At 35.8% G+C, this 72,089-nt stretch overlaps 1 long non-coding RNA gene across 1 annotated transcript; it reads left to right on the forward strand.

Annotated features, from left to right (window-relative positions):
- The first annotated feature begins 19,337 nt into the window (after positions 1-19,337).
- On the forward strand, positions 19,338-54,400 carry LOC109121140 (uncharacterized). Its single transcript, XR_002028531.3, has 5 exons — positions 19,338-19,582; positions 22,537-22,610; positions 22,695-22,802; positions 47,196-47,260; positions 54,115-54,400. It is a non-coding gene; the product is annotated as an uncharacterized lncRNA (long non-coding RNA).
- The last annotated feature ends 17,689 nt before the right edge of the window (positions 54,401-72,089 follow it).

Below are 72,089 nucleotides of genomic sequence, written 5' to 3' on the forward strand. Positions count from 1 at the left end.
GTGTGAATAATTTTGTAACACTGAATTAAGGATTAGTTTTAGCCCTAATAAACCTTTAAAATGAATTGAAAAATAGTTGGTTGAAAAGACCACTTTACCTTTACTAAAATCAGATTAGGACCTTCCTCAATACAACTGATCAATTTCCCATAAGCATATCTCCCTCACACGATATAAAAAATGTCCAAACTCAAGAGAGTTGAAAATATCTCTCCAAGGCTTTCCAACCATATAAAGAACATACTCAATCTCATCTTGAGCTATAAGTTAGGGTCATTTTAAAATGACAAAAACTCACATTTTACACTTAGGAAATTTTCCATATTTTTCCCAATTCTTTCCAAAAATGATAAATTTTAGTTTCTTAGCTTATTATTGGCTATTATGAGTTACGAGATGTTACAATGTATCCCCCTTGGGAACATTCATCCTCGAATGAGATTTCTTTCACTATTCTAAGGATAGTAATATATAATTCAACACTTAACTATCCAAAGAAAATAACAATCATGCTTTTCATAGTTCATAATGTACTAAGAAGAGAAATAGTACATTGATATGCATTCTCTATAGACTCAAAGAGATGTGGATATCTCTTCTTCATATCCTCTTCAGCTTCTCAAGCTGCTTCTTCTACAAATTGGTTCCTCCAAAGGACCTTGAATGACACAACGTCCTTTTTTCTCAACTTGCAAACTTGGCATTCTAAAATTTGAACCGAAATCTCTTCATAGGATAGGCTATTCTTAATCCCAACATTTTCAGTTTGTATAAGCAAAGAAGGGTCACCCATGCACTTCTTCAACATGAAGATATGAAATACCGGATGAATCACTGCTAACTCTTGTGGTAGATCCAACTCATAAGCTACATTGCCAATTATCTTGGATATTATATGAGGTCCAATATACCGGGGACTCAGATTCCCCTTCTTACCAAACCTCATATACTCTTCATGGGTGAAACTTTTACACAAACACAATAATCCACTTCAAACTCCCATGACCTCCTCCTCGCATCTGTATACGACTCTGATAACTCTGTGTCGTCTTCAACCTCTCTTGAATCACCTTTTCCATGGTTTGGTGAACTAGATCTGGTCCTATTAGACCTGCTTCACCGACCTCGCACCACCCAATAGGAGATTTGCATCTTCTCCCATAAAGAGCTTCATATAAAGCATTTGGATGCTCGAATGGTAGCTATTTTTATATGCAAACTCAATGAGATGTAGGTGATTATCCCTATTTTCCATGAAATCGATCACACAAGCCCTCAATATTTATTCTAGGTTGTAGATGGTATTGTTGACGCCATATTTTGGACCTCCAAATATAATTTAACTTTTCGAGTTTCATTAATTTTAACTGATTTAAAATAATTACCTTTATAAAATTCAAAATATTTTCAAGTTTTTGTCAAGTTAATTTTATCAACCATTTTAATTTCTAAATATTTAATATGTCTTTTACATAATTTTTTTATTTTAGATATATTCGAAGATAATCTCAAAGATTTTAATTACAAGTAAGTAATTTATTAAATTAGTTTGGTTTTAATTAAACATATATTTTTAAGTAATTAAATTATAATTAGTTATTTATTTTATTTTGTCAAAACTGAGGAGCATATTAATTAATTTATATTTAAATTATGTCCGTCGGAATTCACCAAGTGACTTAAATTGGCTAATCTATTAATACTAAGGCTAATGTTGGGAAACTCATTTAAATCTCCAACAACTCAGCCCATATCCTCCTCCACCATTTTGATTCAATATTTCCATGCCCAAATTAATACCCAGAAATTCCATCCCCACCATTCCGATCCGGCCCGACTACATCTTCTCGTCCAACAAAAGGAAGACCAGAAACAACGTACATATAGGAAGACCCAACAAAAATGGCCATTTTGCTTTTTCTTTAATTGCTTTAATTTTAAAATCCCCCCTATGATGTTTCAAATGGCAACATGGATCTTTGTCATGGCCAAAGTTTGCATTGTTTTCTAATTTGAACGAAAGCCTCTTTTATTGAAAATTGGTTACTTACTTATCTGCTATATTTTATTTTCCTAACTTTGTTTGTTAATGATTTCAGTAATATTAATTTTAAACTTGTCAATGTCATTTCATGTCACAAGCTGAATGAACATAATGAGGCAGATAATGATGAGGGTGAAGAATACGAAGAGGAAAATGAAGTAGTGGAATATTTTGCTAGTTTTGGCATTTTGAAAATCATTTTAAACCAAATTTGGAAGAAAATGTGACTGTGAATCCAGGAAACCAAGAGTGTGTCAAAGAGGTCAAAATCAGTGTCCATTAGAATGAAGCTCAAACGAAGGATCTGATTCATTTACTTACTGAATATATTGATGTGTTCGTCTGGGAGGCCAGCGACATGTTGGGGCTGAGTACCAATGTGGTGTCCCACAATTTTCTGATTAATCCAGGGTTTAATCCAATGAAATAGAAGGCTCGAAAGTTCAATACTGAGTTATGTTTGAGGATTAAAGAAGAGATCTCCAAATAAATTGAGTCTCGATTGGTGCAAGTGATGCAACGCCCGACTTAGTTGGCAATGTTTTTCTGATCACCAAAACAGATGGGAAGATCAAAATTTGTGTTCATTACAGGGATCTCAATAAGGACATCCTAAAGGATAAGTTTCCGTTGCCGAACATTCACATCCTTATCAATAATTGTGTTAAGCATGAAATTTAGTCATTTGTGGATTGTTACGTAGGTTATCATCAGATCCCGATGGACGAAAAAGATGCAAAAATGATAACTTTTATTACGCCTTGGGGTGTATATCATTACAGGGTGATGCCATTTGGTCTAAAAATGTTAGTGCTATATTAGGGCTATGATGACCATATTTCATGACATGATTCATAAGGATATTGAGGTGTATGTAGATGACGTCATAATCAAGTCCCACGAGAGTTTGGACTAATTGACGCATTTGCAGAAGTTCTTCGACCGTCTACATCGTTACAACTTGAAGTTGAATCCGGTAAGTGCGCTTTTTGGGGTGCCAGCCAACAAGTTGTCGGGATTTATACTCAGCAGAAGGGGTACTGAACTCAACCCTTACAAGATTAATGCAATTGAAGAGTTACCTCCTCCAAAGACGAAGAAGGAAGGGATGAGTTTCTTAGGGAGGTTAAGCTACATTAGTCTATTCATCGCTCAATCAACTGTGGTGTGTGAGCCTATCTTCAAGCTGTTGAAGAAAAATGCTTTGACAAAGTGGACTGAAGAATATCAGACTATTTTTGACGCAATCAAGAACTATTTGTCTAATCCATCGGTGTTAGTTCCTCCGCGTGAAGGGAATCCTTTGTTATTATATGTATCTGTCTCATATGACGCCTTTGGATGCATACTTGGTTAACACGATAAGAGAGGGAAGAAAGAGCAAGCAATTTATTAAATAAGTAAGAAATTCACTCCATACAAGTCTCGTTATACTCTTTTGGAAAGAACATGGTGTGCTTTAACTTTGACTGCCCAACAATTGCCGCATTATTTGTATTCTTATACTACATATATCATCTACAGAATGGACCTATTGAAGTATAATTTCTAGAAGGTGATGTCGACCGGAGAGTTGGCTAAACGGAAAATGCTTTTGAGTAAATTTAATATTGTGTATATGAATCAGAAGGCGATAAAAGAACAAGCCTTGGCTGATCATCTTGCAGAAAATCCTGTCGACGAAGAGTATGAACCGCTCAAGACTTATTTTCTCGATGAAGAGGTATCATTTGTAGGTGAATATATTTCTGAGGCATACCCTGGTTGGAGAGTATTATTTGGTGGAGCAGAAAATCACAAAAGAAGAGGTATTGGAGTGGTCTTAGTGTCAGAATCCGCTCAACACTATCTGATGGCGGCAAAAATCCAGTTCAATTGCACGACAACATGGCTTATATGAAGCTTGTATCCTTGGTTTGAAAATGGACATCGCTATGAATGTCCATGAGTTTCTGGTTATTGGAGATTCAAATTGGTTGATTCATCAGGTCCAATGAGAATGGGCTGTGAAAAACCTGAAGATAACACTCAATGATTAAACATCCAGATACCCATTATATTGATCCTCTGAAATATAGAGATAAAGGAGCAGCCAATTCATTGTTCGTATGTTGAAGCAGAACAAGACAATTTTCCATGGCATTTCAATATCAAGAAGTATTTAGAGTCCGAAATTTATCCTAAGAATGATACATGTAACCAGAAGAAATTGATACACTATATGGCTCTCAACTTCTTTCTAATTGGAGCAATCCTTTATAGGAGGACTCCAGATTTGGGTCTTCGCAGATGTATTGATGTTGTTTAAGCTGTGAATCTTATTGAACAGATACATGCTAGAGTTTATGGTGCACACATAAATGGACTCAAATTGGCAAGGAAAATCCTTTGAGCCGGTTAAATCTTGATGAACATGGAACATGATTGTTGCAAGTTTGTGCACTAATGTCATAAATGTCAAGTGCACGGTGATTTGATCTGAGTGCCACCTCATGAACTAAATGCTATGAGTTTGCCTTGGCCATTTGTAGCTTGGGGAATGGATTTCATTGGCCCAATAGAGCTAGCTTCCTCTAACTGGCAAAATTTTTTTTTGGTTGCCATTGACTACTTCACCAAGTGGGTGGAAGCAAACTCATACATGTCGGTGACCAAAAAAGTTATAGCTGATTTTGTTCACAACGATCTGATATGCAGGTACGGGGTACCAAAATCCATCATTACTGATAATGGAGAAAATCTCAATAGTCACTTGATGAGATATGTTTATGAGAAATTTAAGATCACTCACCAAAAACTCAACCGCTTATCATCTCCAAATGAATGGAGATGTAGAGGCCGCCAACAAGAATATCAAGAAGATTCTGCGGAATATGTTTGAAAATCATCAAGGTTGGCATGATGTGTTGCCATATTCTTTGTTGGGTTATCGGAAGACTGTCAGAATGTCGATTGGAGCTACTCCATATTTGCTAGTATACAGAACACAAGCAGTCATACCTGCTAAAGTTGAGATACCGTCCTTGAAAATCATCCAAGAAGAAAAATTGAGTAATGCGGAGTGGGTAAGCAAACGGATTGACCAATTGACATTGATTGACGAGAAGAGAGTGATTTCCATTTTTCATGGTCAACTATATTGATTGAGAATGATTCGTGCTTTTTACAAAAGAGTAAGATCCAAAAATTTTGAAATTGGTCAGTTAGTACTTAAGCGCATTTTTCCTCATCAAGATGAGTACAAAGGAAAATTCGCACCGAATTGGCAAGGGCCTTACATGGTTCGCAAGGTATTATCTTGAGGTATTTTGGTCCTGTCAGAGATGGAGGGCACTATATGATTGAAACCGATTAACTCAGCTGTCGTCAAGATATATTACGTGTGAAATCAGTTTGTATTTCTATCATTTCCCTGTAATCGTTCAAATTGCTTGTATTTGGTTTATTTAAAACTTTATGCCTCTTGTAATGAACTATATCTGACATGAATTCTCAAGAAAGAGATACATAGGCGGCCTATGTTGGCCTTGGTCACTCCTTTATCCCCTTTGAATGTTTACTTTTGTATTTGAACTACATTCGACATGAATTCTCAAGAATGAGATACGTAGGGGGCTCATGTTGGCCTCGATCGATTTCTTTGTAAAAAATCTTATTATTGTTAACCTTTGAGGGGAACTACATTTGATCTGATTCCTGCCTCAACGGGATACATATGCGCCACAAGGGTTCGGTCATATCTCCCATAAGATTTCTATTCCTCTTCATAATAAAAACTGGGACAGAATTTTTGTGAGGGACTAAAATTTTCTCAAGAAGAAAATTTTTTCTCAACAAGTCTAGACTGATGTTTCTTTTGGATCTGCAACTTGGACAGAGTTTTCGAGGGAATCTAATAAATTCCATAATTTGCCCAGCGACAGTTAAAGATAGGCCAAGACAATTTACTGGGAAAGAAATTTTGAGGATGACCTCATAATTTCGACATAGGTTTGTCGATAGTTTAGAATGAATCTTAATACTCCCCAGCGAATAACCAGAGAGACCTCCAAGCATCAGACTTAGAGAAGTTTGCTAAGCCTGACATGAGATGATACTTGAAAATAACCTTTTTTTCAAAACAATACTTTTCAAAAAACTATTTCCTTAAAATATTTCCCATTTGTGTTTTATTTGTTATAGCATAAAATATTTTGTCTTATCTATCAAAAGTCGAGAGAGTAGAAAATCAACTGGGGATAGCAGAACAAAAAGCAGATGACAGAAAAAATCAACAAAGATCAGTTCGTTTTTAAGACTAAACGATTTTCGGGTGGACGTAGGCTTATAGGTTTTTCGGTGGACGTAGTCTTAACAACGAACTGATCTTTGTTGACAATACGATGAAATGATCGCACTTCCTAGGGGTTCATTTCATCGTATTGTCAACTAAGTCGCTCTCTTGAAGCAATCTCTTTATTTGGTACCCATAATGTCACCAAGAAAATCAGGCATCACGAAAAATTATGCGTCGCGGGAAGATATTAATGCCCCACAGAAAATCATGCATGGCGATAAGATATTCATGCATTGTGAGAAAATGCCATGCATTGTGGAGAAGATATCATGCATTGCAAGAGAAAATTCATGCATCGGGGAAAATCATGCATCGAAACTTAATATTCATGCATCGTGGAAAATCTTTCATCGCGGGAAGATATTCATGCCCCGCAAAAAAACATGCATCGAGAGGTGATATTCATGACCCGCATAAAATCATGCATTGTTAATAGATATTCACGCATCATAGAAAATCACGCATTGTGCAAAATATTCACGCATCTCGGAAAAACATGCATCAAGTTAATATTCATGCATCGCGGAAAATCATGCACCGCGAGTTGATATTTATGCAATGAGAAGATATTCATGTATCGCGAGAAAAAGTCATGCATTGCATGAGAAAATTTATGCATCGCAGAAAGAAGTCATGCATTACAAGATAAAAATTCTTGCGTCTCGGAAACCTCATGCATATAGGAAAAGAATTCATGCATCACGAATGAAGGGACAAAGAAATCGTGTATCCTAGCAACATCAACTGCCTTTTCTTTGGCAAGAGTAGACGCCAAGAAAATTATCAAGATGACATCAAGAGAAATGTCAACGCAGTGAATCAACTTTTATTTATTTTGACATCAAAGGAAGATTACATCGAAGAGTATATTGCAAACGTAAGACATAAGCTTTATTTGCTTTACGCCAAACCGATCGGTTGACATCAAATGTTGAAGATGAGCAATTAAGTGACAACACAGCAAAAGACACTATCTACCATTTGAATTGTATACTTTATACTGACGAGTTTCATCTCAGTGTTTGTCGAGAGCATCCGAAAGAATAAATTCTCTAAAAAAACACAGGTGCGGACGACATCAAAAAGGATGTAGCGCAACATAAAACTTTTCTTAGCAGCAAACTGGGACTTAGTCTAAAGAGGGGTGTCAAACTCTTAGGACACGAGCAGAGGAGCGTCTTCCACCACAATCAAACCACACCCTATCAGAATACATTTGGGTTTTTCTTCAGATTTCTTTGTTTTGGTTTTATACCAAGAAATTTTAGTATCTGTCGGAAGCAAGTTTCCAATATGAGTGACAACACACTAAGAGCTTTGGGAATTATGTCTGCAACCAAAGGTTATCTAACGTAATAGATTTCTCTTTCAACCGCTCGAGTCGAACTACAAACAGCTTGATTCTTGAGTTTGAGGATATGTAAGAGAGCTTAATATTGAGACCCAGTTGTATTCAAATATTCGCTCTTAAATCCTATTCCTGGGCTTTCAGGTTCCTTCATAATTTAGTGTCTGGGTGAACTTTGAATTCTTTCAAAATCATGCTTAAATCAAACGTGTTGAACTACAACTAACCTGAATTTTTATATTGCTCGAGATGTGTAGAAAATTCATTTATGGGGTTCGTCCATAATTCCTAAAGTCAGTAACAAGACCTTTCCTAAATATGAATATGTGGTCGATCAAAATTGGATTGGTCAATTTAGTTTTCCTCGAATTTCTTGCATTAATACAAGTAAAATGAAAGACAGATTTTGACGCCAAATTTTGGACCTCCACATATAAATTAAATTTTTGAGCTTCGTTAATTTTGAGTGATTTAAAATAGTTAGCTTTATAAAATTTAAAATGTTTTCAAGTTTATGTTAAGTTAATTTTAGCAACCATTTTAATTTCTAAATAGTAAATATGTCTTTTATATAATTTGTTTATTTTAGAAATATTTGAAGATAATTCAAAGATTTAATTTGAAGTAAGTACTTTATTAAATTAGTTTGGTTTTAATTAAACTTATATTTTAAAGTAATTTATTTAAAACTGAGTTACTTATTTTATTTCGTCAAAACAGAGGAGCCTACTAGTTAATTTATAGTAATTTGTCTTATTTAGATTATGTTCGTCGGAATTCACCAAGTGACTTAAAATGGTTTATCTATTAATCCTAAGACCAATGTTGGGTAACCCTGAGGGTAGCTCAGCTGGTAAAGGCATGAGGACAAAGCCCTTCAGGTCGCCTAGGGAGTTTTTCGAGCATGATATCATATATGGATCTTTGTATTATTTTTCACTTATGACCTCCCTCGTCACCCTTTCCTTTACCATGCTATTTCTCGCTTTGAATATTAACGCATGTCTTGTTGATTTTCTATTCAGCTGTTAGTATGTATTATGAGTTTTGGTTTGTTTCTAATTTGTATGCCGAAAATAAGTAATATTAGTTAGTAATAGCTTTGACGAAGTCCTTGAAGTGATGGGATTTAATTCAATTTTGAGGTTTGCACGAGTTGTGTATTGAATAACTAGATACTTGACCTGTTTTGACTAACTATAAATTGCTTAGTTATGCTTTTGTTCATAATATATCAATTATCTAGTTGTCTAACTACTTAGATCTTGATTTTAACTAATGCTAATGTTTAGTTTCTATTATTATCAAACTTCCCAATAGGCAATGACTTCCCATAAAAAATTGAAAAATTATTTTATATCATGGTCGGAATGATGCTTTGGTTGTTCTCTTTTAAATGTTTGACACTTGAAGCCATAGTTACGGGTTTTTTTATTTACTTATTGTTTATTGTTTCCTCTGTGAAGGTGGTGATTTGTTACTTATGATTTTTATTTCATTTATTTCACATGTAAGCCGTACGAGTTCAATCATGAACTCACGCTTCCCTTTGCATTTTGAGAGAGCAGTGAAGGCTCGAATTCCCATCATTGAGTCAAACGACCATTAAAAATTGACGTACATGTTTTGAAGTGAAAGGAGTTGAAGAGGAAGAGAGTGGCCTATATGTTCCCTAGTTTATTTTCGGACTCAACTCTCTCTCCCCTCTTTTACTTTATAGTTTTATTTGCTTGAAAATTAACTGTCGTTAGTTGAGGGTTAAAAGAATTCAATCCCTGCAAAACATCGTCTTGTTTTAAAAAATCGAGCTGAATCAATTAAGCCAAAATGGTTTTAAAATTATAAATTTTGCAAATAACAAAACTCACTTAGGTAGTAAATCAAATACTTCATTTTCCAAACAAGTTTAAATAAATTTTATCTCAAAGATTAAGTTAGATATTTTTTAGCCAATTGAGTTATTTGTTGGATAATCACGAGTTAGTGAATATCTTAGGTTCCGTAAAAATCTTCCTAAACTAGAAATAAGAATCACCGAACCCCCTTTAAGTTTTCAATAGATTTCCTATTTATATCTTTTCGAAAACTGATTTTTTTCTTAATTTTTCCTTTATAAAAATAAGTGGTGACTCTAACAAGTCTAAAAAGTCAAAAACTTATAAATTTTTTTTCGAAAATGTAAAACAGGTATTGCTTGTGTATCTTTCTAAGAATGCAAAAAGTGCTTAAATTCACCTTCGAACCTAAACCTTTCTGGAAAGACTTCCAAAACTGAGCAGTAAATTGTGCTCCTCTATATGAACTTATAGAGACCGGAACTCCATGAAGTCTTACTACTTCTTGAATGTACACATTTGCTTAATATTCCACCGAATTAGTGGTTTTTACCACTATAAGTGGGCTGATTTTGTCATTCTAACGACAATCACCCAAATTGAATCATGTTGTCTGTGAGACCTTGACAAGCCTATGTGAAATCCATATTAATCATCTCCCACTTCCATTCCAGAAGTTCTATATTCTGAGCCAAAACTCAAAGCCTTTGGTTCTCTGCTTTCACTTGCTGGCAGTTCAGGCACTTGGCGACAAACCCAGTAATGTCCTTCTTCATACTTTCCCACCAATATACTTCTCTCAAGTTGCGGTAAATCTTGGTGGAAATTGGATTAATGGAATATCTAGAGCTATGAGTCTACTCCATGATCTTCTCATGGAGTCCATCCATCCTAGGTACATATAATCTACATTGATACATCATCACACCATCCCCCCTTGTGCAGAAGACAATACTATTTTCTTATGAACAGTCACCTTCAAATCAAGAAAAATTGGGTCTTGATATTTCTTTAATTTTACCTCTAACACTAGTGATTATTCAGCCCCATTAGTCACCACTATCCCTCCTTTTGTGAAATCAATAAGTCTGACTCCCAAGCGTGCAAGTTTGTGCATACCTTTAGCTAACCCTCTCTTTTCTTCCTAATCATGGTCGGTACTCCTCATGGAAAACCTCCTTAAAGCATCATCAACTACATTAGCCTTACATGGGTTGTAAAGAATACTTATGTCATAATCCTTGAGTAGTTCTTACCACCTCTTTTGGAGATTAAGCTCCTTCTGAGTGAACACATATTATAGGCTTTTATGATCACTGAACTATGCAACACGAATTCCATACACATAATGAAACCATATTTTAAAGGCAAACACCATGACATCCAACTCTAAGTAATGGGTTGGATAATTCTTCTCATGATCTTTCAACATTCTGGAGGCATAAGCTATAACCTTGCCATTCTGCATTAACGTACGTCCCAACTCAACTCTGATGCATGACAATACACCACAAAACCTTGAGTACCCTCTGGTAAGGTCAAAATTAGAGTCGTTATTAACCTCTTTTTCAACTCCTGAAAGCTTTTCTCACTAGCTTGAGACCATTGAAATTTAGCTTCCTTTTGAGTCAACTTAGTAAAGGGAGACAAGATAGATGAAAACCCTTCAACAAATCTTCTATAATAGAAAGCCAAACCCAAGAAACTCCTAATATCGGTAGAAGAGGTGTGTCTAGTCCAAATCTAAACTGCTTCTATCTTTTGGGCATCGATTCTAATCCCATCACCGGAAACTATGTGTCCCAATAATGTCATATAATGGAGCCAAAACTTACACTTGGAGAACTTGGCATACAATTCATTTTCTTTAAAAGTCTGAAGTATTATTCTGAGGTGATTAGCATGATCTTATTCTTTCCTCGAATAGATTAATATATCATCAGTGAAGACGATAACAAACATATCTAAGCAACGCTTGAAGAATCTTTTCATAAGTTCCACGAACGCTGCTGCTGCATTCTTCAACCCAAAAGACCTAAACCAAAAACTCATATTTTGCATATCTGGTTTTAAGGGCTATCTTTGGAATGTAAATTATCTAACTCTAAACTGATGGTAGCTAGATCTGAGATCAATTTTTGAGAAACAGGTGGCACCCTTAAGTTGATCAAAATATCATCTACTTGGAAGAGAATACTTATTATTAAGGGTAACCTTATTCAATCGGCGGTGTCTATGCACATCCGAAAGCAAACATTTTTCTTCCTTATAAACAAGATAGGAGCGCCCCAAGGTGAGACACTTGGTCAAGTATAATTTATCTAACAAATCTTTTAGCTGTTCTTTTAATTCTTTTAACTTTGATGGTGTCGTTCTATATGGCGGAATAGAGATAGAACGGATATTTTGTAATGATATCTATGCCAAAGTCTATTTCTCTTTTAGGAGGGACTCTGGGTAGATCATTAGGAGAAACTTTTTGAAACTCTTTTACTATACGAAATGATTATAGGGAAGGTACCTCGGCACTGGAGTCATTAACTCCTACTAAGTGATTGATACACCCCTATGAAAACTAACTTTCTTTCCTTAAGGTACAAAATAAAACAACGCTTAGGCACTGCTAAACAACTACTCCACTCTATAACTGGATCATTAGGAATTTGAAACTTGACAACTCGAGTTCTACAATTTATTAATGCATAGAAGGGATAAAGCCAGTCCATCCCTAAAATGACATCAAACTCTACCATGTCTAACTCCACTAGGTCAGTCATGGTATCACTGTGTCACGACCCAAATCCGAGCCGCGACTGGCACCCACACTTACCCTCCTATGTGAGCGAACCAACCAATCTAACCCTTAACATTTCAACGTATATCAACAGAAAGTAATGCGGAAGACTTAAACTCATTAATAAAAACAATTCAAAACTATTATTACCATCCCCAAAACCTGGAAGTCATCATCACAAGAACATCTACGATCAAATGACTAAACTAAGAGTATTCTAAAAGCTAAAAATACATAAGAAGCTAGTCCATGCCGGAAGTTCAAGGCATCAAGACTTGAAGAAGAAGATCCAGTCCAAGCTAGAAGCATTAGCTCACCCTGAATTTCCGATGTAGTAAGACTGACTTGAATTACTGTTGAGTTGAAGACGATGGCACGTTTGCTGCACTCCACAAATAAACAAGAAGAAAACATAAAAGTAGGGGTCAGTACAAAACACGGGTACTGAGTAGATATCATCGGCCAACTCAAAATAGGGAACAACATATATCAATATTATCGTAAATCAACTATAAAACTCAACATGTAGCCACAACAAGTTCATCCATGAGGGCTCAAGCCTCAACACCATACTCATTTGGGAATTACGTTCATTAGATTGAGTATATTATCATCTTTCAAGATTCATTATCTTTAATTCTCTTGTGTCGGTACATGACACTCCGATCCCTCATATTCATTATTCCTCTTGTGTCGATACGTGACACTCCGATCCCTCATATTCATTATTCCTCTTGTGTCGGTACGTGACACTCCGATCCCCTATATCTACGTGTCGGTTCGTGACACCCGATCCCCTAATTCTACGTGTCGGTTCGTGACACCCGATCCCCTAATTCTACGTGTCAGTTCGTGACACCCGATCCCCTAATTATACGTGTCAGTTCGTGACACCCGATCCCCTAATTCTATGTGTCGGTTCGTGACACCCGATCCCCTAATTCTACGTGTCGGTTCGTGACACCCGATCCCCTACATGTGTCGGTACGTGACACTCCGATCCACTAATATCATTCTGTAAATCATCAGGCCTTCTCTATACCAAGGCATCATCAATCCCATTACTTTAATTCATCAAGCCTTCTTCTATACCAAGGCATCATCATTAATAATGTATATTAAAGTTTCCTTTCAAGATTTGGGATTCAATATTTTCATCATGCTCATCTTATCACAATCACACAATCATATTCATGCAAACATACAATTAAGCATATAGTAGGGTTTACAATACTACCAATACATATCATTCTCTATTAAGAGTTTACTATGAAAGCATGAAAACCATAACCTACCTCCACCGAAGATTAGTGATCAAGCAAGCAAATCTTTCTCCAAGCTTTGTTTCTCCCTTCTCGTTCGATTCTCCCTCTCTCTCTTATTCTTTCTATTTTCTTTATTCCAACCCTCTTTCTTTTACCCTAATTAGTATATCATTAAGAATAAAAGATGGCAATAATACCCCACTAATTAACTTAGGGTTACCTCTTTTAACCCCTCAAGAATTTGAGTTATTAATATAAACCCACGAACTTTATAATTAAGGCAAGAATAGTCAAAAACGTCCCTTAAAACTTAACCAGAAATCCAACTCTGCCTGGGATTTGCGCAACCTGTGACGGGCCGTCGTGCCTGCGATGGTCCGTCCTGCAGGTCGTCGTAGAGTTCAGAGACCCAAATTTCCACCAAGGGTCTGTGACGGTCCGTCACACCTTTGACGGTCCGTCTTGCCATTCCGTCACAAAGTTCAGAGAGTCGATTTTTAGTACCCAATTTCAGATTTTCTAAGTGTTTTGAGTGGGGTCCGTCGCTTCTGCCAGTTTTTCCAGAAATAAAGTATGCCGCTCAAAACGACTAAACGGGTCATTACACACTGTGATTGGTAGAGATGGGACAATCACGTTAGACTCTTTCTGATAGAATAGACCTTCCAATAAGGGTAAAAACATAGAAAGGCTCTCAAATTTTCCTAGGAGGAATCTCAAACTGATTTGCAACATACAAAATTAAAAAATGGAAACTTTCTCCTGGGTCTAACAAATCATAAACATCAAAAGTAAAAACATTGATTGTAACTGTTATAACTTGTGGCAAGTTCTCTTGATCTTGATGGCTAGTGATTACATAGAGGCGTTTCGCCCCTCCGCGCATATTGGATCCTCTAGGTGCAGCCCTATCTAGTGGAGCAAATGATGAAGAGTGAGAATTCCAACATGGATGTCCACTACTTTGCATGTTCTTAGGGCACTATCTCATAAAGTGACCCTCTTGACCACAGTTGAAGAAACCTATTCTGGCTATCATGACGTTTATCGGAGTGGGTTCTACCACACTTAGAACATGCAGGAGCCCAACTACCTCCCTGTGCCACGCTTGCTTGAGACTGTGTTGGCCTATCTCTGTAGTTCTCCAAATTCTGGCCATGATGCTTACCTATGTTTATGGGTGCAGGAGCACAAAAAAACAATGGTGCAAGCCCTTTTTTTTTCTCTAAAACTCTAGCCGATTCAAACCACATTTCCGCTACCCAAACTCGTACCCAGCCTTGGGTTTCTTGTTCCTATACTCCTCTCTATTTCTCAGCTTCTCCTCTTAAACTTGCTTCATATGAACTATCAATCGAGATATTTCCATGTCACTGATCAGCATTGTTGCTCTTCCCTCTTTACTAGGTGCATGACCCAAACAAGCGACAAATAAACTCATTTTGCTCCTCATATCTTTAACCATCTCAGGAGCATATCGAGATACTTTGGTGATTTTTATCCCATACTCATGAACACTCAAGGAGACATATTTTAGAGTAAGGAATTCTTTAACCTTTGACTCCTTCACATCTCGAGGAAAGAAACGCCTCAAGAAAGACTCTTCGAAACAAGCCCAACTCGGATGGGGTGCATCCTCATCTCTTACCTCCTTCCACTAATCAAACCAAGTCCTATATATATTCTTCAATTGATATACAACTAGCTCAACCCTTTATGTATCAACCACATGCATCACATCAAATACCTTACTCAACTCTTCCATAAGGTTTTTTTCGAATTTTCAGTATTGCCTGAAACAGAAAAGCTTGGGGGATTTATCCTCAAGAATTCTCGAATCGTTAAAGTTTCCCCCCAATATTGTTCAGATCCCCTTTGTTAACCGAATTGTATAGTCACTACTTGTCTAAGCATCCGGATATCCTCGCGGAACTCACCATTTGTAACTTCCCCTTGAGGTTGCACTACGGGTGCATTAGGTACCTCTTGCTCCTCTACATTTCTTCTGGCTGGAAAACCTCTAGCTTCTCTTTGTAGAGGCATAATGATTTGAAACACACGCAAGGAAGAATTAGAGGGAAAATTTATAGAGATAAACTTTAACACACGAAAAAAGAAGATGAAAGAAGTGAGAAATTCCTAAATGTTGTAGTCACCTGGTCATAGATGTGGCGCTCTTCACACTGATGACTACGACTCTACAGACACCTCTTTATAGACTTCTTAGGACTCTTGAACTCTATGCTCCGATAGCAAGTTTTTCACGCCCCGAGTCTACACCATGGAAATAGGCGATATCCAATGACCATTGTTGACCTTGAGCAAACTCTTGTCTTGGCTTACTTAACTAACTGGAAGACTTACTCAATGATAAAGAAAGAACATTCTCACAAATAACTTAAGTGGAAGACTTACTCAATGATAAAGCAAGAACATTCTCACAAATAAGTTAAATTGATTGTCTTGGACAAAATGGCGCTTAAGTCTCAAAATAAAGTATCTTTAAATAAAGAGACTCAACTGAACTAAATGACTGACTATCTGTCTATGAAGCTCTAAACGTACTATGATGAATGTTGGGACAAACCCCACAACATTCTGTAATGAAAAGAATGGAAACCAATAACAAGGATCCTCGGGAATACAAGGAGGCTAAGCACTGATTCTGAGTGCTCAAGCTGGACCAACGAGGTGTTGGATGCTGATCCTAGTTACCTGCATCTGCATCATAAGACGATGTAGGCCAACTGGAATTAGTACATTGATTGTACAAGTATGCGAGTTGGAATGCTAAATGACAACTCAAGCTTGATAAGAATAAGATGAACTTATTTTGGCCCTGCTAAACTCAAGAATACTCATCTCAATTTATGTATATTAAGCAATTTAATACACATGTGATATATATAAATCTTTGTGAAACAGTAAAACAACTTGGTTCATTAAATAAAATGCGATAACAAAGTCAACTTTACTTATATATGAAAGTAGTATAGTTCTGTGGGAGATTAAGTCAACTTTACTTATATATGAAAGTAGTATAGTTCTGTGGGAGATTAAGTCAACTTTACTTATATATGAAAGTAGTATAGTTCTGTGGGAGATTGTCTAACTGAAAACAACCACTATAAGCCTAAGTGGTGATGCAACATCTTGCCCACGCTGCCAGAACATTCATATACTTTTTCGTCGGATAAAAATCCTTAACTTAGTGGATCAACTAGCCTAACTTACGTGATTATCTAAAAAGTATGTCCCATTAATACCCATGATGGCTACATGTTTTACATGGAAACTTGATTTAATATGAACTTTCATCCCCACGTCGGTGTTCATTACAACTCCCAAAATATACTTTAGCTCATGTTTTTAAAATAACTTCGTTCCTTTGGATTGAGATAATTTTCTCAACACTTTAGCTTTAAAAAAGCCCTCTTGGAATCAATGTTCCCGCTTCTTGTTAAAATTCTTTTGGGAAATCTCAGTTTCCTCTTAACTAAAATGTGAAAAAACTTATAAACTTTTAGGAAATATGTAGTTCCCTTATAACTGTTTATAAATGAACTTTAACTTTTTACTCTTTGTTTAACTTGAACTTAAATATTAAATCAACTCTTAGGGAATACTTAGTTCCCTTATATTTAATTTGAAGAAAAGACTTCAACTTTTACTCTTCACTTTAACTTGAAACTTGAGCCTTAAGACGAAGTTAAGCCGTTTAATAAAAGCCGTTGAAAACCTTTTAGAACTTTACTTTTGACTAGCTTATTAACTTTACACTTGAATCTTAACTTCTTTGACTTTGATATTAACTTTCTTTGAATGGGTTATGGACCCAAGGTTATTATTTGTGTTCGTTGATGATTTTTAGGCGTTTAGAAATCACTTGGATTAATTAAAAGCATCGGGAGGTGTTAATATACCTTATAAGGACTTAGAAGGTCTAGACTACGAAAAAAGGGCAAAACATGCTTATCCAGGTGCATTAGTGGTGTGCCGCGCCAGACCTAGTTGTCTTAGGCATGGTTCTGCAGCAAAGGTGGAGCACCACGCCAGGCCTCAGTAGACTGAGGCAGTTTCTAGCGACTGCAAACGTGCTGCGCCTTTCCCTTCCTAGATGCGTCTACCAAATTTTTCAACTCGTGTTTCTTCTCCAAACCCACCGAATTCAACTAAAAAATAATCCGGGGAAACGAGAACTCAACCAACAAAGGAACCCAAAAATTCAATCAACAAGAACTCAAAACTTTTCTCAAGAACTTAACTTCTATCATGAAATAAACTCATAGATTGCTGAACTGAAATAAATAGTGTGAGAGTGAATTAACCCAACAAGAAAGATCCCACATACCTTAATAGGGATCACCCCCGACAAATTCCACTCGAAGATCTTGGCGTTATTAATGAATTCTTGAACATTTTTCCCTTTTTCTTCTTCTCTTCTCTTTTCTCCCAAGCCCAAGTGTAAATACTTTTCTAAAACTGACTTAAGTCGTAGTTTACCCCTAATAAACCTTTAAAATTAATTAGAAACTAGTTAGGTGAAAATACCACTTTACCCTTACTAAAATCTGGATTGGGACCTTCCTCTATGTAACTGCTCAATTGCCGATAGGCATATCTCACTTATACAGTATCAAAAATGTGCAAACTCAACAGTGTTGGAAAGATATCTCCAGGGCATTCCCAACCATATAAAGAACTGACTCTAAATCATCCTAATCTAGATTTTATGGCCATTTGAAAATGATCAATACTCACTTTTTACACTTAGGAAATTTTGCAGATTTCTTTTTCTATTCAATCCAAAAATGATAAATTTAGTTTCTTAGCGTATTCTTGGATATTACTAGTTATGAGATGTTACATGAACCTGCTTGCATTCTAGAGGACACATATTTATTGCTTTCTGTCTTCTTTCATAAGATGTTGTGGGGTTTGTTCAAACTTTCATCTTAGTATTATAGAGACTTCGTAGACAGTCAGACAGTTTAGTTTTAAGTTTCTTGTTCTATTGCAAATGTTTTTCTATGAGACTTAAGTTTCATTTTGGAAAAGTTGTTTAACTTTATAAGAATGTTTTCTTGTATTGTCTTAAGTCTTCTGCTGATTTAAGTAAACCAAGCCAAGGGTCCGCTCAAGGCCAATAATTGTCATTGGGTGTCGGCCACGTCTATGATGTAGGCTCGGGGCGTGACAATTAATGTATTTGAGATCCTGATGTGCATTAATTTTTATAATACTAGCCTTAAAATTAAGATAAAATGTGCACTTTCTGAAAATAATCATATTTTATACTAGTTAAAACCAGCTTGACATAAATCTGTTTTCTAGCTTCACAATTTTGGCCAACTGTTCGCTTTATTTCTGACAGGAGGATATGAACCATAATCCAATCCTTAAGAATATATGTTTTTTAAATCAATAAATGTGATTAAAAATTAAAAACATAAGTGATAGACGTTACCCTAATTAATGTGGATGGTATCTTATCTTCTACCTTAATTTAAGATCCTATTTGAATTGACTTACTTCAAAAAAGAAGTAATTTTTTAAATCGGGCGAGGACCATTTATTCATAAAAACAAAGTGAATATTTACAAATAACCGAGCTCAAAAGTGATCCGGTCCAAAAATAGAAGCATAAGCAAATGGTACAAAATATCTATAAAAATAATAAAAAAAAGAAGTATATTAGAAAAGTGATAAAGCGAACAGTCGCAAGCTTCCAGCTTTTTCCTTATACGCTAAATCCCAATCTTCATACACATCCATTGTTGTGATTCAAGCTACAGTGAAGGCGAGATCTTTAATTCTATTTATAATCAAAGTGAGATCTTTGATTCTTGACCTCGAATGCTAAAATAGTTTTAATGCGTACCTTCTTGTTGTTTTTAGGAGATGGCATAATTATGGAATCACTCAAGTATACACTAATTTTAACCAATCAAAACTCAAAGGTTAGTTATTCATCACATCACTCTACCTCGTTAGTCTCTGAAACCAATCATCATGGGATTTGTGAATCCCCCGGTTAGATCTACTACTAGTAAGTGCATATGATGGTGTAAATGTAACTCATCATCTAAAACAAGTTCTACTATTGCGGTGAATCTTAACTCTAGCCTTCAAAATGTGCAGTTCCACTATCCACAGATGGCATGACCAAAATTAAGGCTCTATGTTTCAGCTATATCTCATTATAGTTTTATCTCCCTACAAAGTCTTAATTGATTGAACCCCATTCAGGATTAATACCATTATTTAAGCTATTCTTTGGATGATTCTACCACAATGCAATCTGAGAAAATTTATGTTGCATCCTTTTGTAGGTTTCTATAGATTCACCTTGTTGATGTTGATGTTAGCTGAAACTGAAATTTTTTACTAATGGATACCCCAAACTCTTACCATGTTTAAATACACAACTCCATTGATTTTACATCAAACTTTAGCTTATCATTATAGTAAATTTTCCCTTAGAAGATTGAACTTACATGTAATCAGTAATGGATCATGGACTATGATACACATACCACTATTTGCTCTGTTAATTGTGTAGATGCCTCCTTATGTATGGTGTATTATATTTAGCTAGATTAAGTGTTTTGTTTTCTGTGCTATGAATTTTTTGAAATTGGTTAATCTAAAATTCACCCATAAAAGATAAAACTAAATTAGTAAGAAAATCTACGAACCTATTTCCTTATATAAGGGGATGTTTACTCTTGCGAAATATCTCTTCTCAATCTCCTGATGATACTAATCTCCTGCGCCACAGTCCATAAAACTTTCCACTCTTCCTCTAAAATGTGCACCAGAACTTAAGAGTCAATCTGAATAATGATATTAGCAATTTGATGGTCAATATAGTAAATAAGACGCTCTTTTATAGCTCTACCTTCCGCTACTATGTTGGTTGTATTAGAAATCTAAAACCTTTAACTACTACAAAATAGGAGACTCTCCTCAAGATGTTTTGTGATTCCTCACAATTGAAGGGACACGGTCCTCTTCAGAGTATGAAGAACTAGTCTCATCTGCGAAAAGTACTGACAACTGTAAAAAGTTGTCTGCGTCAGGGAGGTTGGTGAGGAGTAGAGTACTTCTCAAATCAAAACTGACTAGGTTTTTTTGTTTGATGGACAATAAATCTTGGTTATATATATCAAACAAATCACAACAATATCATTCATTCATCAAAAAGGCAAAAATACCATCAAGCATCAAAACAAAAAGATATTGATCAAAAGGCTTTCAGCTCTTCTTGTTATTTGCTATTTTTATATTTGCTTGTAATTGTTCTCAAATTGTAGGATTCATTTCGAACTTGATAAAACTTATCAAACCTTGGGTGTTTCATTGTAAGGGCTTGGGTTACGGGTAACTTAGGTTCTTACTGAGCAGTGTTGTATTTGCTCGTGCTCAGCTAACAATAGGGTGTATTGCTTAGTGAAGAGACTATAGGGTTTGGTTGTTTTGTAACCGGATTTTACTTTTGCTTGATCGAAGATTAGTGAAAGTGGTTGTTGAAAAGTCCTATTGAGAACAGGTCGTGTTTTTACTCCCTTTAGCAAGGAGGTTTCCATATAAAAGTAATTATCTCTTTTACTTTATGTCTTTATTCTTTATTTACTGTACATTGGTGCTACGGGGACCAGATCCCAGCTAAAATAAGTGGACGCATACATTCCAACCATCTCTGATACAAAAGACTGTTGAACTACGACCATGATTTTTTTAGATGCCCAATCAATGTTGCACTTCCGTAAATTAGGAGGATGAAGGTTCCTCTAAAGATTCTATAAGAGAATTTAGGTTTGTACTATTTCAATTCTCAAAGAATAAGTGGCCAAGAGTTGCTGCTACATTTCTCTTTCAATCTAACAAGAATGAATTTAAAATTGTATTATTAATACCCCATAGCACTCCAAATTCTGAAAAGGAACTTCCATGAATCATTGTATTCATTTGCCTCAACAGAAACAATAAAATAGTTTAAGTAAAGCTTGGAAAACTACCTTCACTCTATAATTGCCTTCCACTGCCCACCACAACCTTATGGACTACTTCAAGTTGAGAATAGGGCCCACAATTCCAATATCTCTGATTAAGTGGATTTAAATTGTAATAACATGTGATCTTATTCGAAAAAGACGTCCCATAGTATCTTCTTCCTAAATTATACAACGTCTACAATTCCAAGAATTATCAGAGTTTCATCTTGCATGCACTAGAGAAGCCATAGGAATCTTTCAGAACAAAAATTCTCCGATAAACAAAGGTGATTTCAAAAGAAATTTCTTTTATCCACAATATCACCATGTCTTAAACTTTCTCTTGTTTTTACCTCAATAGCTCCCAAACTCGAGTTTATATTTGTGACCGAACACAATTGCATACAGGGCAATTGTGTTAAAAATTGCTCACTTTTTCAATATGAGAGGAAAACCACCAATTAAGAATTTGTTTTTATCTTGGATGAAATAAGAGAACTAGCACATAAGGGAAAAAAAACAACAATATATCAAATTGGTGATGAAGTTGAAGTTGCAAGTAAATAACAAGACTCTCATGACTAATGATGAAACATATTTATTACAAGACTTTCAAGGGACAATTGGAATCGGAAAGTGTTTTTGTCATCATATACTTAGAGTTGAAATATTTGGCGATACAAATGGGATTCAAATTTGTAAAAACATATGTTGTGAAAAACACTATAATACAATAATTTGTGGATGGTTTGAAATTGTGTAAATATTTAAAAGAAAGGTCATTCTAATTTCCCTTTGTTGAGACTAGAAGGAAAAAAAAGAGAATTGTAGTATCTTGACGACTCAGTGGACACACTCGAAACCTAAAGTTAATTGTTCCCTAAATTTTACTCATATTGTTCTTCTTTAACCTGTAGAAACTTTGCAAGAGGTCAATATATGGATTTGACAGAACCAAACTCCTCATACTGGTGATATGAAGAGTTTTGCGGTAAGAAGAGATTAAATGGTTGTTTAATATGATGTGCTTTCATCAATATGTTTTAAATTCATTATATTAATGCTTTACCATTAGAAAAATTCACAAGGCAAATGGAAAAATATTTATCGAGGCAAAATGTGGACTGAGACTCATAAGACAAAAGTTGGATATTATGTAACTGAGGCGACTAGAGATATTGGGGTAAGTATTCTATCTACACATGTCTACTCGAGTAGACTGAAAAATGATTTTTTCTTGCGTATTAGATTTTCGGTGTGTTTGTGGGTATTCTCATCGAGAGAAGCATTGTTGGTATTCCCCAAACCAATTGTCGATAGATTGTCAGTGCGGTTTGATAGCTTTGTAAATTGAAAGAAGAAGGATTTTTAAATAGGTGGAGAATACGAAGGATCTGCCTTTATTTAAATCTTAAGAGTCAATGTTGTCATGCTAATGTATCACCCAAGATGACCACTATATTATTTTTCTTTTTTTCTTCTTCCAAGAAAAGATTATTGAAAAAGACTATAATTCCCTTTAGAGAGTCTCATTTTCTTTTATTCATTAATTGAATAAAAGCTACATGGAACATCTAAAAATTAAAAAAAAAAAAGAAAAATTGTATATTATAGCAAACTAATAACCTAAAATAAATGGAGTAGCTAGGGTTTGATTTAATTGTGCTCCATAGCAAACGTTTACCAAAAATTGTCAGGCGCCTCTCTCCCAAATATCTCGCTAGCCACTCTCCTCCAATCTCTCGCTCGCTTCCTCACTTTTTATACAAACACAAGTGTTTAAAAAAATTCTAATTGTATAAAGCAGAGAAAATTGTATAAATACATATATTTTTGTTCCTCTCTCTCCCCTCTTCTAGATCTCGCTCGCCACTCTCCCAAATCTCGCTCGCCACCCTCACCAATCTCGCTTATATAAACAGAAGTGAAATGTATAAATTGCGTTTCTGTTTGCATAAAGCGTGAGAAAATTGTATATACACATGCAAGTACATATATTTTCGTCCTATACACTTATAATTATACAATAAAAATACTCCCCTGCTAGTTTCTTTTGTCTTTCTCTCTTTCTCGTTTTATAGAATTTTCAAATTGTATCTAATTTCTCTCTTTCTCGTTTTATACAATTCGATTCAATTGTATATTCCTTGTCAAGTCTCTTTTGTCTTTCTCTCTTTCTCATTTTATACCAATTCAAATTGTATATAATTGTTCTATACACTTATAATAATACAATTCATTTTATACACTTCATTTTTATACAATTCTCTGCCCAAGAGTCTTTCTCTTTCTTGTTTTATACAATTTGCTTCAACTGTATATGTGTAGCAAATTATACAGTTTCTATGTTTGCTATGGAGCGCAATTATGCAAACTTTGCTATAGCATACAAATATGAATTTTTTATTTGCTATATCTGAATGTTGCCCTTAAAAAATAGGCGTACTATGTAGAACCCACTAGATTATAATAACCAAAATCCATTATTAAAAAGTAAATGAGGTCATTGACACAAAATTTAAACATCTAATATATTTTTAAGATCAAAATTATAAAATAAATAAAAGACAAAATAAAATCTTTTTAAAAAATAATATATTTCAAACAAACTAGCAAACTAAATTTTCAAAAGAAATCTAACAAAATAGTCATAATCCGGGACTAACTTCTATTGATATAAAAAATTGTGATAGTAACAGATTTGGAAACGGGATGAGAGAATCATAAGATTGATACAGATTTTGGGGGTAAATGGAGGTCGCAAAAAAATTTGCCTATAAAATTGTTCGATGAAGTTTTGACATGAATCATATATCAAAACAATCATTGAATAGCTCAACACGTTTATGTAAGGAGTATATAATGGAGATGACCACAACTCCATAAGTCTAAAAATAAAGTGATGATTAGTATTTGATCTTTCTGCCGGATTGGTAATAACAAAAGGGGAAAAAGTAAAAATTTAAAAAGTACAAGGGCCAAAATCTTATTTTTGAGGTGTTTTGTATTATGATAGGGTCAGACAAAAAAAATATGAATGCTGGAGATTAAAAGTTGAGTCATAGTTATTGGACTACATTTAAAATTGATTAGTTTGTTATAATTGTATTCAAATTAGCCCAATTCGATCAAAATTTAGCCCTTTGGGCCAATTCAATTTTTAATATATAAAGACAGTAAAAATATAACATTAACAAATAAAAAAATACAAATACAAATACAATTAAATACGCCAAAAATTAGTTGTTCACGATGGGAATTATACTTTTATGGAACATTAATACGAAAGGCATAAGAACTGCGATGATTCTCATATCGCCCACAGTGTAGCACTATCCTGCAAAAGCTCGACTTTGTTTCTCATGTACAAGTGACACAACAAATGACAAAGCATGGATCATGGGTCTAATATGAAAATAGATCTGGAAGTAAAAGAATTGATTGTGATGGTAGATTTCGATTTACTTATTCGGCAAGCTCAAGGCGACTGGAAAACCAAATACCTCAAGATTCTTCCATACAAACAGTGTTTGGATGAAATAAGTAAATCATTTAGGTTCATAAATTTTAGATATATTCCCAGGTTTCATAATGATTTTAATTATGCCCTGACTACTTTGGCCGCAATGCTTCCATATCCTAGCAACAATTGCATCACTCCTTTGGAAATAGTGTTCGTTAACAACACTACTGTTCTAATACAATTGAAGTTGAACCATATGGTGAGCAATGGTACCTAGACATAAAACACTTTCGTGCAGACAAAAGACATCCAAAACATGCTAATGGAAGCTAGAAAAGAATTATTAGTTGCCTTGCTAGTGATTTTTTTAGCGATAATTTTATATATATGAACCCTAAATTTAATTTTTTTGAGATGTGTGCATGTTGAAGAAAATGAGAAAATCATGAATGAAATACATGTTGAGATATGTGGATCACACATGAATGGATATTTCCTTGATATAAAAGATAGTACTTATTCGAGTAGGGTATTGATGGCTTACGATGGAATAGGATTGCTTTCATTTTGTGAACCAACATCATCAGAGTCAAGGTAATTTAATTCATTCACATCTTTAGAGTTACACCCTATGGACACTTCTTGGCCCTTCGCTGCATTTGGAGTGGATGTCATCAGAAAATTGAGACAAAAGCTTCAAAAGGACATCAATTTTGTTGCTTCCCTACATGTGTGGAGGGAGTAATTTTAGAGGTATCTACTTAGAAGGCAGTTGTGGACTTTTTCCATTCTAACATTATTTGCCTTTGGTATCCCAAGAACAATCATCTTATATAATACTGCAAATCTATATACCAATTCAAACTTGTGCATCACAATTCTACTCCATACCGATCAAAAGCCAATAGAGTCGTGGAAGATGCCAACAAAATCATCAAAAAAATCCTCAGAATGATGGTTCATCGCTCCAGAAAATTATATGGAAGAACCTTTCACAGATTTGGGATATTTTCCTACAACACACATTTTGATTAGTGAAACCCCTTTCTCGGTATGAAACCAAGGTGGTAACACCATCAAAAGATGAAATTCAATCTCTCGGAATTGTGGAAGATAAAATTGAGGAATTGAATGGGATAAAACTCAACTATAATAATGACATTAATCTAAGAAAAAGATTGGTGGGAATTTGTTTTGGATAGCTTTATTAAAAAAGTATGGCTCGTAACAAAAAAGGGTGAACCCAAGATATTTTGAAGTAGGCCAACATGTCTTAAAATGCATTCTTCCGTACAAGAAAAAATCCAAGCGAAAGTTTTCCCTAAACTGGCAAGGTCCATATCTTATCAAGGATGTGTTGTACGAAGGAACACTGTAATGAATAAAACTTGATAGAGAATCCAATGTTTTAAAGGGAAATTAAACGAAGAATAAAAGATAACTAAATTCTGTTGCAAAGATTATTACCGGATGATATCATTCAATAGGCTTTCTAGCCTTATATAGGTTTACATGTTATAGAATCATATTCCCACTAAACCACTAATGTTATTACACTTAACCAACTCATCTAAACATTAGGAACACAATTTCAACAATACTACACAATAGGAAAACTATCACGAGTTAAAAGAATACAACTACAAATTTAAACCTAAAATATAGTCATACTACAGACTTAGTCAAACTAAACAATAGGGGATGATGTTGTACAACTTTTAACATCCCCTGTAGGCATCAACTCTAGTCTTAACCATGCCTAGTTGTTTTTATAAGCTTTCAAACTTTTGGACACTTAAGCCTTTTGTGAATACATCTGCAATTTGTTGCTCAGTTTTAATATGCTCCAAGTCAATCTCTCCTTGCAACACTTTTTCCCTGATGAAGTGGTAATGTATTTCCACGTGCTTCATCCTAGCATGAAAAATAGGATATTCAGCCAAGTAAATCACTGACTAATTGTAACAGTACAAGGTAACTGAGTAGCCAACTGGTTGGTGTAAATCCTTCATCAATTGCATAAGCCACGTACTCTCTTGAGCTGCAAAGGTTGCTGTCGTATACTATGCTTCTGCTGTTGATAGCGATACAGTTGGTTGCCTTTTGCTCCACAATGAAATTGCTCCATCTCTGAGCCTAAACGCATAGCCAGTTGTTGAACATCGGGTATCATGATCCCCTGCATAGTTAGAGTCACAGTATCCGACCAACTTGCATTCTTCACCTTTCTTATACAAAAGACTGTAATCAATTGTACGTTTCACATATCTTAGTGTTCGCCGAACAGACTCCATATGGTGCCTCTTTGTGTTGTGCAGGTAGCAAATCATCACAGCAATTGCAAAAGAAATATCAGGTCAAGTGTGAGTTAAATAAATTAGACTACTTCAAAATTGTCGATACATCATCAGTTATGCTAAGTCGTTTCTTTCGTGTGCACACATCTTAACATTTGGGTCCAATGGTGTTGATATTGGTTTGGAATTCAACATTCCAAACTTCTTCAACAGATCTTTAGAATATCTTTTCTGATGCAAACAAATTCCTTCTTCCTTTCAATCAACCTCCAAGCCTAGAAAATGGTTGAGTTATCCAAGTCATTCATCTGGAATCGAACTGACAAATTCTTCTTTGTTAGATGAAATTCTTCTTCACACTCTCTTGTTAGGATTAGATCATCCACATATACTAGAAAAATATCTAGTTTGTTTCCAACAACATCCACAAACAAGATGAAATCTTCTGGTTCTACAGAATAACAACTATGAGTAAGAAATTAAGAAATCTTACCATACCATGCCCTTGGTGCTTGATTTAACCCATATAGCTATGTTAGAAGCTTACATATATAAATAGGATGAGCTTGACTCTTAAAGATCATTTGTTGACATGTGTAGATCTCCCGATCCAATTCTCCATGAAAAAAGGCATTCATTACATCAATCTGCAATAGGTTCCAATTTTAACTGGCAGCAAGTGCAAGTATGATCTGAACTGTAATACGCTTAGCCACTAGACCAAATGTTTCATCATAATCTAGTCCATATTGCTAAGAAAAGCCTCGGTCTACAAGACGAGCTTTGTTCCTTTCAATTGACCCATTTATGTGTCACTTTATCTAGTAATATATGCAAGAAATAGGTTTGATATCTCTTGGATTTACCAAGATCTCCCAAGTTTGATTCAGTTCTAGCGCATGAATCTCCTCCTTCATAGCTTTAATCCACTTCACATTTTGGAATGCTTCCTCAAAATTCTCTAATTATTTTTCATTTTTTTCTTCTACTATGGCAGCATTGACATGCTTTGTATTAAGCTTTCTGATCCTTGATGAACTTCTAAGATACGGGGGTGTGTTTGTTCCACTTAGCTCGTTTGCTTCACTTTGTTGTTGGCATACACTAGATTGCCAAGGATTTTGAGCCATGCCTTCTTTAGCAATATCTTCGTTTGCTTCATCTTCAGCTTCATCTAGACTTACCTGGACATGAGATGAGTCTAATACATCTTTGAGAACATTTGAATACGAAAGGATCTTCTTATTTGAAGGCCACAATAAAGAAGCTTCATCAAATATCACATTCTGAGAAGTGTAACACTTTCCCGTGCTTAGGTCACAACAAAGACACCCTTTTCGATGACTGTCATACCCTACAATGATACACCTAACACCCTTTTTCTCCATCTATCTATTTACATGGTTAGGTAAGAATACATAACATACATATCTGAAAACACGAAAATAGCTAAATGATGGTTTCAATATTCCATAACTTCTCAAAAGGTGAAAGAAAACTTAAAAATTGTTGAGGAATTCTATTTTGATCACAAAAACTGCAGTTTTCATAGTTTCCGCCCACAATTATCCCCAAATACTTTTTGCGTGAAGCAAGCCCCGATAGATTTCTGTTAGGAGTCTATTCTTTCGTTCTTCTATGCCATTTTGTTGTGGAGTTTTTGGACATGTGAGATGACGACATATTTGATAAATCTGAAGGAATTCAGAGAATATATATGAGGTGTATTCCACAAACCATATCCCATTCGCAGGCAAATAATTTTCTTGCCAACTTCTACTTCGGTAACTTTTTTAAATTCTATTAATTTTGAAACTGTATCAGACTTTTCCTTCCAAAAGTAAATCCATACATACCTGGAAAAATCATCAAGGAATGTTAGAATATATTTCATTCCACCAACAGAGAGTTTCTTGACAGGTCTAAATACATCAAACTCAATTAACTCTAATGATTCCTTGGCCTTATATTTTGAATCCTCATATGATAACTGATGTGTTATACCATACATGCAACCCTCACATATAACATCTATCTTTATTGTGAGTTTTGGAAGACAACTTGATCGAGAAACCAATAATTGAAAAAGCAAATAACAGGAAGAATAAAAGATAGCCAAATTGTGTTGCAGAGATTGTTACTAGTTGTTATGAAATCATATTCCCACTTAGAAAACTCACCTAAATAATTAGGAGCACAATTCTGCAATACTACATAGTAGAAAACTATCACGAGTTAAAAGAAAACAACTATCAACTGAAATGTAAAATATAGCTATAATGCAAACTAAATAATAGGGGTTGATGTTGTACAAATTTTAACACACTGCACCATACATATGTGGAGGAAAAGAATTCACATGCATAATTATCAATGCAAACACAGTAAAAGATACTACATCTAATGCATTTTAACAGACATTGACAAACGACGGTTGACATTTTATGGTTGGGAAGATGAAGGCCCTTGTTTAAAGGAAATAAAAAAACCAATAAAAAAAGTCCTCACTTTAAACTTGTGAACTATGCTCGTCCTAATTCTGAAATAATACATTGGCAAATCCTTTGGGTTCGGTAATACCATAAAAAAATTAATAATCTATTATTCTTAAGAGTTGGGGTAGTTTCTTTTATTTTGTTGACATAGTTCCAAAATTGTAGTTGATTAGTTTATGGTTTTGTTAAGCAACTGACTTTCTTATTAACTCTTTAAGAATGAATACCATATTCAATATGTTTTGTGTCGAAAAATTGATCATCAAGCGAAAAAGAGACTTATAAGCGAACCGTTGATGGCATCATAAGACAAAAAGATAATAAAAAAAGAAAAAAGAGTATTATTGGTGAAAACCTTCACAAGAACCATAAGAAGACAAGAGAGAGGATCTTATCAATGAAAAATCTCACAAGAACCTTAAGATAATGAGAGAGAACAATGTGAAAACGGTTAATTGGAGGGAACGTGGAAAGAGAACCGCTTCTCAACTCATCTACATGATGTGCTTCTAGGATACATAAATCAATTTCATAGTACAAATGATTCAGACTTTGAGAACTAGACAACACAAACACATCAAGAGTCAAATACAAAGTGCATGTCATGACTCATTCAAATATAACATCTCTTAGTCGTCTTCCTTAAAATGGATACCCCTTTTAAGTGTAAGTCATTGTTGATTAAATCTTTTAATATTTTTAAATCTAACATTTTTAGTACCTTTCAATACAATCTTGTTTCAAAGAGATTTCAAAGCTCACGACATTTTCCCCAAAAGTAAAAGTTGAGTACCTGAGTCGATATAGAAGTGATAAAGGTTAAAGAGGCACGGAATCTTTACCCCAAAAAAATTGTGCGTGAAGAATTCAATAAAGCCTCTGAAGTCATGAGAAGAATTTCAAAAGGAATATTCGTTCTCCCGGAAATCAATTGCACCACGGAATTTAGTAGTACCAAGAAGATTAAGGTCTCTGATTAACAAAGAGGAAGCTTTAGAAAAATGGTTCATTCAAGGATTTCAGTTAGAATTTGAGAAAAATGATCGAAAATATGGTCAAGTCAGCACAACAGCAAGGCCGCAAACCAACTATCACTTTTACACTAACAATTATTTTCTTTCACATTTTTTCGTGTTTCAACACATGCTATTTGTATTTTGTCTCTCAATCCGAAAACTCTGAGTAATACATATGGTCTCATTTCCTCATTAGGAAAACATCTTCTAGTTAGTCAAAAGTCATTTTCTTTGATTGATTCAGAGACTAACTTGAATGTTTGTTGGGTTGTGATGCTTTGTGGGGTAAGGCTTTTATTCATGCTTGTATATATATGTTGTTTAGAAGTTGACCCAAATTGTATTTCAAGGAGAAGTTCTATATGTGGCTTGGCTTGAAAGGAGAACCTATTTCCTTTTTGACAAGACACTCTACTAAATAATTTCCCAAACTGATGCAATATTTGTCAGTCCCTTTGAACTTGAAATGAATGTTATTGGCCACTTTATTGCATATTATCCAACTTTTTGTAAGGCAGTGATGAAGACCTTGAAATATAATGATCCTCTATTTTTTGTACCCTTTTGTCACCTAAATTCTAATACCTTGTGACGCAAGTTAAAATCCTATGTTTGGGAGAGAAAAAATTAAATGAGTTGTGATGTAGACAACCTATGTTTTGGGGGGTTTTGTGCACCAATAGAACAAAGAGAAGTGAGATAAAAATATTGAGCGCCATATGATTCGAAATAAGAAGTGCTTCAGTGAATTCCTGGATGAAAGAATATTAAGAAGAAAAACAAAATGTTGGTCGTAGCTCATGTTAGAACATTCCTCAAATCAAAAGAAGAATGGGTGTTTGAAATGAGTAGATATCATGAAAAGGGAGAAATAAGGTTGAAGTGAATTAAAAAGTTGAGTGGAGTGCTAAAAAGAAATGTGAAAGCATTAGGGAGATATCTTAGTCACTTAATTGGTAGCCACTCTTCAAACTTAATTGAACATTTAGACAAAACTCTCAAAATATTGGTAATTTAAACACCATATATGACATCATTCAATATTCTTGCAAAATATACAACACCCTACTCTCAAGTTTTTGATACTACAATTTGGTCCCTAGTCATCCAACACAAATGTGAAATTGTTTTTTTATTTTTTCATTTATTAAAAAGTTTTATTGGAGAAAAGCTCTTCAAGAAAAAATCAAAATGCTCAACTGATTTCAATGACTTTTCTGATGATATTTTAGCTTTCACAGGTTAAATCATCATCATTCTACTCACTGCTTCTGTTTTTAGACCATTTTCTTTCAAATAGCTTCAAAGAAAACAACTTCCCACCATTACTGAAGCTTGCAAAAATCATCCAAAATCACTTCATAACTCGTTTTTAGATCATCTTTAGTTTTTTAGAAGGACTATAAATACATTTTATCCATTTCGAGCTTGATCTGAATCCATTCTTTTCATTTGTGTTTTGTATGGATATCGTACCAGACATCAACCACTAGATACTGATATCCTAATCTAGTATCTATTAGTGTAGTCTATATATGGCATTAACTAAATATATTGTTGCTGGTGGTTACATACGGGAGTATGGGAGGAGACTCCCAAAAGTTGGTTTTGGAAATATTTAGTAAGATATAGTTCCTATGCCTTACTTCACAATGGTTCACATGACGATAGTATTGCAACCGTTATGAGGTCGATGAGCTATCTTGCGGGCCAGGCAACTTGGTGATCAGCTATCAAATTAATGGGAAGGGAAAATACATCCCACATTCATAAAGAATGATAGGCATGTGACAGAACGAAAAAAGATCAACCCCACCGTATACACAGGTTCCCTTAAGAAAATTATTCTCCTCTAGTATTTGAGATTTGATTTGAAATATGTCCTCCTAGGATGTCATGATCTCAATCACCAGTTATTAATACCCAAAATGCTGATATCAGTGAGCCACTAAATGATAGTAAAGTTCACGATTAAACTTAGTGCAGAAGAAGAAGAAGAAATCACAAAAAATTGTAAGGAAAAAGTTTGAAGTATTATTGGTATTTATAGCCAAGAGAACTGGTTCCGAAAGGTTACAACCTTTCATAATAAGCACGACCATTCTTGAAAATTTGCAACCCTTTAAACGGTCATGGTTGTTCCTAAATATTGGAACCTTTTAGAATAGCCATTTCCAACCGCGGGAAATTCAAATAAAACGGGAAAGTTTTGATAAAAAGGGTTATACGTAGATCTGAGCTGGGTCGGAACATTTTTGTTAATTAACTAATTAATTGAAATGTTTTGGGCCATTTAATTTAATTTAATTAATTCAATTAAAAATTAAAATAAATTTTGTTCAAAAAATATTCACTCGATCATTTTCCAAAGTTAAAGTCGAAACCGAGCCATGTGACCGACAACATCGAAGACACGAGGGAGTCCCTCTTTCCAACTCTTTAAACAATTAATAAAATTGTTTATCTATTTAAACACATCTTTTTATCTTTCCACAACCTATGAGGGAGAAATGCCTCTTCTTAAAACATAAGAGAATCTTTTTCGATTATTCTTTTCATCTTCCCTCTATTTTTGATTAACTCTTGCTATACCCAATAATTTCCCAACAAGTACAATCTGATTTCTATATGATATTTTAAAAATATGTTCTTTTTTTTTTGTTTTTCATGTCCTTATCTACATGCGTTATTCATACTAATTTCTCTTTAATGTAGTAACTTGTAATATCCTTATTATGTTTGGTTGAAATTATATTATTGGATTATTAACGTCTATTATAGTTGATTTGTTTATGTCACGACCAGAATCTAGACCCAGACGAGACCGGTGTCGCCGACCTCTCATAGGTCGCAGACAAGCCTACTTACGTCATTCTTACTTTACATAGGTTAATTTTTAGCAGAAAAATTGAAACTTTTTGTTTCATAACGTACTTATGAAAACATTCCCGTGAATACGTAATTGTTCCCCATGAACAATCTAACATTAAGAGATAAGCAAGTGAAAGAAATAGTTCAATTCATATTAAGTGTATAATTGCCAAAATGGCACCAATACATAGTCTGAATTAAAACATGAAAGAAACTCTAGTGGAACATGCTCCACTAGCTCAATTCTAAAACTAATCTAGAATATAAAACAACAGCATCCTCAAAAGCATGAGGACCTACCAAATAAGGATGAATGTTGAACGTGCGGATAACTGCAGCAAGGATCCTGTATATCTATCGTCCACATGTGCCTGCACCAAAAATAGTAGAGTTTGTATAAGGTTCTTGTACTAAGTGTGGTTATATGCAAGCACATACCAAGGACATGCATATGAAAGAATAGCTCTTTGCTAACAACATGATTTTTGGAAGTCAAGTCAGTGAACTTGCCAATTTGAGATTAGGAAGGTTTCCAAATTTGGATTAGGAAAGTCAGTGAGCTTTCTAGATTTTTTGAATAGGAGAGTTATGCCATGAGAATAACATACATCATAATACTTTTCATATTTTCACATAGCACATAACGTTTAAACATAGCACATATCATATAGCATACAACACATTTTTCATGTAGCATATAACTTCTCTAGTATCATTCATTCATATGCCATGAGACCTTGAAATCAGGGAATTAACATCAAGACATACCAGAAATGAGGGCTCAACAGATGGGACGTCAATTAGGGATTCTTCATTAGAAAACACAGAGTCTGCTTCGTTCATGCATACGTACTCTATTTCGTTTCATTCATAAGCAAGTGTAAACACCAGTTATACCTACGATGTAGTTTAAGAATTTCATTTGGTTCGTTGTGCTATGACCAAGAATGACCTAATGTCATTACTTGAATCTAACTCACCTCTTGCTTATCCTATCCTAACACCTTTGGTATTATTCATTTCATTATGCGCATCATTTGAGGCTGGCCTCATTCTTTCATCGGGAACTTTAACATTAACCGACATAGATCATGTGAGAATCATGAAATCTAGAGTCTTCCCCACACCTAAATGAGGTGGAATCACTGGCCAAAGTGACCCAAAACATGCTACCTGAAATGGGAATTTTAACCCCGCCAGATCCCTAACCCTAAGCTGATGGTACCCTGAACGAAGATCAATCTTAGAGAAGAAACTAGACCCTTGGAGATGATTGAACAAATCATCTATTTTGGGAAGTGGATGATTATTATTTATAGTGACTTTGTTGAGCTGAAGATAATTGATACACATTCTAAGGTTTTTATCCTTCTTATTCTCAAACAACACTGGAGCACCCCAAGGGGATATGCTCGGCTGAATGAAACCCTTATCAGTAAGATCTATTAACTGCAACTTCAACTCTTTGAGTTCTGTTGGATTCATTCTATAAGGAGGAATTGATATTGGTTTAGTATCGGGTTTTAAGTCGATACTAAAGTCAATATCTCAAATGGCAGGAACTCCAGGCAAATCTTCAGGAAACACATTTAGGAACTCATTCACTACAGTAACTAAGTCTGTGGGAGTAATGTCATGATCTATATTATTAACACTCACAAGATGGCACGGTAACCTTTTGGACATTATTTTATTGGACTTAAGATTTGAAATCAACGGATAAGGATGACTCGAATTGTACCCCTCCCTGACTAACTATTCTTCATTAGGGAAGCTAAACCTCACCACTCTACTACGACAGTACAAGCAAGCATAAAAACTGTAAAGCCAGTCCATGCCAAAAATAACATCAAAATCATGCATGGGTAGTTCAACCACGTCCGCACACATAGTCCTACCACATACAACTATTGGGCAGTCCTTATATACTGTATCTGTTCTTACACTTTCTCTTAAAGGCGTACTGACCACTATAGGATCATGCAGAACTTCAGGTAGTATTTCAAAAGTAAGAGGGAGCAGAGGAGTCACAAAGGAAAGCGTAGACCCTGGATAAAGTAAAGCATAAACAGAAGTTGAGAATACATGCAACATACATGTGACCATATCAGCGGACTTCTGCTGCTCCTCCCTGCCCTTCAGGGCATAGAATTTGTTCCTCTTGGGAGGCTCGGCTGCTGCTGCACTCTGTGGGTTAGGCCTAGGCTGAGAATTGCCTCTAACCTGACCTATGTTCTGTGGACAATATTTGACATGTGCCCACTCTTACACAACCGAAACAAGCATTAGTGCCCTGTCCGCACTCTCTACTGTGAGCTCGACAACACTTAACACAGGTCTTTTGAGGACGCTGCATCTCACCTCTTTTGTCCCTCTAGGGTTCAGGTCTGCCTCCTCTAGGTGTTGTTCTCCTCTAAGAGTTAGAATTCCCAGAACTCTGTTGCCCCTTCTTGAACCTGGGCTTCTCATGAACGCCAAAATTGTTTATGTGGCCTCCACGGCTGGGACCTACCTGATGTTGACGCCTAGTACTCCTAACACCACGAACACCTCTCTTCTTGCAGCTGTCCTCTACCTGCTGGACATGCACCATTAACCTGGAAAGATCCATATTATCATGGAGCATTGCAGACCGACACTCCTCCTCCAGGTCTCCATTGATTCCTGTGAGGAACCTGCTCATCTCATCCCTGTTGTTTGAAACCAGGGAAGTAGCATACCTGGATAATTTCAACAAAGCTAAGTACTCTTCTAATTCTTGCTATTAAATACTAAGGAAAGTGACATACCTTGATAGCTTAAAAAAATTGAAGGAATACTTCCTGACTGTCATACAGCCTTGTTTAAGGTTAATGAACTCCTCAACCTTGGCTTCCCTCATCTCTTTGGGGAAGAACCTCTCGAGAAATATTGTCTTGAAAAGCTCCAAAGTTAATGGCACTCCACCTAACACACGACTATCTTGCCACATCGTGAACCAAGTCTGTGCAACATCTTTGAGCTAATAGGAAGCCAGCTTAGCCTTCTCATTATTTATGGCCCCCATAGCCACTAGAATCTTTTGTACTTCATCCAGTAACTCTGAGGATCCTATGATGTCTTAGAACCTGTGAAAATAGTAGTGTTCATCCTCGTGAAGTCTCACATCCTGTCATCCATGCTGCGAACCGGTGGGTTTTCTTCTGAACATCCTATCGGTTGACTTAGGCATTCATAGCCTAAGCGTGCATCGTAATGGCATATGCCATATGAGCCAGATATGCCCTCACCTAAGCATCAGTCAACCCAGTTGGGTTAACTGGAATGGCACTCCTTCAGTTGGAGCCTGGGGTGGATTCTTATTACCCCTAGCAGCTGCTCCTCCCCTTCAATGACCCTTAGATCTCCAAGTGTTCATTCTATGAAAAACAACAAGGATTGATTTTATACATGCTCATAACACCAAGAACTCAGACATTAAGAAAAGAACGATAAGATAAGAAAAAGGGAAATTTTCCTAGGCATCATACAATCTCTAATCCAGGATAGTGGTGTACTTCACTACCATGACATAGAAAATACATAATGTGATTGCTGTGAACTTATATTCCTCGGAATATAACCTAGCTCTCTGAACCAACTTTGTCACGACCGGAATCTAGACCCCAGAGAAGATTAGCATCGTTGACCTCTCTGAGGTCGCAGACAAGCATACTTACGTCACTCTTACTCTACATAGGTGAATTTTTAGCAAAAAAATTGAAACTTATTATTTCTTAACATACTTAAAAAACATTCTCATAAATACGTAATTGTTCACCATCAAGCATCTAACATTAAGAGATAAGCAACTGAAAGAAATAGTTCAATTCTTATTAAGTGTATAATTTCCAAAATGGCACCAATATATAGACTGAATAAAAACAAGAAAGAAACGCTAGTGGAACATGCTCCACTAGCTCAAATCTAAAACTAATCTAGAATATGAAACAACATAATCTTCGAAAGCATGAAGACCTACCAAAGCTGGATGAACGTTGAACGTTCGGATAACTGCAGCGAGGATCCTTTAGGTCTATCGTCCACCTATGCCTGCACCTAAAATAGAATAGTTTGTATAGGGTTAGTAAACACTTGTACTAAGTATGGGTATATGCAAGCACACACACTAAGGACATGCATAAGAATGAATATCTCTTTCCTAACTATATGATTTTATGAAGTCAAGTTAGTGGACTTGTAAATTTGAGATTAGGAACGTTTCCAAATTTGGATTAGAAAAGTGAGTAAGCTTTCCAGATTTGGAATAGGAAAGTTACAGCATGAGAATAACATACATCATCATACTTTTCTCATTTGCATATAGCACATAACATTTACACATATCACCTATCATATAGCATAAAACACATTTTGCATGTAGGATATAACTTCTTTAATATCATTCATTCATATGCTATGAGGCCTTGGAATCATGGACTTAACAACAAGACATCCCAGAAATGAGGGCTCAACAGATGGGACCTTAACTAGGGAGTATTATTTAGCAAACACAGAGTTTGTTTCGTTCATTCATACGTACTCCATTTCATTTCATTCATAAGCCAGTGTAGACACCAGTTATACCTAGAATGTAGTTTAAGACTTTCATTTGGTTCGTCATGCGATGACCAAGAATTACCTAATGTCATTACTTTAATCTAACTCACCTCTTGATTATACTATCCTAACACCTTTGGTATCATTCATTTCATTATGTGCATCATTTGAGGTTGGCCTCATTCTTTCATTGGGAACTTTAACTTTAACCGATATAGATCATGTGAGCATCATGAAATACAGTGTCTCCCTCACACTGAAATAAGGTGGAATCACCAACCAAAGTTACCCCAAACATGCTAGCGTGCATGGGAATTTAACCCTACCAGATCCCTATATTGGTTGTAAGGTACGAAGACTAGGAGATATAACGAGAACCATACCCGGAAAGCCGGACAGTCTCATCTCATGAGAGAAACGTGAACCTTCTCCCTTCAGGAAAGAAGGCATCACCGCTCATAGCTAGCCTATCGGTGCTCAGTATAAAGTTCCATTTCATTTATCTCATACATCATGGAAGTTGGCTTCTAGTATGAAGACATCATATATCATTTGATAATTTTTCCTCTCATCATTAGTATTAAGAGTGTTAAGCTTAATAGTTTGGTTAGAGTGTTAATAGAGACTGTTCTCCTCATTATCTTACACTCTTATAGGTGAGTATATTTTGGTAACATTTACATAGGCTCATTCAAAATTATTCTCATCATTTACATTAGCCTCATATCATGTTGTCGCCACATTACTAATCATTAGCACCTTTGCTTTTCATAGTTACCCAACTCTTATTACGTGAATGTTAATTCCACCATATGCCAATGCACTTGGCCATTTAGTATGTGTCACACCCTTACTTAACCCTTCTAGGGTTTCATCATTTCATTATTCATTTCCTCATTTCATTGTTCATGTCATCTTATGCCAATGCACTTGGCCATCTAGTGTAACTTACACTTATACTAAACCCTTCTAGGATTAATCATTTCATTACATACATCATAGGTTCACGTACTTTTGAACGTATGCTAGACATATGAGTCTATACACACAAGCCATGAGGCTTCATTCATAGTTCGTGAATTTATTCATGCATTCCTAAGATTATGTAGTACAAGACTTATGTATCTTATATATAAGCCAAGATCCTAATTTTGATCTAAGTAGGTGACATTATTCTTGGATATTTTGTTCAAGTATGACTTATGTATCAATACGGAAGTTTAGGCAAAAAACACAAATTCGAATCACCTGGATAACATTTACATTTTTCATTGATTTTATTTTAATTTCCATAACATTGGAACTCCAAATCGAGCTCCAACATTAACATTTTACCTTAAATTTTCTACTTGGTTTCCTCTTGAATTGGCCGAAGGGTTGTGGGTTCGAGTCCCCACAACCTCTTCCATTCTATTCTTTAGTTTTTCGCCAGGCCATTGGGAGGTTGTGGGTTCGAACCCCCACGACCTTCTTATTTTTGTTGTTAATTCACTAGATCATTGGGAGTTTTTGGGTTCGAACCCCCACAACCTCCTTATTTTTTTTGTTATTTCGCTAGAGCATTGGGAGGTTTTGGGTTCGAACCCCTACAACCTCCTTATTTAAATTTTCAATTAAAAACCACTAGGCTAGGCATTTGGCAGTGAAGTTGTGGGATCAAACCCCACACAGCCTCACCTTTTTTTTTATTTAAATTGCCTTTTCCTTTCCAGCCTTGAGGTCGTGGGTTCGATTCCCACGCCTCACATTTTCCTTTCTTTAATATCTCTTCTTTCACTCGCTACCTGGAGGTCGTGGGTTCGATCCCCACGCGTCCCATTTTTAATTTATTTTTTATTCTCTTCTTACTAATCCAACAGACCCCATTTCGATTCCCCCCAGCCCCCTTTTCTTTTCCCTTACTCGCAAATTCAAGTAGCTAAAGGGTAAGGTCACAGGTTCGAACCCTGGTGGCCTCACCTTTTTTAAATGTATTAAATTTCAAGATCTCAACCACCTTTTTGAACGAAATTTAAAGTACATTAGTCTGGAAATTTATTCATAATTTTTATTTTCCTTTCATCAACCTTTTTATGTTAGTTTCTTAGGGCATTTCACCAAGCATTTAGTGCATGTAGTTTATTAGTTACATTAGTCAAGCATTTTCATTCAAAACTTGCAACTTCACACACCATATGAACATACACACCCACATCACTTTTTCACATAATTTCGAACAACATAATCATTATTCACAAAATTTTGAACATGCATACTTAAAAATAAACATCACGAAAACACATTTCATCCTTACTTTGTACCAGCATACATACCCAACCTAAAAATCAATGGGAGCTAGCGACAGGGATATGCAAGAGAGGAACAATCCTAGTTTTCGGAGTTGATATATTGAATCTTAAGGGGTCCCTTGGGAAAGGAACCAAGAGGTAAGAAAACCATACCTTAATTGATGTTCAAACGTTTAAGATGCTGCCTAAACCTTCCTCCAAAACCACATCCGACTCACCTAAGTTTCACCACCAACTCGACGGAAATCTCCCTTGCCTTAACATTTTTTATTATATTACTTTCTTAGATTTTTTTCATGATTCTTCAAGTGTGAAGAAACTTTGTTATATTTTCTGTTCTTCACGTTAATTGGCAGAGAGAAAACAATAGAGTTTGAACGTGAGAATGTGATAGACGTGAGAGAGTGAAACGTGTGAAGTTGTTTAGACATAGATAATGAATAGTCAATTAGGACTCTCCTTAATGCATAAAATCTGATTTAATTAATTTTATGTGAAAGGACTATTTTGCCCATAAAATTTCAGATTTTAAATAATAAATAAATATTCTTAAATATTTATCCTATTCATTTTTAGGGTTGTTACAGTTTATTTGAATACTGCTTTGAGTATGTTACATCATTAGTCACGAGAATCTTGTATTGGACTTTGTAAGGAAAAGCGCCAACGGGATAAATAATATTTGCATGTAGGTAAGACTTTATGAAGCGAATACTTGACTATCAACGTCAACGTCATCATTAATTTTATATAGTGTTGTTTGTTGTCCCTTATTTGCTATTTCTCTTATTTCATCTGAGATATTAGCAATTCTTAATTGGTGATTTTTCTCAGCCATTGAAAAAAGTTTGCAATTTTGACGTGTTCTTTTAACATGTAAAATATATCTTCTCTTTTATAAAGTAACAGTTAGATTTCATAATATTTCAAAAATTTTGAATAACAACAAATATTGTTTTGAGATATTTTTTCATTCCATTTAACTCATAAAAAGTCAAAAACAACTTCAGTTTATATTTGTGACCAAATACAATTGCATGCAAGACAATTGTGTTAAAAATTGCTTACTTTTTTCAATGGCAGAGGAACATCACCAATTAAGAATTTGTTTACTTGGGATGAAATAAGAAAAAGACCATATAAAGGGACAACAAACAACAATATATCCAATTGGTGATGAATTTGCATGTCAAGTATTAGGCTTCATGTGTTCTTATTTAACAACTCTTTATGACATAGGCACTTTTCATTACAAAGTCAAATACAAGACTCTCGTGACTGCTAATGAAACATGTTCATACAAAACTTTTAAAGGACAGCTGGAATCGAACAGTGTTATTGACATCATATACTTAGATTTCAAATATTTGGCGATACAAATGAGATTTAAATTTGTACAAAAAGTATGTTGTGAAAAACTCTATAACACAAGATTTTGTGGACAGTTGAATTTTATAAAGATTTAAAAGAAGGGTCATTCTAATTTCCCTCCATTGAGACTAGAAGGAAAAAAAAAGAGAGAATTGTAGTGCTCTTGACGACTCAGTGTACACACTCAAAACCTAGAGTTAATTGTTCCCTGAATTTAATTATTCAAATTGTTCTTCTTTTGCCTGTGGAAACTTTGCAAGAGGAATCATTAACTGGATTTTAATAACCAAACTTCTCATACTGGAGATATGAAGAGTTTTGCTGTAAAAAGAGCTGAAATGGTTGTTTTATATGATGTTCTTAGATAAATATGTTCTTAATTAATTATTCTAACCCTTTAGCATTCGAAAATTTCATAAGGCAAAGGGAAATAATGTTGATAGAGGAAAAATGTGGACCGAGACTCATTAGAGAAAAGATGGATGTTATGCAACTGGGGCTGCTAGGGAGATTGGGGTTAGTATTTTATCGATACACGGTTACTCGAGTAGACTGAAAAAATTATTTTTTTCTTAGGTATTAGAAATTTGGTGTGTTTGTGGATATTCTCACTGAGAGAAGCATCGTTGCTATTCCCCAAACCAGTTCTAGATAGATTGTCATTGCGGTTTGATAGATTTGTCAGTTGAAAGAAGGATTGTTGAATAGGTGGAGAATACGAAAGATCCTCCTCTTTTTAGAAAGCTTAAGAGTCAATGTGTGCATATGACCCTTTGTCATACTAATGTATCACCGAGCACTATTTTTTTTCTTTTTTCCTTCTTCAAAGAGATGATTAATTGAAAAAGTCTAAAAGTCCCTTTAGAGATTCTCATTTTCTTTTATTCATTAATTGAATAAAAGCTATACGGAATAGCTAAAAATTAAAAAATAGCCGTATTATGTAGAACCCATTTGATTATAATAGCTAAGACCCAATATTAAAAAGTAAATCAGCTCATTGACGCAAAATTTAAACATCCAATATATTTTAAAGATCAAACACTATAAAAATAAATAAAAGACTAAAAAAATATAAGCTTTTAAAAAAATTATATAATTCGAACAAACTAGAAAATTAAATCTTTAAAAAAATCTAATAAAATAGACATATTCAGGCACTAAAATAACTTCTATGATTTAAAAAATTGTGATAGTGACAAATTTGGAAATGGGATGAGAGGATGAGAAGTTTGATAGATTTTGGGGTAAGTGGAGGTCGAAAAAATAAGAACTCCCTGTAAAGTTATTCGATGAAGTTTTGACATGAAACTTATATCAAAACAGTCATTGAAGAGCTCTACACATTTATGAAAGAGATATATAATGGAGATTACCGGAACTTTATAAATCTAAATGAAAGTGATGATTAGTATTCGATCTTTCTGCAAGATTGGTTGGGAAAAAAGGGGAGAAAGAAAGAATTAAAAAGGTAATAGGACCAAAATGTGATTTTTGAGGTGTTTTGTATTATGATAGGGTCAAACAAGAGTCATTGGATCAAAAAAACTATGAATAGTGGAGATTAAAATTTGAGTCATAGTTGTTGGACTATAGTTAAAATTAATTAGGTTGTTATAATTGGATCAAATTTGCCAATTCAATGAAAATTGAGCCCTTTGGGACAATTAATTTTTTAAACATAGAAAGAAAACAAAAATTAACATTAACAAATAAAAAATACAAATATATTCATATACGCCAAAAGTTATTTGTTCACGATGGAGTTATACATTTATGGAACAGTGAATACAAAAGGCATAAGGAGTGGGGGTGATTCTCATGTCGCCCAAAGGGAAGCACTACCCTGCAAAAGCTCGACTTTGTTTCTTCTACACAAATGACACAACAAATGAAGAAGCATGGATCAAGGGTCTAACTATGAAAATATATTTAAGTAAAAGAGTTGATTGTGATGGTAGATTTCGATTTGCTTAATTGGCAAGCTCAAAGCGAATGAAAAAAACTAAAGGCCTCAGCTTCTTCCATTCAAAATATGTGTGGAAGACGTCAACAAAAAGTAGTTCATCGAGTTTAGATATATCCCCAGGTTTCATTTTGTTTTCACTTATGCTCTGGCTACTGTGGAAATTCAAGTTCGTGAACAACACTCTATTCTAACAAAAATTACATACCCTAGCAACACTTGCATCACTGCTTTGGAAATTCATGTTCTTGAAAAACACTACTATTCTAACACAATTGAAGTAGAACCATATGGTGAGCAATGGTACCTAGACATAAAATACTTTCTTGCAGACAAAAAATATCCACAACATGCTAATGGAAGCTAGCAAATAACTATTAGGCCCCTTGCTAGTGATCTTTTTTAGAGAGAAATTTAATATAAATGAACCCTAAATTTAAATTTTTGTGATGTCTTGATGTTAAAGAAAATGAGAAAATCATGATTTAAAGACATGGTGAGATATGTGGATTCCACATAATGGATATGTCCTTCATTTATATAAAAGATATTTCAAGTAGGGTTTTAATAGCTTATGATGGAATTGTATTGCTTTCGCTTAGTGAACAATGATCATAAATTTCAAGGTAATTTAATTCATTCACATTCCTTAGAGTTACATCCTATGGCCACTCCTTGGTCCTCAGCTGCATTGGGAGTGGATGTCATCAAAAAAATTGAGACAAAATCTTCAAAAGGACATCGATATATTTTAATTGCAATTTATTGCTTCACCAAATGTGTGGAGGAAGCCACTTTACAAGTAGCTATTAAGAAGGCGGTTGTGGATCTTTTTCCATTCTAACATCATTTGCCACTTTGGTACCCTAAGATTTAACGTCACATACAACACTGCAAATCTATATACCAATTCAAAATTGTGCATCTCAATTGTACTCCATACCGATCAAAAGGCAATGGAGTTGTGCAAGATTCCAACAAAAACATCAAAAAGATCCTCTAAAAGATGGTTCAAGGCACCAGAAAATTGCATGAAAAGTTACCTTTCACAGATTAGGGTTATCGTACGACAACACGCACTTTGATTGGTGAAACCCCTTACTTTCTCATGCATGAAATCAAGGTGGTAACACCAGCAAAAGTTGAAATTCAATCTCTCTTAATTGTGGAAGCTAAAATTGAGGATATTGGATAGGTAAAAACTCGATTAGATCAGTTGGAATTAATAGATGAGAAAGGATTGGTGGGAATTTGTTTTAGATAGCTTTATCAACAAAGTATGGCTCGTGTATACAACGAAAGGGTGCACCCAAGATATTTTGAAGTAGGCCAACTTTTTTAAAAATGCATTCTTCTGTACAAGAAAAAATCCAAGAAAAGTTTTCTCCAACTTTGATAGGTCCATATCTTATCAAAGGAGTGTTGTCCAAAGGAACACTGCACCTTACTGACATGGAGCAAAACATCACATGTATAATTATTAATAAAAATTGAGTAAAAATATATTACATCTAATGAATTTTAACATACAGTGAAAAACGGTGGTTTGCATTTTATGGTTCGGAAGATGAAGGACCCTTGTTCCAAGGAAATAAAAAAACCAATCAATAAAAAAAGTCCTCTAGTTGAATGTCTAAACTATGCTCGTCCTAATTCTGAAATGATACATTGGTAACCCTTTTGGGTTTGGTCATACCATCCAAAAAATAATATTTTGTTATTCATAAAAACTGGTGTATCTTTTTTTTTGGTTGCAATAGTTTTGAAATTGGAGTTGATTAGTTTATGTGTAACAACCTGTTTAGTCGTTTCGAGCAGTAGAATTACTTTAGATAAAAACTGACAAGGTCGACGGGTCACGTGACGGACCGTCATGGTCACGACGGACCGTGATGGACTCCGTCGTCCCACACTCGTGTAATTCTCCTGCTGCTCTCCTTATTTCCCTCGACGACAGGTAGTACAAACCGTCATAAGTACAACGGTTTGTCGAGGATCTCCGTTACAAAACACTTAAACTCGAAAATCTGGGTGCTGGGATCAACTCTCTGAACTTCACGATGGAACTGCAGCACGGACCGTCGTAGGAACGACGGGCCGTCACAGCCCTCTTTACTTAATTTGACTCTCTGAATTTTGTGAAGGATCTGCAGGACGGATCGTCGCAGGTATGACGGGCCGTCACGAGTTGCGTAACCCTGACTGGGTCGGAATTTTGCTAAAGGTTTAAGGGGTGTTTTGGACTATTCATGACAAACTTTACGAAATTAGTGGGGTAAGTTTAATAATTTATTTATTTGGGGGTTAAAGGAGATAACCTTGAAATAAATAGTGGATTACTTCTATCATCTTTTATAATTGATTATATGATAACTAGGGTAAAAGAAAAAGAATTTGTGGAGGAAAAAAAAAGAACAGAGAGAGGGAGAACGAGTGAGAAAAGGGATAAGCGAAGAGAAAGCAAAGGCATTGAGAAGTATCTTGCTTGATCACAACTCTTTGGTGGAGGTAGGTTATGGTTTATTTCTATGTGATAGATAAACTCTAAATAGCGATTGATATGTATTGGGTGGTATTGTAAGGTCTCCTATGTGCTTGATTGTGTGTTTGTATGTTGTGATTATGTAATTATGATGAATTAGAATGATTAGACTGTTGAATCTTACACCTTAAATCCCTCTCTATTAAGATCATGCCTTGACATAAAAGAGGCTTGATGAACTAAAGCAATGAGATTATTGGATCGGAGTGTCACGTTCCGACACGTAGTATTAGGGGATCGGGTGTCACGTTCCGACGCGTAGTATTAGGGGATCGAGTGTCACATTCCGACATGTAGTATTAGAGGATCGAGTGTCAGGTTTCGACACGTAGTATTAGAGGATCGAGTGTCAGGTTCCGACACGTAGTATTAGGGGATCGGAGTGTCACGTTCTGACACGATAATAATAAAGAGAATGAATCTTGAACCATGTTAATATACTCAATTCGAAAAACTTTTTTCCCAAATGAGTATGGTGTGGAGGTCGAGTCCTCAAGGGTATGCTTGGTGTTGTCGCAAATGGTTATTGTATTTGTTGATTGTCACCTGTTAAGTATTATGGTTGAATTTATATTATCATTCGATATATATTTCTTTGTATTTTGAGTTGGCCGATGATACCTACTCACTACGTATTCCTTGTACTGACCCCTACTTGTATTTTTCTCTTTGTTATTTGTGGAATGCAGCAAACGTGCTATCGACTTTGACTCGTCCGCAACTCTAGCCAGTCTCTTGCATATCAGAATTTAGGGTGAGCTACTGTTCCTAGCTCGGATTGGATTCTCTCCTTCACGTCTTGATGTCTTGAAGTTCGGACATGGACCATCTGTTTTACTTACTTTAGTTTCTTAAATACTCTTAGATTTAGAAACTTGAGAATAGATGTTCATGGTGTGATGACTTCCTAATTTTGGGGATAGTAATTGATAAATTTTAGAAGTTATTTAATTTATTTCGTTAATGAGTTTTAAGTCTTCCGCATTATATTTTGTTCGTTATGGTTTGAATAATGGTAAATGTTGGGGTTTAGATTTGTTGGTTCGCTCACATAGGAGAATATGTGTGGGTGCCATTCACGACCCGTTTTGGGTCGTGACAAACTTGGTATCAGAGCCTTAGGTTAGTTGGTCTCATCACACAAGAACGATTCTAGTAGAGTCTTGAGGAACGGTAGGGGGACGCCCTTACTTTTCTTTGAGAGGCTATAGGACTTTAGGAAAATTCCATTCTTTCTTCCTTTCGTGCTATTACTTGGATCCAATTGGTATCTAGGTGATACAAATTGGTATCTGACATCTTCACTCTATTTCGCAGATAGTTAGAACTAGAGCGACAACGGTGCCAACACCAACGCTGGCAAAGCAGGGTGCGTCTGAGCCAACCACTGGGCTGTAGCTCGAGGAGGAACAGTGGCAAGAGGCCATGGTAGAGGTCGCAGGAGGACGCCCTCTAGAGGTAGAGGACAAACACCCGGTCTGGCTAGTAATAGGGCGGTGACTCATCCACTTACTGATGAGGTAGTGAGAGAGGGTGAAGAAGGGGAACACGAGCAGGTTCAAGAGGAGGAATTACCACCCCAGCCTACCCCAGTGATGATTAACTAGGTTCTTACTTATCTTAGCGGGTTATCTGATCAGGGCCAGACACATCCAGTGTTTTCTACACCAGCACCTCAGGTTCCAGAGGTACAACATGCAGCTGCTGTGGCTCTCCGCATGGACGCCTCATTGAAAGTAGGCACGTTTCCTCGATTGACTACAGGACATATAATGACGAGTGATCAGCATGAACTTTTCACTAAATTCTTGAAGTTGAAACCTCCAGTCTTCAAGGGTGCTGAATCTGAGGATGCCTATGATTTTCTGGTTGATTGTCATGAGCTGCTACATAAGATGGACATAGTAGAACGATTCGGTGTTGAGTTTGTGACCTATCAGTTTCAGGGGAATTTCAAAATGTGGTGGCGGTCGTATGTTGAGTGTCAACCAGCACAGGCACCACCTATGACTTGGTCGTCATTATCTAGCTTATTTATGGAGAAGTATATACCCCGGACTTTGAAGGACAAGAGGAGAGATGAGTTCCTGAGTCTAGAGCAACGCAGGATGTCTGTTACTGCTTATGAGGCTAAATTTCTTGCACTATCTAGGTATTCCACCCAGCTTTGCTTCAGTCCACAAGAGCGGATTTGCCGTTTTGTGAAAGGATTGAGGTCAGATTTGCAGATTTCAGCTTTACATGTAGCTGCTGCAGCAAAATCCTTTCAGGAAGTGGTTGACTTTGTGATAGAGGTGGAGGGGGTGAAGCCAGATAACTTCACCATGGCGTCAACCTCTAATAAGTTCCGCAGGGGAGGTGAGTTTAGTGGTTCTTACTCTAGAGGGCAGAGTTCAGGAGGTTACTCAGCCCGACCTATTCAGTCTTCACTACAGGCTGTAGCTGGGGGTCCATCGCAGACCAATCAACATTTCTCTGAGTTTAGAGGCTATCCCCAGACTTCGTCATTCTCACAGAGACCTATGCTAGACTCCAGAGATTGTTATGGATGTGGAGAGACTGGACATATTAGGAAGAATTGTCCAAAACAGAGTTACAGACCCCCAATAATTAGAGGTAGAGGTGGTCATGGGAGAGGCCGCCATTCTGGAGGACGCGTTGGTCAAGGTAATGGTGGTCACCAAATCAGCTGAGGTGGCGGACAAGTTGGAACTACTGCAGCACAACATAGTAGGGGCAACGAACAGACAGGTGATAGAGCCCATTGTTATGCTTTCCCCGGGAGATCTGAAGCAGAGACATCAGATGCTGTTATCACAGGTAATCTTTTGGTTTGTGATTGCATGGGTTATGTATTATTTGATCCTGGATCCACATTTTCGTATGTATCTTCCTCATTTGCTACTGGTCTTGATTTACATTGTGATTTGCTTGACATGCCTATTCGTGTCTCTACTCCTGTGGGTGAGTCTTTGATAGTTGAGAATGTGTATAGTTCTTGCCTTGTGACTTTTGTGGGGACCAATACTCGTGTAGACTTGATTATTCTAGATATGGTTGAGTTCGACGTAATTCTGGGTATGACTTGGCTTTCTCCAAATTTTGCAATCTTAGATTGTAATGCGAAAATTGTGACATTGGCCAAGCCAGGGACAGATCTGCTATTGTGGGAGGGTGACTATACTTCCACCCCAGTTCGTATTATCTCCTTTCTTCGTGCTAAGAGAATGGTTAGTAAGGGTTGTTTAGCTTTCTTGGCACATCTCAGGGATGATACTTCCCAAGTACCTTCGATTGAGTCTGTTTTGATAGACCGTGAGTTTCTGGATGTATTTCCCGCAGACCTTCCTAGTATGCCACCGGATAGGGATATTGATTTTTGCATTGATCTGGAACCGGGTACTCGCCCCATTTTCATACCCCCTTATAGAATGGCTCAAGGTGAGTTAAGGGAGTTAAGGGCCCAACTTCAGGATTTGTTAGGTAAAGGTTTCATTAGACCAAGTGCATCCCCTTGGGGTGCTCCCTTTTTATTTGTGAAGAAGAAAGATGGAAGTTTTCGGATGTGCATAGACTACAGGCAACTGAATAAGGTAACTATTAAGATCAAGAATCCTCTCCCTCGCATTGATGATTTGTTCGATCAGTTACAAGGTGCTTGTACCTTCCCAAAAATCGATTTGAGATTTGGTTATCATGAATTGGAAATACGGGCAGCAGATGTGCCGAAGACTGCTTTTCGGACCACTTATGGGCATATGAATTCTTAGTAATGTCTTTTGGACTTACAAATGCCCCTGCGGCTTTCATGAGCTTGATGAACGGGATTTTTAAGCCATATCCGGATCTCTTTTTCATTGTGTTCATTGATGATATACTGATATACTCAAAGAGCAGGACAAAACATGAGGAGCATTTGAGAGTTGTGTTGGAAGTGTTGAGGGAGAAAAGGCTTTATGCCAAATTCTCCAAGTGTGAGTTTTGGCTAGATTCAGTGTCCTTCTTGGGGCACGTAATTTCTAAGGATATGAGTGATGGTTGATCCTTCTAAGATTGAAGCAGTGAAGAGTGGGTAAGACCTACTAATGTTACAGAGATAAAGAGCTTTGTTGGTTTAGCGAGCTACTACCGTCGATTTTTCAAGGGATTTTCTTCGATTGCTTCCCAACTGACAAATTTAACTAAGCAGAGTGTTCCATTTGTATGGTCGGACGAATGTGAAGAAAGCTTTCAGAAACTCAACACCTTGTTGACTACTGCACCAATTCTTACCTTGCCAGTGAAAGGTAAGAACTTCATTGTTTATTGTGATGCCTCATATTCTTGTTTGGGTGCAGTGCTAATGTAGGAGAAAAATGTAATTGCTTATGCTTCGAGGCAACTAAAGGTGCATGAACGTAACTATCCGACCCATGATTTGGAATTGGCTGCTGTCGTGTTTGCATTAAAGCAATGGAGACATTATCTATATGGGGTTAAGTGTGAAGTCTATACAGATCATCGTGTTTTAACTCAGAAAGATTTGAATTTGAGACAGAGGAGGTGGATGGAACTACTGAAGGACTATGATATTACTATTTTGTATCACCTAGGAAAAGCTAATGTTGTGGCAGATGCTTTAAGTAGAATAGCAGGGTGCATGGGAGGTCTAGCTCACCTACAGGTTTCTAGACGCCCATTGGTTAGAGAGGTTCATACTTTGGCTAATGACCTCATGAGGCTGGAAATACTAGAGAAAGGGGGATTTTTGGCCTGTGTGGAGGCAAGATCTTCTTTTCTTGACAAGATTAAGGGAAGGCAGTTTGCTGATGAGAAACTGAGTCGAATTCGGGATATGGTGTTACGAGGAGAGACTAAAGAGGCAATAATTGATGAGGAAGGCGTTTTGAGAATAAAGGGAAGGGTATGTGTGCCTCGTGTTGATGATTTGATTCACACTATTCTTACAAAGTCTCATAGTTCAAGGTATTCTATACATCCTGGTGCAACCAAGATGTATCGTGACCTAAAGCAACATTTTTGGTGGAGTAGGATGAAGCGTGACATTGTTTATTTTGTTGCCCAATGCCCGAATTGTCAGCAGGTAAAGTATGAACACCAGAGGCCCGGAAGAACACGTCAGAAAATGCCCATTCCTGAATGAAAATGGGAAAGAATTGCAATGGACTTTGTGGTTGGTCTTCCAAAGACATTGGGTAAGTTTGATTCTATTTGGGTAATTGTTGACAGATTAACTAAGTCTGCTCACTTCATTCCGGTCAAGGTGACTTACAATGCGGAGAAGTTACGCAAACTCTATATCTCCGAAATTGTTCGATTGCATGGAGTTCCACTTTCCATCATATCAGATAGGGGTACGCAATTTACTTCTAAGTTTTGGAGAAAATTGCATGCTGAATTAGGTACTAGGTTTGATCTTAGTACTGCATTTCACCCTCAGACCGATGGTCAGTCTGAGTGAACAATTCAGGTGTTGGAAGATATGTTTCGTGCATGTGTGATAGAATTTGGTGGTCATTGGGATAACTTCTTACCCTTAGCAGAGTCCTCATACAATAATAGCTATCACTCAAGTATCGATATGGCCCCATTTGAGGCACTGTATGGGAGGAGATGTAGGTCTCCCATTGGTTGATTTGATGCACTTGAGGTGAGACCATGGGGTACCGATCTTTTGAGGGAGTCGTTAGATAAAGTGAAATTCATTTAGGAAAAGCTTCTAGCCGTTCAGAATAGGCAGAAAGAATATGCAGATCGAAAGGTTAGAGACTTGGATTTATGGAGGGTAAGCAAGTCTTGCTGAAGGTTTCGCCCATGAAATGGGTGATGCGGTTTGGTAAGCGAGGTAAGCTTAGTCCTAGGTACATTGGTCCATTTGAAGTTCTGAAGCGCGTGGGGAAGGTGGCTTATGAATTGGCATTGCCTCTAGGACTCTCAGGAGTGCACCCAGTATTTCATGTGTCTATGCTGAAAAGACACCATGGGGATGGAAACTACATTATTTGTTGGGATTCAGTTCTTCTTGATGAGAATTTGTCTTATGAGGAGGAGCCCGTTGCCATTTTAGATAGAGAAGTTCGCAAGTTGAGATCAAGTGAGATTGCATCCATCAAGGTTCAGTGGAAGAATCGGCCAGTTGAAGAGTCCACTTGGGAGAAGGAGGCTGACATGCAAGAGAGATATCCACATCATTTACAGATTTAGGTACTCTTTCTCGCCCTTGTTTTCTTCTTGTGATCGTTTGAGGACGAACGATGGGTAAATTGGTATCTATTGTAGCAACTTGTTTAGTCGTTTCGAGCAGTAGAATTACTTTTGATAAAAATTGACTGGGTCGACGGGTAACGCGATGGACCGTCATGGTCACGACGGACCGTCACGGACTCCGTCTTCCCACACTAATGTTATTCTCCTGCTGCTATCCTCATTTACCTCGACGACAGGTAGGACGAATCGTCATAAGTAAAATGGTTCGTCGAGGATCTCCATTCCAAAACACTTAATCTCGATAATCTGGGTGCTGGGATCAACTCTCTAAACTTCACGACGGAACTGCAGCACGGACCGTCGTAGGCACGACAGACCGTCACAGACCTCTTTACTGAATTTGACTCTCTGAACTTTGTGACGGATCTGCAGGACGGACCGTTGCAGGTACGATGGGCCATCACGAGTTGCGTAATCCCGACTGGGTCGGATTTCTACTAAAGGTTTTAAGGGGTGTTTTGGACTATTCATGACAAACTTTATGAAATTAGTGGGGTAAGTTTAATAATTTATTTACTAGGGGGTTAAAGGAGATAACCTTGAAATAAATAGTGGATTACATTTATCATCTTTTATAATTGATTTGATAACTAGGGTAAAAGAAAAAGAATTTGGGGAGGAAAAAAAAGGAACTGAGAGAGGGAGAACAAACGAGAAAATGGAGAAGCGAAGAGAAAGCAAAGGCATTGAGAAATAGCTTGCTTGATCACAATTCTTCGGAGGAGATAGGTTATGATTTATTTCTATGTGATAGATAAACTCTAAATAGCGATTGATATGTATTGGATGGTATTGTAAAGTCTCATATACGCTTGATTGTGTGTTTGTATGTTGTGATTATGTAATTATGGTGAATTAGAATGATGAGACTGTTGAATCTTACACCTTAAATCCCTCTCTATTAAGATGATGCCTTGACATAAAAGAGGCTTAATGAACTAAAGCAATGAGATTAGTGGATCAGAGTGTCACGTTCCGACACGTAGTATTAGGGGATCGGGTGTCACGTTCTGACGCGTAGTATTAGGGGATCGAGTGTCACGTTCCGACACGTAGTATTAGGGGATCGGGTGTCACGTTCCGACAGGTAGTATTAGGGGATCGGGTGTCACATTCCGACATGTATGGTGTGGAGGTCGAGTCCTCAAGTGTATGCTTGGTGTTGTCGCCAATGGTTATTGTACTTGTTGGTTGTTACCTTTTAAGTATTATGGTTGAATTTATATTATTATTCGATATATATTGCTTTCTATTTTGAGTTGGCCGATGATACCTACTCAGTACGTGTTCCTTGTACTGACCCCTACTTGTATTTTTCTCTTTGTTATTTGTGGAGTGTAGCAAATGTTCTATCGACTTCGACTCGTCCGCAACTCTAGCCAGTCTCCAGCATATCAGAATTCAGGGTGAGCTACTGTTGCTAGCTAGGACTAGATTCTCTCCTTCACGTCTTGATGTCTTCAAGTTCGTACATGGACCATCTGTTTTACTTACTTTAGTTTCTTAAATACTTTTAGATTTAGAAACTTGAGAATAGAAGTTCTTGGTGTGATGACTTCCCAATTTTGGGGATAGTAATTGATAAATTTTAGAAGTTATTTATTTGATTTATTTAATGAGTTTTAAGTCTTCCGCATTATATTTTGTTTGTTATGGTTGAAATAATGGTAAATAATGGGGTTTAGATTTGTTGGTTCGCTCACATAGGAGAATAAGTGTGGGTGCCATTCACGACCCATTTTGGATCGTGACATTATGGTTTTTTTCGGCAACTAACTTTCTAATTAACTCTTTAAGAATACCAGTTTCAATAATGTTTGTGTAGACAATTTGTCATCAAGAAAAATAAGAGACCTATAAGTGAATCCTTGATGGCACCATAAGACAAAAAGATAATTAATAAAAAAGAGAATCTTATCGGTGAAAACCTTCGCGAGCACCATAAGACGACAAGAGAAATGATCTTATCGCGGGAAACTCTCACAAGAACCTTAAGATAATGAGAGAGAACAATAGGAAAACGGTTAATTTGACGGAACGCAGAAAGAGCATTGCTTCTCAACCCCTCTACATGAAGTGCTGCTGGATACATAAATCAATTTCAGATAGCAAAAGGTTTAGATTTTGATAACTAGACAATACAAACACATCAAGAGTCAAATACAAAGTGCATGATTACTCATTCAAAGTCGATTTATGCCGCTAGATAACTTCTCTTTGTCTTCTTCCTTAAAAGGAATACCCCTTTTTAAGTATAATCATTCTTGATTCAATCTTTTAATATTCTCAAATCTGACATATTTTAGTCCCTTTCGATACAATCTTCATTCAAAGAAGTTGAAAAGGTCATGACTGTTTCCCCAAAAGGAAAAGTTGAGTACCTGAATCGAAATGGCAGTGATCAAGGACTAAAGACAGCTGGAATATTTACCCAATAAAGTTGTGTGTGAAGAATACAATAAAACCTCTAAATTCATGAAAATATTTTCAAAAGGAATATTTGTTCTTGAAGAAATCAGTTTCACCATGTTATTTAGTAATACCAAGAAGATTAAGGTCCCTTATTAACAAAGAGGAAGCTTTAGAAAAGTGGTTAATTCAAGAATTTCACATAGAATTTGACAACATGGTCGAAAGTATGGTCTATTCATCATAAAACCAAGGCCACTTTCTTTCTTTTACTCAACAATGGGATAAAAGATTATGCAGTGTTACAATTTAGAATGATGAAACATCACAAAAGAAGTTCTCAAAAGTCTCACATCTTTTGGTGTTTCATCACATGCTATTAGTAGTTTTTGCCTCATAATTTGAAAACTTTGAGTAATACATCTTGTCTCATTCCCCAATTAAGATAACATCTTCTAGTTGGTCAAGGCCACTTTCTTTCTTTTGCTCAACAATGGGATAAAAGATTATGCAGTGTTACAATTTAGAATGATGAAACATCACAAAAGAAGTTCTCAAAAGTCTCACATCTTTTGGTGTTTCATCACATGCTATTAGTATTTTTTGCCTCATAATTTGAAAACTTTGAGTAATACATCTTGTCTCATTCCCCAATTAAGATAACATCTTCTTGTTGGTCAGTCATTTTCTTTGATTGATATGGAGACTAACTTGAAAATTTGTTGGATTGTGATGCCTTGTGGGGTAAGGACTTTTTATTGATGCTTGTATATACATAATTTATAGAAATTGACCCAAAATATATTTCATAGAAAAAAACTATATGTGGATTTGCTTGAAAGGTGAATCTATTTCCTTTTTGACAAGTCACTCTACCAAAAAATTTTCACAAATTGTTGCAATATTTTTCAGTCCCTTTGAGCTTGAACTGAATGTTGTTGGCCACCATGTTTCATATTAGCTAAATTTTTGTGAGGCGATGATGAAGAACTTGATATATTATGCTTCTATATATTTTTTACCCTCTTGCCTCCTTAAATGTTAAAAACTTGTGATGTAAACTAAAATCGTAAGTTTGGGAGAGGAAAAATTCAATGAGTTGTAATGTAAACAGAAGCCTAAATTTGGTTGTTTTGTGAACCAAGAGAACAAAGAGAAATTAGCTAAAAACATAGAGCGCCACACGATTCAAAATGAGAAGCGATTTAGTGAATTAATGGATCAAAGAATATTAAGAAGGAAAACAAAATGTTGGTGCTCATAGTTAGCATATTCCTTAAGTAAAAGAATAATGGGTGTTTAAAATGAGTGGACATCATGAAAAGTGAGATATAAGGTTGAAGTGAGCTGAAAATTTGACTAGAGTGCTGAAAAGAAAAGTGAAAACATTAGGGAGACATCTTAGTCACTTAATCAAATGATACCATACGTTTTTCCCAAGCCTATGTCAAACCAACATGTTTTTGGGATTTTCAGTCTTGTCAATATATATTAGTGGTGATTTATATACAGGGAAAGTGTATGGTTCAATGTGTATACTTGAGTTCATTGAGAGTGAGTGTTTCTCATGATCTATAATCCCTATAATTGTCATGCATATGTGTGAGAAGGAGTCTGTCTTGTGTGAGTGGCATTACATCATTCATTTAAATTATGACGTGTCTATTATAATTAAGTTTCATAAATGTGACACATTCGTGTTAATTCTTGGGAAAACCTTAAAAGTGGATGTGATCGACTTGAGATGTTTTGAAATGGTTCTTTAAAGAAGAATTATCCAAGTGTTGTTCTTCAAAAGTGATTTGAATGAAAGGAATTTTGAAAGAAAAATATTTTCCTAATGAGTTGTGGTGGAACCAACTGTAAGTTTTGTTTGTATATAGAGTTTTTTGTTTTTTGTTATATTGAGTCTACTATGTAATTGTGAAAAATATTATCTTGGCTGTGACTGAACATAAATACTATGCTTAGTGAATGTTTTGCTTTAAGACAAGAAATTGTTTATGTTTTGGGGGTTTCATATGTTGGTATTCTAACAACTCATTATACTCAAATTCATAAATAATGTTATATATTAATGCTTATTTTGCAAGAAGAAGTGGTGGTTGTTGGGGGGGGGGGATTTAGGCCCTAGTTCTCTTATATGAAAGCGTTCCTTGTGTCATCACCTAAACTACCCCCCTAGACATGACATGATTAATAAGATCCCAAGAGACTCTAAACAAGACATTTGATAATATCATGACATTAAGATAAACATTATAGAAGTAAAGATACAAAGAAGAATACAACTCTCGCTACTTCCTCTCAACATGATACAAAAATATCAAAGTACAAAGGCTGTAAATACGGAGTCATACTAAGTACGACAACAAGCCTCTATATCATAGGTATGACTAGGACAAGCCCTAAGTCTCAAAAAAGGTAGGAAAACTTCAATGACTAAAAGCAATAAAATACATATGGGAGCACGGTCCCTGAACCATAAACATAAACGTTAAACATGTTGAGTCTTGTATACATGATGATACATGACCAATTAAAACATATCAAATTTTGATAAGAAAAATCATAAATCATATGACAAGGTCAATACAACATTCTAACGTCATTACAAAAACTTAAATCATAATCTTTGAGGAAATCATGAACTCTCTTGAAAAAGTGATAATCTTTTGTGGGATGTTTACTATTAACCGATATAGACCATGTGACCTATAACATGCAATCCGGTGTATTTTACATAGCTAAAAGAGATTGTCCTACTTTCCAAGATAAGGATCTTGCTTAGGTGGATCTACTAGCTATATCCAATTGGGATAAGTCCTACCGGACAGGTAGTTATGTGAAAATGGAATTGCTACTAAAGACCTGACCAAAATGAACGGGAGAGCCTCCATCCCAAAGTCTTCTAAGTGCTAAGGAGACTTTCAATATAAATAAGCATAATCATATCATAATCATAATACTTAAAAAATGTAAGAATCTATTAATACCAATCCAACCACAAAGACGTTACTGGAGTTCTATGCTCTTCAATGCTAAGTCTATAAGACATTATTGCAGATCATCTTCAAGACCCAAATTACACCCTGAACGCGATGTGGTGCATAAGAACGCAAGAGGCTCTACAGAAGTCACTTAAAAAGCATATAACGCAATATACTTAATAGATAAAAATAGAAAATTCTCATAGTATAGGAAAGTTTGACATAAAAAGCAAAAATATACTCATAGTCTTGACAAGACATTCTAATACATCAAAAGAAGTGGTTGGAATGTACACCACGTACAAGACCTGAAAACATAAAAAAAATATGAAAGCAATAAAGGTGACATGGTCCTTGAAACATGAGGACTCACCAAGCCTTCAATCTACAAAGAAATTCAGTAGAACGAAAGCGGCGGGAAAGAACATCGGACCTTTACACTAGTTAGACAATGTAGGAACAAGTATGCATTAATACATGGAATGTAATTATAAGTATGATGGGTAGGCATAAAAATGTTAAACCTGATCATAAGGATACATAATCGAAGACATGTAAGAATAACAAAGTTAAACATGATGATATCATTTAAAGAAGAATCGTAAATCATGAATATGGTCAATTCATCTTAAAATCATATGGAAAGATTTCTAAAACCTTTGAAGAAGCTCTATTTTATTTTCTGTGATATTAGCTTTAATCTTCGGCAGACCTTGCGAGCTATAACTTTTAATCCAATGTAACTCCATTACTGAGAAGGGAGAGCCTACTCGCCAAGGAATAAATCCATATCATTATTCATATTTTATTTGTGGATCCATTAATATGTCATTTAAGAAAATCCTATGGGGACACATAGTTTGAAATTATAAGTTGCTACTAGAAACTGTCCTATTTGAGCCTCCACCTCAAGTAACCTATATCAAAAAACCATTCTTTTCATAAATTATGCATAAATTTTATGAAAACATCACTTATAGATTCGTACTTTTTTCATAAATTTATGTCTTTGGGAGTTCATAATCAATGCATAGGTTCGTGTGATATCAACTGGAAAACATGTAAATGAATCAATACCATAATAATAAGATCAAATCAAATAGTTGAGTCAACACAACTAGAATCCCATGAGGAACTGAATGAAAACCTAATCAATTGATGAAATTGAACGAGGAGAATTGAGAAACCTTTTGGACTCAATGTGTGAATGGAACCCATCAATAATTCTCTACATACTTTGAGAATTAAAGCTCAAAAGCAATGGTAAAATAGGATTGATTTGAAAATCATAGCTTCTTCTCCTATGAACTTGAGAGGGACTTAAGATGAATGTGGATATGACATCAATTTGAGCGAATGATAGATTTAGGGTAGTTTTAGGGGTACAAGGATAGTAATATGGCTTAGAACTAGGGGTAAAATGACATAGTACAAACATTTAATGTTATGAAAAACACATATACACTTAAAAATAATTGTCGGATAGTTCATATGGTCTGGATCTATGGTCCGCAGGACTTGCTATGGTATGCAATAGTCAACCAATGTACTAACTTCACAAAACCAAAATATACCTTACTTTCTATGACCTTTCTACGGTCAGTCTAAATTCTTATGGTATATAGAACCCATCTGGAAAAAACCAAGTTTTAGTTTAAAAATTTCATTGAGTATGAAATCTTGTAACGGAACCCACCTACCACTCGTCAACCTTCTTACGGTACCTTCTCATTCGTAGTCAAACTTCGGGAACTTGAAATTCCAAAAACTCATCTTCAGGTAAACGAATCCATTCCTATAACTAATAGAAATGCCTACAATTCTTAGGTTTAACTACTTCAGCGCCAAAAATATGTATCTTCTTTTTCCTTTAAACATTCCAACTTTTGGGTGTTACATTCATATTTTGGTATGTATAATAAATATTACAACAAAATTTTATTATATATGCAACTAAATATAGAGAAATGATATAAAGACACCATCGAAGTTGCCCATATTTGCATAAAGACACCTAAACTTTTGAAGTGTCCTATCACACCACTAAACAACTATATATCGTTGTAAATTGGCCATTTTTACCCACTAACTCATCTGGGTTGTTTACACGCACGTTAGGCGCGTCATGGGCCATTTTTCCTTTTTATTTACCAGATTAATACAGCCACATGTCATTTTCTTTGTTTAATATTAATTATTTAATCAATTTTTGTATCTTCCCCAATCTAAACTCAAAAATAGCCGTTGGTAGCCCTAAAATTTTGATTTCCATGGCAAGAACAATATTGGTGCTCTCTTTTTGACGACTTCATATCTTCCTCAAGAAAATAAGGTAGGAATTCGTCTTTTCTCTTTTAATTTCCAGTAGAAACGTTAATTTGATGTTTTTTAATGGTTGAATTTCTTCTCAATTTTGTGGTTATTTTTTGATTGAAAATGTCAAATGCAATGTTGAATTGTATTTGTAATGATGAGAATGATCCGATGTTGCAAGTGAAACTGCGATGCAAACATGATGACTTACTATCAATGCAAACTTCATGGTCGGAGCATAACCCAGCTCAAAGATTTTTGTCTTGTCCACGCTATCGTGTATGTTTACTAATTTTTTATGGAGATATTTTGTTTATGTATTTTTCATTAATTTGTGTTTTGCGTATTTTAGGAGGATGCGTGCAACTTCTTTAGATGGAGGGATCAAGAAGAAGTTGATATACGATCCAAGTATGTTATTCCGAGATTAGCAAAGAGAATTAAGGAGTTGGAAGAAATATTGACATCTTATGAAAGTCGTGTTGAAAGTAACCAAGTCATGATGAAGGAGAAAAAGAAGGGCAAATGTTGTAACTTGAAGCTAATCGTCTTAATCATTATTGTGTGTTTTCTATGTTTAAGTCTAACCAAGAATGTGAAGGATGGAAGTTGTAGGTGTGTGCAACCAAAATTTCCATAGACATGTTTAATTACTTTCAAATTTTTGAAATTGAAGGTGTGTGTGCCTAGAAGCTAATTGTCTTGATCTTGCTAGTTGTAGGTGTGTGTAACTTGAAAGATAGAATTTGTTGAATGTTCAAGTTATTGTTGTTCTTTGTTGGAGAAATTGTTATGATTTGAACAATTAGTTAATGTATTTGGTTCTCTAATTTATATTATCGTGGCAAGCATTTGTGAAGCTTCACAAATATGTCAATTACAATTAAAAAGGCAATAACAAAACTGACAAAAAAGAAGACTTCATAATCGAGTTTGTTTCCAACCATTCAAGTTTGTTTGGTTACACCCAAAATTGAGTTTGTTTCCAATAAAAAACAACACAAATATATGCATAGTTAAATTTTGTTTGTCAAAATGAACAAGACAACATCAAAATGACCTACTTCCATGGCACATAAGTTTTTCTATTTGATGTTGTTTGGCCTTGGCTATTAGCAGCATTAGCAGCAGCTACCAACCTAGTTTGGATAACCTTTTCATCCCTCATTCATTCAAGGTTGCTACTGGTAATAGTTATCATCCCCTTCCATTTGAATCCACGTACTGGTGTGTAGCAAATATCACCAATGACAACATCAGCCCTCTTTGTAACTTTTGTACCAGTATTGATGACTCTTCTACTTGGCAATCATGACTGCTTAGTCAAATAAATACACACTCAAATATTAGACAATTAGGTTTGCAATGACAATTGTAAACTTGCATTGATAGTTGTAAACTTACATTGAGAATTGTTAATCCATATTTAGCTTTGTATATGCCAACACCTACCATTCTTGGCCTTTTAAAAGGTCTTGTTTGTCCTCCACTAGGGTCCTCATGCTCTACTGGTCTCTTCCCTCTTCCTAGGCCTCCTCTACTGCAGTTTGCTTCTGAACTAGTTTGACTATGTTGAGTCATTCCTCTTCCTCTACTTAGTCCTTCATTCACATTTCTTTCTTGAGCCATTTCTCTTCCTGATCCTGCTCCTCTACCCGTACCTCTACCTCTACCTCTACCATTTACAGTCTGTACTTTGAAATCAAATATTAAAGCATATCTATATTTTCTAACAATGATATAATAATTAGATATATTACCTCTGTGTTTGTAACATTTTCATGTGATTGAGCTGCAACACCTCTGCCACTTTCTCTTCCTTTTGTTGCTCTTCCTCTTGTTGCTCTTCCTCTTGTTGCTCTTCCTGTGCCTTTTCCTCTACCACTTTCAGTAGCCTCTATGTTAATATATCAATATATATACATCTACATATAACATACATTTGAGAGTAACAAATAAAATTACCTGTGTATGAGAAGATGGTTCAGATGACTGACTTGGACCAGTACTTCTTGCCTGAGAACATGGTTCAGTTGATTGACTTGGATCAGCTTGGTTTCTTGTAGGACATCCTATTTTATTGTGTCCTTGTGTGTCACATTTGCTACAAGTCATTACAGCACCTTTTTTGCTCAACTTTCCAGTTTTTCTGCTTTCATCTGCTTCCTTTCTTCTAACCTTAACTGGTCTTCCAGGCAACTTTCTGATCTTTGGTGGCTTTACAATATTTGAGGTTGATCACATTTTCATGTTATTCATTAGCTGAATAAAATGGGCATATGTGCTGAGGTAGGTTTCCTTGCTATAACAGCTAGCCACATAATGGATTGGTTCCATGTTTTTGTAATGAAGGGCAGCAACACCACGAGGTCAAGGAATTCCCCTAAGCTGCCAAGATCTGCAACTACACCTCTTATTAACAATGTCCACAGTGTGTGTAAACCCATGGTGTTTAATCTCAAAACCTCATTCTCCATTCCAATTCAAGTTATATTGCATAGACTTTTGAATGTTTTCTTGCAAAATCTTCAAAGACATAGGAGATACATCAGTGATCCAAGTGTTTGAGAATTCTCTCAAATCACCAATTCTTTTCATCATCTTCACCTTTATCTCCTCAAGCATTGTAATGATGGTTTTATACCTTGCAAACACTATCCAAGCATTAAAGCTTTCTGCCATATTGTTGTCCACAACATCACATTTACTATATTATTCAAAATACTTCTTGCACCATGTATTCAAATTGTACCATAAAAGATTATCCAAACCTTCTTGTCCTAATTTCCTCATTGTCTCTATATTGTCCTTCATCTGAGCTTCAAATGTGGATTTAGCAATCCACCAAAACACTCTTTTTCTTTCAACTCCTTTGCAATTTTTTGACTAATTTGCAAGAACATGTCTTGCACATTTTCTATGTTTAACAAGTGGCAATAAAGTATCCACAGCAATTTCTAATCCCTAACAAACCAACATAATAGAAAAATAATAAATTAAAGTGCAAAACTCAACAACAAAAAAATAGTAAGGTGGATATCAGTAATTACCTTTTGCATATCACTAATGATGGATAGTTGATGACCTTCTCCAAGTTCAAGATTATTCACTAGTTAAAGAAACCATGTCCAGGTATACTGATTCTCAACCTCAACAACTGCCCAAGCAATAGGGAGCATTTGGTTGTTTCCATCTCTACAAACTGCCACTAACAACTAGGCTTTACACACACCTTTGAGAAAACACCCATCAAAACCAATTAACCTTCTAGAACCTCCAAAAAATGCTTTCTTTAAAGCATTGAAGCAAACATAAAATCCTTCAAAAAATTTCTGCCCAGTTTCAGAATCTTCTCCAACCTTCACTACACAAGTACTACCTGGATTACTCCTTAATATTTCATCTCTATAATAAAAAATCCTACCATACTCCACAATGTGATCACCCATCAAGTGTTGTAACACTCTAGTCCTAGCTCTTCTCACTGTTGTCCTACCAACATTAATATCCTACTCCTTTCTAATAATGTCCTGCTACAAGACAATGTTGATGTTTGGCTGTTGAGTTATTCTTTCTTTGTATTTGGTGGCCAAAAACTTTGAGTTGCACAGATAGTTATGAGTTGATGTCAAACATTTATGGATAGGGTTGTATGTTTTAACAATGAAATCTCCACTAGTTTTATCCTTACTTGCACACAACAACCAAGGACAACTCTCTTTACAACATCTCACTCTAACTCTGCCAGGCTCATTACATATTTTTCAATTTGATTATGTTCTTGGATTGCACATCTTGTCACTGCCACTCTAAATTATTCAACAGTTCCAAAAACCAGTCCTAATTCCCAAAAAATCTTTTCAGCAGTTGTATCAAACACAACTCTATTTTGGGTTTTCTTCCTTCTTACAGCTTTATGCACTACTTGATCAACCTCTCCGCCATCTATTTCAAAGCTAGGAACTTCATCACTTCGATAATAAGGTTAATCACCTCCTATCTTACCAACTAAGCTTTCCCTAATACCATTATTTGTCTCATCATACCCTATATGTGGACCTTTTTCATTAACATTAATCTGATCTGATGTAGTTCCCCTACTTCTCGTTTGTGACCTTTTGAAATGCCTCTTGGTTGCCCTTCTATCTACATACTCTTGATGAACATCACTGTCAACCTCAGTATCTTCACTAGTATCCCTTTCAGATCCTAATTCATATTCCACTTCATCAACAGTTGGATCATCATCTATTATAGTATAATCAGATGAAGGAGGAGGCACAATAGAAGGAGATGGTGGAGACACAGTAGAAGACTGAGCTTCAAATGGAGTGCTGGAAGTTTCAGAAGGACCAGTTGTAGGGATGGAAGGAAAAGTAGAAGTAGCAGGCTGATTATTAGGGTTAGAAGTCTCATTAAAAGATTCCTCACCTACCCCACTTTCAGTCACATAGGGGACAAACTCCAATTCAAGTGAGGCCTGATTAGCTTCACTAACCCCATGAAAAACATACACCTCCACTGTATCCCCATCATTCATCATATTGAAAAGGTCAAATATAACCTTATCATTATCAACAAGGACCAATAACCCATCCCACTTGATGAAAAAATCACAATCTATTGTATATCCTAGTTCCTTTATGTAGTCCCTCAACTCAAAATAAGGCATCCTATCAATATCTACATCTAGGAACTCTGTCACATGCCCCCCAATATATTTAGGTGGTGGACCAAATTCTATTCCCCCCCCCCCCATGATACCATCTTAAAGTTATAAGAGTAAAAGCCATCCTGAAAAATCATGTAACAACGACAAACACAATTCAAACACACATTTCAATAACTAACTCTAACAAGTTGTACATAACAAACATAATCACTAACAAACAACAACAACAGAAACACTAACTAACAAAAGTAGAAAAAAACACTAACATTAAGCTTTAACATTACTAACAGAACAAAAACACTAACAATAGCAGTTGTTAGTGTACAAATTGAATTCTACAAATGTATAAGAGACAAATAATATGATTCGAACTAAGTGGATAACATCTAACCCTAACCTAAAACACAATAAAAAACCCTAATCACTAATAGTTGCACTAAGTCAATAACACAATACCCTATACTAAGTAAGTCGGTTACCCAATATACTCAAAAATATCCTAACAATGGCAACTGTAGGAGGTCGATTCTAACACTTCTACACTATAGTAATCCATAAAATCAGAATAATCAAAAAAAGTGAAGATTTTAGAATCCTAACCTGTTAGACCTTCAATCTCCAAGAATCTTCACAAATACACATCAACAACGATCAACAATGATCAACAACGAGATTGTCAACAACAACACTATCGTCAACACCAACACTATGTATTTTGTTTGATTTTTTAGGGAAAAGTTGAGAAATGAAATGAAAAGGAATTCACGAATTTTCTTCAAAAAAAATGGTCGGGTCGGGTTATCTAAAGAGTGAGCAACACGCGCATTACATAGACGATGGAATGAGTAAAAATGGTCAATTTACAACGATATATAGTTGTTTAGTGGTGTGATATGACACTTTAAAAGTTTAGGTGTCTTTATGCAAATATGGGACAACTTCGATGGTGTCTTTATGTCTTTTCTCGTAAATATATTATAGTTATGTGGTCATTGGTCCACGTGGGAGAATGTAACTTATTATTTTATGAGGAACTTTCACATATAGACACTCAGAAATTACCTAATTACTCTCTATAGCTTTAGTTTGATAATTACAATTCGTTGCTACATGTTATAGGGTGGAGAGATGAGAGCGAGACTGGGAGAGAGAATAGAGGCGAGCGAGAGAGGAAAGAGAGGGTGAGAGGTGAATTGTATACTTATATAAATTCGATGTATATTATACATATGTATTTGTATATATGGCTAGCGAGATTGGAAGATAGAGGAGAGAGGCGAGCGAAATTGGGAGAGGGAGAATAGAGGCGAGTGAGAGAAAGCAGAGAGTGGGAGAGAGGTAAATCGTATATGTATATCAATTAGATAATTGTATATTATACATATGTACTTGTATATATGACGAGAGATTGGTAGAGGAAGGAAAGAGTCGAACAAGATTGGGAGATGGAGAAGAGAGGCAAGCGAGAAAGGCATTGTGTTGGAGAGAGGTGAACTGTATATGTATATCGGTTACTAAGTGTATATTATAAAGATGTATTTGTATATTCTTAAAAATTCTACCTATACAAATGTGACTAATCATACAAACTCAAAGTCAGTCCACGTAATTAATGTATAATGTTAGTCGCAAGTGTTAATTATAGCAAAATATAGCTATCATGAATAATTAAGTAGTATAAGTTTGCTTAACCACAATTTTCCCTTATTCGTAATTAATGTAAAGCTCATAAATAATATTTACTAAAGAATAACTATCATCCGTACACCTTTTATTTGATTGATATAGCGTATAAACTCTCAATTAACCACTACAAATTGGTTCTCTAACCTTCTATTAGGGTTACAACATATTTTACAACTTCTCCATTATCGATGGTAGTGGTAACATAAGCCAGGGAAAAGGCATGGCAGTAAAAAGACCAATTTTTTTATTCATGTTTTAGGTATATTATTGTAAAACACAAATCTTTGTAATATTAATGTGTTTGAGATCGTGATGTGCATTAAGTTATGCTTACACAATAGCATTAAGATTTGAAATAAAATGTGCACTATCTGAAAATTGTCATATTTTTATACTAGTTAAAGAAAGATTGACATAAATGTGTATGCTAGGTTCACAATTTCGACCAACTGTTCGCTTAATTTCTGGTAGGAGGATAGTAACCATCTACCAATCCTCAACCATATATGGTGTTTAAATCAAAATAGGTGATTAAAAATTAAAAACATAAGCGAGATACGTTACCCTAATTAATGCGGATGGTACCTTATCTTCTAATGAAGAAAGTATTTTCATTCAAAATCCTGTTTGAATTGACTTACTCAAAAAAAGTCACTTTTCTACCGGGCGAGACCCATTTATTCATAAAACGAAGAGAAATTTACAAATAACCTAGCCCAAAAGAGATCAAATCAAAAAATAAAAGCATAAACAAATGGTACAAATTATCTAATAAAATCAAAAAGTATATTAGAAAAGTGAGAACACGAATAGTCGGAAGCTCCTAGCTTCTTAGTTATACGCTCCTCTATAATCCCAATCTTCATACACTTCCACTATTGTGATTCAAGCTACAATGAAGGTGAGATCTTTAATTCTATCTACAATCAAAGTGATATCTTTAATTCTTGTCCTCCATGTTAAAAGAGTTTTAATTGTATCCTCTTACGGTTTTCAGGCGATGACACAATGATGGAACCGCTCGCATCTTCACTAATTTGAACCAATCGAAACTCTAAGGTTAGTTCTTCATCACATCACTCTACCTTGTTTGTCTCCGAAACAAATCATCATGGGATTTCTGTATCGCTCGGTTAGATCTAATACTAGTGAGTGTAGATCTTGGTGTAAATGTAAGTCGTCATACAAAACAAGTTCTACTGTTGCGCTGAATCTCAACTATAACCTACAAAATGTGCAGATCAACCATCCACATATCCTATGGCAAAAATTAAGTCTCTATGCTTCATCCCTATCTCATTGTAGTTTTATCTCCTTACAAGGTCTAAATGGATTGAACCCCATTCAATATGATTATTTAAGCCATTCTTTGGACGATTCTACCACAATGAAAATCTGAGAAAATTTCTTTTGCATCCTTTTGTAGATTTCTACAAATCCACCTTGTTGAAGGTGATTTTTAGCTTAAACAAAATTTTTGATTTGTTACTAATGTATACCCCAAGCTCTCAACATAATTAAGTACACAAATCTATTGAATTTACATCAAACATTAGCATCAATATAGTAAATCTTCCCTTAGCAAATTGAACTTGCATGTAATCAGTATTGGATCATGTATTGTGATGCACCTACCACTATTTTCTCTGTTAGTTGTGTAGATGCCTCCTCATGTATGGTGTATTATATTTGGCTAGAATAAGTATCTTGTCAACTTGATGCCATAGGGATCTTTCTGAATCGAATTCTCCGATCAAGAAAGGGGATTTCAAAAGATAATCCTTTTATCCACAATCTCACAATATCTTAAATCTTCTCTTATTTTTACCTCAATAGCTCCAGAACTTATTAATCAATGACCTTACCATTGCTAATTTCAGGCCACCAAGCTTCATCACCTTAATTACAGAAATATGCAAGATGCAAGTTAGATTTTAACATGTACAACATACTCAAGAACAAGCTCTCACATTGTTGGATAGTTCCACGTCCCTTCTTCCTTTAAAAACTCAAAAAAGTCTTTGATGGTAGTATAAAGTATAAAACTAACAATAGAATGAAAGTAACAATAATTTATTTATTGTAAACTAAGTATATATAGGTTTTGTACAACTTCTAGAGCAAAGAGACAAACTCAGAAAAGGTAAGACTTATCTATAACCTATAAATGAGGAGAAAGTTACAATAAAGTCCTAAAGAGAAGACACTACTAAATCTGATTCGTTATTACGCCCCCGCAAGTTGGTGGTGTCAACAACACCCAACTTGGAAAATTGTTGGACAAAAGAAGCTTTGGGAAAAGGTTTTGTGAGTATGTCAGCCACTTGATCAACTGAGTGAAGGTGGTGAACTTCAATATCCTTGTTCTGAACCTGTTCACGAACAAAGTAAAAATCAATGACGACATTCATTAACATAATATGAAACACCGGATTGGAACAAATGCAAGTGGTGCTGATGTTTTCACAGAAAAGCTGTGGAAGTCCCTTATGTGAAGGTCGATGTTCATGAAGAAGATTTGTGATCTAGTTGGTTTGTGCAACAGAAGCAGCCACAACTCTATATTCACCTTCTGTAGAGGACCGAGATATAGAGCTTTGTTTCTTGGAGGCCCAGCAAATTGGTGTGTTTCCCAGGAAACTAATATAACGAAAGGTAGAAGTGCAATCATTTGTATCACCAGCCCAATCTGAATTTGAGTAAACAACTAAACGAGAATATGGAGCTTTGGCAATCTGTAAGCCATATTGGCAGGTGTGACAAAGATAACAGAGTAATTACTTGAGTGCTTTCAAGTGAGAGTGGCGCAGATTGTGCATAAGTTGAGAGAGCTTGCTAACTGTGAAGGCAATATCAGGACTTATAAAGGATATGTAGGGCAACTTTCCAATTAACTGCCTATAAAGAGTACAATCAGCAGGAGGATCATTCATTTAAACTGTCAAAATGGTAGTTGATGTCATAGGTGTAGGAGCTCCTTTTACTGTCTAGCATGCCTACATCCTATAAAAGATCCATGATGCACTTGTGTTGTGACAATAAAATACCAGCAGTAGAAGAGATAACCTCAACACCCAAAAAATAAAGGAGTTGTCCAAGGTCTTTCAAGGAGAAACTAGTGGAAAGACCATTGATTATATGAAGAACCCCACGTATCTGATTGCCAGTGATGATTATATCATCCATATAGATAAGAACATAAACAGTGAATTGTGTAAAATAACTTTTGAGATCATTGTACCAAGCGCGGGGGGCTTGTTTCAAGCCATATATTGCTTTATTCAACTTACAGACATGGGTGGAGAGACATTGATCTTCAAAGCCTGGTAGCTGCCTTATATAAAATTCTTCCTCAAGGCGTCCTTGTAAGAATGCATTATTGACATAAATCTGATGGATGGCCAGTTGTACTGCGTTGCAATGGTAAGCACGAACCGAACAGTGACTGTTTTAACTACCTGGCTAAATGTTGAATGAAAGTATAAGCCTTGACGATGGGTTAATCCCTTTGCAACAAGACGAGCTTTATATCTGTCAATGGAACCATCAGATTTATCTTTTATACGAAACAACCACTTGCACTCAACCACATTGATCGAAGGAGTAACTGGAACCAAATCCCATGTTCGATTCCTAAAAAGGGTATCAAATTCAGCTTGCATCGCTTCTCTCCATTGAGCGTGAGGACATGCTTGTTTATATGTATGAGGAACAAATGACGGGGAGAGTTGAACACTGACACTAAACTGCTTGGGTTTGAGGCTATTTGTTTTAGAGCGTGTAACCATTGGATTGCTTGAAGTTATTACCATGGGTGAAAGATCAGATGGAGTCAAAGCAAGTGCAGGTTAGGAAGGTTATTGCCAGATGATTGAGAATGTAATTTGGTGGGAGGTATAGGGGAAGGGAGTGGTAACACTGAGGTACTTTGTATTTGGTGATTTTTGCATTGATAGGTGATTAATGGTATGGGTGACGGTGGGGGCTGAGTATTATCCGGTAGTGGTGTAATGGTGTTATAATGATGGAGATGATAAAGTCAGAGAATTACCTGATGCAACGGAGACACCTTCTAATATGGCAGGGGTTGAGTTGGGCAGTGGAGGGTGCATGAGTAGAGCATCTGGGAGGGGATGACAAGAATCGAGACTTGATGGTTTATTAGTCACAGGTAGAACATCGGAACAAATTTCCAAAGCGATATCAGTGCTCTGTTAGACTATTAGATTCGAAATATATTAAATGTATAAGTGTCTTCCAAAAAGTGAATATCCTTAGATAAGTACAATTTATTTTTGACAGGATCAAAACATTGGTGGCAGTAATGTTTTTTGATTTTATAGTGAACAGCCACATGTATTTCCTATACTAGTCAAAATATTCTTGTTATCGATTGACAAAACAGGAGATGGCTCCCATAAATCAGTATAAAGTATTTTCAATGGTGGTTGACATTGTAATGAATTTTCAGAAAAAGGTGACCTGTGCATTTTATTAGAATAACACGAACTACAAATGGAAGCAGTTCTAGAATGTGAAACTGGAAGAGAAAACTGATGTAAAATCGTGCTTAATGTACGATGATTAGGATGACCTAAATGCTGATGCCACAGGTGTAGAGGAACAACAACATTGCATTGAGGGGTATGATATGCATTGCCCAGCGGCCACTCATATAGCCCATCTCGATTCTGCCCGTGAACAAAGGCGCCCCCTACTTAGATCTTTCACACAATATTAAAAAGGAAAGAATTCAATGGATGTACGGTTATCGTGGCAAAATTTGGAAACAGATAGATGATTATTTTTTATAGAATGAGAACATAAAGTATTGAGAAGCTTAAATTGCTAATTCGATGCACTTATGTTAGTGTTACCGTTATGAGATATTGGAATGGTGTTACCGTCCCCCATTGATATCTCCTTTGGACCGTGTAGGTGTACACATCAGTGAAGTTTTGAGCATTAGAGGCCATATGATGAGTAGCGCATGTATCAACAATCCAAGGAGCCTGTTGAGTTGGAGATCGAGCACATAGTTTGCCCGGGCTTGTATGTGATCGTGTGATTGTGATCGGCAAAACTTAGCAAAATGACCACGACGCACACAACTGGCACTTTTGAATGTGGTCATAACACTGCTGCTGGTTATGGTTGCCACCACGCGATGGCTGGGCACGCCTTGACTGGTTGGTGTTGGGGGAATTTGCATTTTAACGCCTATTAGAGTTGATTCGTTGGCAACG

Source organism: Solanum lycopersicum, chromosome 9 (assembly GCF_036512215.1).
Source record: "Solanum lycopersicum chromosome 9, SLM_r2.1".
Classification (NCBI taxonomy): domain Eukaryota; kingdom Viridiplantae; phylum Streptophyta; class Magnoliopsida; order Solanales; family Solanaceae; genus Solanum; species Solanum lycopersicum.